We start from the raw sequence: 72,089 nt of genomic DNA, 5'->3' as shown, positions 1-72,089 counted from the left end.
TATAGACCACCTGGCCAAGTCAAAGAATTAGATGATCTACTAGTTGAGGAAATAGCTAAAATGACATTGAAAGGGAGAAGGTATCATTATGGGAGACTTTAATCCTCCTGATGTAAACTGGAAAACCAAAATAGATAGATTCTGCCAGGAGTACAGATATTCTAAATTCCCTACTGGGATAACTCTAGAGCAAGTAGTTGAGGAGCCAACCCGGAAGGAGGCCATTTTAGATTTAGTATTCACAAATGGGAACTTGGTATCTGATATCACTGTAGGGAGAAGCTTGGGATTTAGTGATCACCAGTCAGTGTGGTTTACTATAAGTACAGTGACTGAGTCACACCACACAAAAACAAGTTTTAGTTTTAGATTTTAGAAAAACATGACTTTTATAAAAATTAGATTAGAGGTATACGAGTCCCTATCAGATTGGAACAGTTTCAATGGAGTCCAGGAGAAATAGGGACTACTTAAAAGTGACACTATTGAAGGCAACAGATAATTGCATTAGGCTTGTCAGTAAAAGCAAAAAAAGGAAGAGACCACTGTGGTACTCAGCAAAAGTGGCCAAAATCATTTAAAAACAAAAAGATAGCATTTAGTAATTATAAAAATAAATAAAAAATGAGGATGACAGGGAAATTTATAAGATAAGGCAGAGAGAGGCAAAGCAAGTTATAAGAGCTTATAAAGCACAGGCAGAAGAGAAATTAGCTCAGTCAGTGAAAAAGGTGATAAGACATTCTTCAGATACATAAATGAAAAAAGGAAACTAAAACAAGAAATTACCAAACTAAAGGAAGGTATATGGAAGAAGAAAAAGACTGGACTGCCTCAATGAATACTTCTGTTCAGTTTTTACAAAGGAAAATGAAGGAAAAGGACCTCAGTTAGGGAGGAAGACTAATGAATCTTTTGATGCATGTGTCTTTACAGAGTAAGAGGCTGTAAGTCAGCTGTCTAAAATTAATACAAATAAGTCACAGGAGCCTGATGGGATACACCCAAAGCTATTAAAAGAGCTTAGTGGTGAACTAGCAAAACCATTAACAGATTTATTTAACCAATCACTGTTAAAAGGAGTCATCCCAAAAGATTGGAAATTAGAAAATGTTGTGCCCATTCACAAGAAAGGTAGTAGGGAGAAATCAGGCAACTATAGGCCAGTAAGCCTGACATCAATAGTAGGGAAATGAATGGAAACCATACTTAAGGAGAGGATTGTGGAACATCTAAAATCCCATGGATTGAAAGATGAAAAAAGCATGGGTTTACTTCAGGGAGATCATGTCAAACTAATCTTATTGATTTTTTTTTGATTGGGTGAATAAAATAATAGATGGCGGGGGTGCAGTAGACATCGCTTATCTAGACTTTAGTAAGGCTTTTGATACTGTCCCACATAGAAGGCTTATCAATAAATTGAAGTCTTTGAGCTTGGACACCCATATTGCTGAATGGATTAGGCAGTGGCTGAGGGACAGACAACAGAGGGTTGTAGTCAATGGAGTATATGCAGACCATGGTCTTGTTACCAGTGGGGTACCTCAGGGATCTGTTCTGGGACCCATATTGTTTAATATCTTTATAAGCAAAATTGCAGAAGGCCTCGATGGTAAGGTGCGTCTTTTTGCTGATGACCCAAAGATTTGTAACAGGGTTTTTTTTTTTTTAGTTTGATATTTCTTTATTAATTTTCTCAAAATCAAGACAGTATACAAGTATATATGCAAAGGGGGAGCATAAAGGCATATACATATTACATCTTCCAGTATGCAATCTTAGTAATAAACATACAAATAAATTCCAACATGTCACATTGGCCTGTCGGTCAAACCAACATAAAAAAAAAACAAGACACCCAAAGGATAATATATCCGAGATGGGTACTCATCTCCCTCCTTCCATAACAGAAAGTTCCTGCCTTACCTCCCCCCACCCCCCCCCCCCACCCCTTCCCTACCTCCCAGGCCAGGCCACGGCTGTCGCGGGTGCAGTGGGCGACTCCCACCACCATTCCGAGTTATTCCCTACTATCACGTGGCACGCTGTAAGGCGTACCATTCTCACAGTATGTACGAGGGTGCTTCCACCTGGGGTTACCCTGTATTGATAATTCTCAGTTCCACTCCAGTAGCCCTTCACTCATGCCCGCTCTTTCTCCCCCTTGCGTTTAATGTGCTCAAATTCCTTTACTCTGTGCATTAGTCTTTCCCATTCGGGTAATGTGGGGGCCCTATCCATCATCCAATTCCTCAAAATTAATACCTTGGTCACCAGGAGTCCTCTCACCCAATCTCTCTGAGCATTTTTGGCTACTTTAGATTTAAACTCCAGGGGGGATTAGTAACAGGGTTGATGTTCCTGGAGGGATACACCAAATGGAAAAGGATTTAGGAAAACTAGAGGAATGGTCAAAAATCTGGCAACTAAAATGTAATGTTGATAAATGCAAGATAATGCACCTGGAGCGTAAAAACCCAAGAGCAAAATATAAAATCAATTATACAGTCCTATGCTCAGTATCTGAGGAAAGGGATTTAGGGGTCATTATTTCAGAAGACTTAAAGGTAGGCAGACAATGTCATAGAACAGCAGGAAATGCTAGCAGAATGCTTGGGTGTATAGGGAGAGGCATTACCAGTAGAAAGAGGGAGGTGCTCATGCCACTCTACAGAGCACTAGTGAGACCTCATTTGGAGTATTGTGCGCAGTACTGGAGACCATATCTCCAGAAGGATATCGATACTTTGGAGAGAGTTCAGAGAAGAGCTACTAAACTAGTACATGGATTGCAGGATAAAACTTACCAGGAAAGATTAAAGGACCTTAACGTGTATAGCTTGGAAGAAAGACGAGACAGAGGGGATATGATAGAAACTTTTAAATACATAAAGGGAATCAACAAGGTAAAAGAGGAGAAAATATTTAAAAGAAGAAAAACTGCTACAAGAGGACATAGTTTTAAATTAGAGGGACAAAGTTTAAAAGTAATATCAGGAAGTATTACTTTACTGAGAGAGTAGTGGATGCATGGAATAGCCTTCCTACAGAAGTGGTAGCTGCAAATACAGTGAAGGAGTTTAAGCATGCATGGGATAGGCATGAGGCTATCCTTCATAAAGATAGAGCCAGGGGCTATTCATAGTATTCACTATATTTGGCAGACTAGATGGGCCAAATGGTTCTTATCTGCCGACACATTCTATGTTTCTATGTTTCTAGGTCTCTAATGCAGGCCTCAATCAATATTTGGTGGAAGCCGGTATATCAATCCCCTTAATCAGTATTTTATAGAAGCAGGTATATCGCACCCCTCAAACAGTATTTTGTGGAAACAGGTATATAGAGCCCCTTAATCAATATTTGGTGGAAGCAGGTATATCGAAGCCCTTCAATCAGTATTTTGTGGAAGCAGGTGTATTGCAGGCCTCAATCTGTATTTTGTGGAAGCAGGTATATCAAACCCCTTAATCAGTATTTTGCAGGATAAGGTATATCGCAGGCCTTAATCAATATTTGGTGGAAGCAAGTATATCAATCCCGTTAATCAGTATTTTGTGGAAGCAGGTGTATCGCAGGCCTCAATCAATATTTGGTGAGAGCAGGTATATAAATCCCCTTAAACAGTGTTTTGTGGAAGCAGGTATATAGAACCCTTTAATCAATATTTTGTGGAAGCAGGTATATCGCACCCCAAAATCAGTATTTTGTGAAAGTAGGTATATCAATCCCCTTAATCAGTATTTGTGGAAGCAGGTTTATAGAACCCCTTAATCAATATTTGGTGGAAGCAGGTATATCGCACCCCTCAATCTGTATTTTGTGGAAGCAGGTATATCAAACCCCTTAATCAATATTTGGTGGAAGCAGGTATATCTCAACCCTCAATCAGTATTTTGTGGAAGCAGGTATATCAAATCCCTTAATCAGTATTTTGTGGAAGCAGGTATATTGCACCCCTTAATCAGTATTTTGTGGAAGCATGCATATCGCACCCCTTAATCAGTACTTTGTGGAAGCAGGTATATAAAACCCCTTAATCATTATTTTGTGGAAGCAGGTATATTGCACCCCTCAATCATTTTTTTGGGGGGGAAACTGGTATATCACACCCGTTCCAATAGCGCTTGTCCCTCTATATGCCTGCGGTATCGCAGCAGAACCGCACACAACTGCTTCACAATACAAATGCACTATATACAAACCGGATTCCAAAAAAGTTGGGACACTATACAAATCGTGAATAAAAACTGAATGCAATGATGTGGAGGTGCCAACTTCTAATATTTTATTCAGAATAGAACATGAATCACGGAACAAAAGTTTAAACTGAGAAAATGTACAATTTTAAGGGAAAAATATGTTGAATCAGAATTTCATGGTGTCAACAAATCCCCAAAAAGTTGGGACAAGGCCATTTTCACCACTGTGTGGCATCTCCCCTTCTTCTTACAACACTCAACAGACGTCTGGGGATCGAGGAGACCAGTTTCTCAAGTTTAAAAATAGGAATGCTCTCCCATTCTTGTCTAATACAGGCCTCTAACTGTTCAATCGTCTTGGGCCTTCTTTGTTGCACCTTCCTCTTTATGATGCGCCAAATGTTCTCTATAGGTGAAAGATCTGGACTGCAGACTGGCCATTTCAGTACCCGGATCCTTCTCCTACGCAGCCATGATGTTGTGATTGATGCAGAATGTGGTCTGGCATTATCTTGTTGAAAAATGCAGGGTCTTCCCTGAAAGAGATGACGTCTGGATGGGAGCATATGTTGTTCTAGAACCTGAATATATTTTTCTGCATTGATGGTGCCTTTCCAGACATGCAAGCTGCCCATGCCACACGCACTCATGCAACCCCATACCATCAGAGATGCAGGCTTCTGAACTGAGCGTTGATAACAACTTGGGTTGTCCTTGTCCTCTTTGGTCCGGATGACATGGCGTCCCAGATTTCCAAAAAGAACTTCGAATCGTGACTCGTCTGACCACAGAACAGTCTTCTATTTTGCCACGCTCCATTTTAAATGATCCCTGGCCCAGTAAACACGCCTGAGCTTGTGGATCTTGCTTAGAAATGGCTTCTTCTTTGCACTGTAGAGTTTCAGCTGGCAACGGCGGATGGCACGGTGGATTGTGTTCACTGACAATGGTTTCTGGAAGTATTCCTGAGCCCATTCTGTGATTTCCTTTACAGTAGCATTCCTGTTTGTGGTGCAGTGTCATACGGCCTTGACCCTTATGCACAGAGATTGTTCCAGATTCTCTGAATCTTCGGATGATGTTATGCACAGTTGATGATGATAGATGCAAAGTCTTTGCAATTTTTCGCTGGGTAACACCTTTCTGATATTGCTCCACTATCTTTCTGCGCAACATTGTGGGAATTGGTGATCCTCTACCCATCTTGGCTTCTGAGAGACACTGCCACTCTGAGAAGCTCTTTTTATACCCAATCATGTTGCCATTTGACCTAATTAGTGTTAATTGGTCTTCCAGCTCTTCGTTATGCCCAAATTTACTTTTTCCAGCCTCTTATTGCTACTTGTCCCAACTTTTTGGGGATTTGTTGACACCGTGAAAATTTGAATCAACTTATTTTTTCTTTAAAATGATACATTTACTCGGATTAAACGTTTGATCTGTCATCTACGTTCTATTACAAATAAAATATTGACATTTGCCATCTCCACATCATTGCATTCAGTTTTTATTCACAATTTGTTTAATGTCCCAACTTTTTTGGAATCCGGTTTGTACTTTCTATGTTAGAAAGTATATTATAGGTATATGACACCCCTCAATCAGGTTTTATGGGGGCAACAGGTATATCACACCATTTGCAATTAGTTATTCCAATAGCGTTTGTCCCTCTATATAGCTGCGGTATCGCAGCAGAACCATACACAACTGCTGCACAATACAAATGCACTATAATAAACTTTGTATGTTAGAAAGTATATTATAAGTATATCACACCCCTCAGTATAGCACACCTATCGATAGCACACCTACAGTATACCAGTCCTTAAAAGGACTTTTGTGGCCCTATTAGCTAGCGTTTGGTGTCCCTAACAGTCTGTCCCTGCTCCACACAGCAACCTCTCCCTACACAAAACACAGAATGTAAAATGGCTGCCAGATCGGGTTCTGTTATAGGGTGGGGTGTGTCCATGTGCTGAAACGTCTCAATTGGCTGTCCTGTCCCATCTGATGGATGTGTCATGGGTCAAAGTTCGGCACAATGCAAAATAATATGGCGCATGCGAACATCGCCATATGTTCGCATGTTCAGCGAATTGCGAACGAGCAAAGTTCGCTGCGAGACGACCGTCGGGCGAACCGCAAGGCCATCTCTACTTGCAATCTGATGGGCTTCTTCCACAGGATGTGCAGGATAATTTTTATCCTCAAAACAGACTTTCAATATTTCACGCTGCTCCAAAAAATCTTTTTCTAGTGCAATTTCTCCTCAATCCCAGCATCTGGTTTTTAAGAATATTTTTAATCCAAGGCATAAAATGACAACTAAAAAAAAAAACAATATAGCTAGTTGTTTATTCCTTTTAAAAAAAATTACAATTCCTTGTAAGAGCATATCGTAAATATTGTAAAAAAATTCTGTCTGTTTAAAACCCATCCAAGGGTCCTTTTCCATAACATCCCTTACCGCTATAATGTCTTTATCATAGGGAATAATAGTGTACTGTGATGATACATCTGCTGTAACTATCCATATATCCTGAGTTGTCTCCATACTCTCCAAAATCCAAATCACTTCTGGTGACTAACATATTTTTGTAGGAAACCATCAGGCTCCGACATTCGCCACTAATGGTGCTGTCCCCAACACTATCGGCCTGGAGGCCGCTCTTCATGAATCTTCTGTAGGAGATATATAATGGGGATCTTGCGATATTTATTATCCAAAAACTTGTATTCTTTTCTATTAAGAATCACCACTTCCTTACCATCATCCAATAGTTTCTTCAGTTCAATATAATATTTTTCTGTGGGATTGGTTTTTAATTTCTGATAGGTGTTCACTTACATAAACATTTTATTCATTCTAGTGATATAATACTCCTCCTTCTTAGTAATTAAGCCTGCTGATAAGGGGGGGGGGGGGGCCCCCCCCCCCCCCCCCCCCCCCTTATCAGCAGGCTTAATTACTAAATTTTTATCTTCCATTAATTCCCTCCTAACTTTCCTTTCTCTATGAACTGGATTAGGTTTTAAAACTGAGGGATTTCCCAGATTTGAATGTGTATATGGACTAACTACACTCATATTCTAATCCTTTTTTCCACTTTCAGCTTTTTCAGCAAAAAATCTCCTAATGTTCAATTTCCTAGTAAACTTATTTACATCTATAAATGTCCCAACATCCAAAATCAGCATTTTTTGGAAGGACTGTGTTTAATCATAATATCAGCTTGGAGAGGAGGTGGAGAGAGATTGAGCATTGAACACGACACCGAAGTGGAATGAGGAAAGAAGCGGATTTGTGTTATAAATATCCAAGTTGAAGAGCCTGGGAATAGCGAGTAGTATCTGAAAGATATCCTGGGCCTTGCTCTATCACTAATATGCCTGCAGTATTTGCCTTGGTGCATGAACTCTTTATTCATACTTCTTCCTTCTGGCAATCACTATGCCTTTATGATCATGCTTGTCGATATTTTTATGAGCAGTAAATGTATTTTTAACATTTTGCTTATAGCCCTTGGTGGTTTCATGATTTATCATTTATATTTGATATTGGTATTTACTAACTATTTTCATACTTATTATTCTCTCATTATTACTGTGCATGCACTGTAGATTTGTAAGTTACATTTTCCACTATTTGGCCTTTTGGTACCAGGTACATATCATTATGATAACTCACGTTATATGTGAATCGGAATCCAGACTTTGCGTACTTAAACTTTGTAGGTACATTTTTTATATACAAAGTGGGACTGAGGGCATCACCATTGGACGTATGAAAGCTTACTCATCTACATCCAGTGCTATCCAATTACTGTATGTTACAAATATCCTACCTTGTGCAGTCATGAGAAAAACCAAGTACCTTCCCTTTGAATTCTATGGTGTTAGGTATCAGGCCATAAACAAAACGTCTCCTCTTTATAAGGTCTGAATTTCTTAAAATTAGTTTAATGCAATCCCAGATGTACAGTAACACATGACATATTACACAATGCCATTAATATTGCACAATTATGTTTATTTAACAAAAATCTATCCAAAATAAAGAAGTTGTGTCTGAAAAATTAAGTAAACCCTTACTGCTTAGGCTACTTTCACACTTGCGGCAAGACAGATCCGACAGACTGTTCACCCTGTCGGATCCATCCTTCCGCTATTTCGCCATGCCGCCGGACCGCCGCTCCGTCCCCATTGGCTATAATGGGTACGGGGCGGAGCTCCGGCACAGTACGGCAGTGCACGGCGAAAGGCCGCCGGACTAAAAGTCCTGCATGTCCAACTTTTTAGTCCGGCTGCCTCTCACTGCGAACTGCCGTACTGCGCCGGAGCTCCGCCCCATCCCCATTATAGTCAATGGGGACGGAGCAGCGGTCCGGCGAAATAGGGTGAACAGCCTGTCGGATCCGTCCTGCCTCAAGTGTGAAAGTAGCTTAACATAGGAATTAAGAGGATAAGAGCAGCCAGGTTATGCTAATCAAATACCGTTAATTAATTGATCATCAGCAAATGTGACCACCTCTATAAAGCAGAAGTTTGGGCAGTTTGCTGGTCTGAAGTGACCAGGGTGGGGGTCATTTTTTCAAACTGTTGTAAAGTAGAACTGGCTTACTTGCCCATAGCAACCAATCAGATTCCACTTTCCATTTTTGACAGCTCCTTTGGAAAATGAAAAGGTGGAATCTGATTGGTTGCTATGAGCACCTAAGCCAGTTCTACTTTTCACCAGTTTGATAAATCTCCCCCACTGTCACAAACTTTTCAATAAAAAAAAAAACTGCCAGCCATGGCCATCAATGCGTGGTGAAAGCATTCTAAACATATCTGTATGTCATTTGGGTGTTCATTAATTGTCCAGGAAAATTACTTTTATCCATGTGCAAAACAGCTCCTAAGTGTCCAGTTGGGCTTGGCTTTTCAGTGCCCAAGACCACCACTTTTCCCCAATGTTTGCGTATACCCTAACCTCCCATGGCTTTCTCCCTTGACATAACAGCGATGCATCTCAAATATCATGCAGATACCCTCTGCTGGGCTTCCGGAGCCTGTGCACTACATTTCCTTTTGTGGAGCACGTTTGTATACACGCATAAGCACTATCTATTACAAAGAAAGAGCACTAAAAACCAAAAGCACAACCCAGAACCCTAAGGATTATTTACAATTTGGAAAATGTCAAAGGCATTGGCGAACAATAAGGATCTAGCTGATACGTTGCTGTAGTTGGCATGTGCTGATGTTGCACCTAATGAATGTGGTTGTTCTGTTTTTCTGTAAAGTTTATCAAGTTGGTGCCTGCCTGTGTCAGAACAGGTGGGTGTAGAGCATGAATATGTCACTGCATGGCCTCAAGTCTGAAATGAAAATGATCAGTTTACATAAAAGCTAGTCCTTGAAGAATGTTTATATTACACTGGGAGGATTCAGCTACAATGTAACTGTCATCATTGACTGAATATTTTACTTCAATTATAATAACAAGGCCTATTCATAAAGAATGACAAGAAGAAAAGAGATATTGTTATCAAATTTCCATGTATTCAGTAGACACATTCCTCTTCTCTATTCATCTTCAGTTCCTCATCTTTGTGTTTTCTGGGTTAACCAACCTCTTATAAAATGGCCTACTGTTTCATACAGAAGGCACCCATAGCTAATGTCTGCAATTAGTGTTGAGTGAACTTGTGGTTTCAAGTTCGGTGTAAAAGGTTCGGGTTATCAAAGAATTCCGTTATGGATTCTGCTACCACGGACCAAAGGTTGTGGTCCGTAGTAGCGAAATCCATAACAAAATTCTTAGATAACCCGAACCCAAACCTTGTACGCCGATCTTGAGACGACAAGTTCACTCAACACTATCTACGATCAGTGGTAATTCCGACCGCGGACATTTAACTCCTCAGATCTATGGTCAAATGTGACCAGGGTGTCTGAGGAAGCTAAAAACCAGAAGCGCACGCTTACAGGTCAGACGTGCTTTCCTCCCACGGATATGGGGGGGGGGGGGGGGAAAGCTCCCTGTTCTAAATAATGAGCCAGAGCATGTGCTGCCAGCAGGTGGCAGCACTTAACTGGGATATAGTCATTTCTGTACAGAATAATGGACTATTTTCCATTGTTCTGTACAAGATGCTGTATAGAGAATGACTGGAGACTGCTCTGTACATGGAGCTATAAAGAGTGACTGGAGACTCCTCTGTACATGGAGCTATAGAGAGTGACTGTGACGGAATTGTGTATACATAGATAGCTGTCAGTCTCTCGTTGCTGTACATGGGGAGGTGGTATCAGTGATTGATAGCATTCTCTGTATAAGTGTGTATACATAGATAGCTGTCAGTCACTGATAGTTGTACACAGTGGGAGAAGTTATCAGTGATTGATAGCATTCTCTGTGTAAGTGTGTGTGTGTGTGTGTATATATATATATATATATATATATATATAGATAGCTGTCAGCGACTGATAGTTGTACACGGGGAGATGTTATCAGTGATTGATAGCATTCTCTATGTAAGTGTGTTTACATAGATAGCTGTCAGTCACTGATAGTTGTACACAGTGAGAGGAGTTATCAGTGATTGATAGCATCCTCTGCGTAAGTGTGTATACAGAGATAGCTGTCAGTCACTGGTAGCTATACACAGTGGGAGGTGTTATCAGTGATTAATAGCATTCTCTTTGTAAGTGGGTATACATAGTTGTCAGTCACTGATAGTTGTACACAAGGGAGGTGTTATCAGTGATTGATAGCATTCTCTGTATAAGTGTGTATACAGAAAGCTATCAGTCACTCATAGCTGTACACAGTGGAGTTGTTATCAGTGATTGATAGCATTCTCTGTGTAAGTGTGTATACATAGACAGCTGTCAGTCACTGATAGTTGTACACAAGGGAGGTGTTATCAGTGATTGATAGCATTCTCTGTATAAGTGTGTATACAGAAAGCTATCAGTCACTCATAGCTGTACACAGTGGAGGTGTTATCAGTGATTGATAGCATTCTCTGTATAAGTGTGTATACACAGATAGTTGTCAGTCACTGATAGCTGTACACAGGGGAGGTGTTATCAGTGAGTGATAGGATTCTCTGTGCAAAGTGTGTTTACATAGATAGCTGTCAGTCAATGATAGCTGTACACGGGGGAGGTGTTATCAGCGATTGATAACATTCTCTGTATAAGTGTGTATACACAGATAGTTGTCAGTCACTGATAGCTGTACACAGGGGAGGTGTTATCAGTGAGTGATAGGATTCTCTGTGCAAAGTGTGTATACATAGATAGCTGTCAGTCAATGATAGCTGTACACGGGGGAGGTGTTATCAGCGATTGATAACATTCTCTGTATAAGTGTGTATACACAGATAGTTGTCAGTCACTGATAGCTGTACACAGGGGAGGTGTTATCATTGAGTGATAGGATTCTCTGTGCAAAGTGTGTTTACATAGATAGCTGTCAGTCAATGATAGCTGTACACGGGGGAGGTGTTATCAGCGATTGACAGCATTCTCTGTGTAAGGGCTCATGCATACGACCGTTGTAGTTTTGCAGTCCGTTTTTAACGGATCTGTTGTTCCGTATCTGAGTTTGTTTTTTTCCTGTTTTGTGGCCGCATCCGTTTTTTTATGCCAGAAAACATATCCATATGGTTTCCGTATTCGATCTGTTTTTTGCAGATCGCAAATGGAAACAAGAAGTTTGTTATCATTACTGTAATGTACTGTAATGTTTGCAAACTGTAAACACATAAGCAAAGTGGGCATGTATCTGGATGTATTCTGTAATGCATTTCGTATTTTTTGCGGACCCTTTTGCGGACCCATTGACTTGAATGGAGCCACGGACCATGATTTGCGGACAATAATATGACATGCACTATTTTTTTGCGGAATAGCCAAGAACCGGACATACGGAAATGGAATTCAAACGGAGTTATTTCCATTGTATTTGCGGACCTATTGAAATGAATGGTTCCACATACGGTCCACAAAAAAAATGGAATGGACACAAAAAGAAAATACGTTTGTGTGCATGAGCCCTAAGAGTGTATACAGAGATAGTTGTCAGTCACTGATAGTTGTATACAGGAGAGGTTTTATCATTGATTGATAGTACTTTCTGTGTAAGTGTGTATACATAGATAGCTGTCAGTCACTGATAGTTGTACACAGGGCGGGAGGGTGTGATCAGTGATTGGCAGCATTCGCTGTACGTGTATACAGAGATAGCTGTCAGTAACTTGATAACCCTTCATCATAAACAGTAAAATCCGAATATCAGATGCATAATTACACATGGTACAGAATCTTTTCCCACAAAACGACATATCAATCTGCTCAGCTCCTTCATGCTGCTTGTAGATTGCATTGCAGTTTGTGGTGACAGGTCCTTTTAACCCATTAAGATCCGGGGCCAATTATTATTTTTTTGCTTTTTTTGTTTCCTTCTACCTTCCAAAAGCCACAACTTTTTAAACTTTTAATTTACAGTCACATAAGGGCTTTTTTTTTTTTTGTGGGACAAGTTGCATTTTTAATGGCATCATTTAATCTTGTATTGGAAAACAATAAAAAAAATATTTTGGGTATAGTAACATAGTATATAAAGCTGAAAAAAGACCTCTGTGCATCTAGTTCGGCCTGTTATCCTGCAAGTTGATCCAGAGGAAGGCAAAAAAAAACTGTGAGGTAGAAGACAATTTTCCCCACTTTAGGGGAAAAAAATTCCTTCTCGACTCCAATCAGGCAATCAGAATAACTCCCTGGAGCAACAACCCCCCTCTAGTAGCTATAGCCTGTAATATTATTACACTCCAGAAATACATCCAGACCCCTCTTGAATTCCTTTATTGTACTCACCATCACCACCTCCTCAGGCAGAGAGTTCCATAGTCTCACCGCTCTTACCGTAAAGAATCCTCTTCTATGTTTGTGTACAAACCTTCTTTCCTCCAGACGCAGAGGATGTCCCCTCGTCACAGTCCTGGGGATAAATAGCTGATGGGAGAGATCTCTGTAATGACCCCTGTTATATATATACATATTAATGAAATCTCCCTTCAGTCGTCTTTTTTTCAGTGAATAACCCTAATTTTGATAATATTTCAGGGTACTGTAATTCCCTCATTCCAGTTACTACTTTAGTTGCCCTCCTCTGAACCCTCTCCAGCTCTGCTATGTCTGCCTTGTTCACAGGAGACCAGAACTGTACACAGTACTCCATGTGTGGTCTGACTAGTGATTTGTAAAGTGGTAGGACTATGTTCTCATCACGGGCATCTATGCCCCTTTTGATGCAACCCGTTATCTTTTTGGCCTTGGCAGCAGCTGCCTGACACTGGTTTTAACAGCTTAGTTTGCTGTTCACTAAAATTCCTAGGTCCTTTTCCATGTCAGTGTTACCGAGTGTTTTACCATTTAGTATGTACGGGTGACTTGCATTATTCCTACCCATGTGCATAACCTTACATTTGTCAGTGTTAAACCTGTCTCTCACTTCTCTGCCCAAGCCTCCAATCTATCCAGATCCCTCTGTAGCAGTATACGGTCTTCTTTCGTGTCAATTACTTTACACAGTTTAGTGTCACAAAAATTGATATTTTACTGTGCAAGCTTTCTACAAGATAGGCATATACCGAACAGAAAAGCATATTTTGATATTTTAATTTGGTAATGCCTTTTATATTTATTTGTTTATAGTTTATTTTTACATATAAAATTAGAAAAGGCAGTGATTAAATTTTTTGTGTAAATTGTAAATAAAATTGTAAGTAAATACATTTTTTTTTTTTTTCTTTTTACACCCCTCAATGGACTTGAACATGTGATCTTCTGTTCACTTGTCCCATAGACTGCAATAGAATATTATTGCAATCTATGGGATTCTGACATGCTGCCTGAGAAGCTGCACCTCACGCACAGCTTTTCAGGTAGTTAGTTGTGACAGGCCTGGGAACCTTCTCAGGGCCTCAGGCAGTCATGACAGCTGATCAGACACCTGTGATTTCACCACGGGGTTCCGATTAGACGACAGAGGGAGCACCCTCCCTTTGTCTAACCCACAGATGCCACAGTCACTGCAAATAAGAGCTTGCTGTATTATACAGCCAGCACCCGCCATGTATGGAGTGAGCTCACTCATGTACATGTATGTAAGTGGCATTAAGGGGTTGTATGGAACAATCTCAGCATGTGAGCTCGCTCCATACAACCCCTTAACGCCACTCACATACATGTACATGACCAAGAATTAAGGGGTTAAGACAGCAATTGGCCCATAAATGCCTAAGAAACTATTGTGCCTAAAGGTAAGGCTACACATTCAGGTTTATTGATGCAGTTTTAAAAGCTAAAACCAGGAGTAAATTTAAATGAGAGAAGTTGTATCTGTCCTTTATATTGTCTCTCCTTTTATGATTCACTTTTGATTTTGGCTTCCAAACCTGCATCAGGAAATATGACCATGTGGCCATATCCGAAGCATCTGTTTTGTACATAACTCTTTATCTACTGAAGAGACAATGTGCACTATTCTGTTATCTAAGAGATCAATGGTCCTCATGTCTGGAATACAATAACCTCATCGTCTACCAGAGAAGACAGGTGACTGGCTTTGTACCCTGAGGAGCACACATGTTGATTTGTGGTTAATGGTTTTCCCAGATCGAGTGAAAGCCAATTTAAGAATTCAAGAGGGGCCTGGATGTATTTCTGGAGCGTAATAATATTACAGGCTATAGCTACTAGAGAGGGGTCGTTGATCCAGGGAGTTATTCTGATTGCCTGATTGGAGTCCGGATGGAATTTTTATTCCCCTAAAGTGAGGAAAATTGGCTTCTACCTCACAGTTTTTTTTTGCCTTCCTCTGGATCAACTTGCAGGATGACAGGCCGAACTGGATGGACAAATGTCTTTTTTCGGCCTTATATACTATGTTACTAGCTGTAACCTGTTGTTAGGCTGGTGGCTCATGTCTACCGCTGTCCTGCTGACCTGGGCAAGCACAGGCATTACTTTATTCTCCCTGTGTGTATTGGGACTAGTGCTCACTGAAATTCCCTCCAGCACTATGAGAGTTAATTCTTTCCTCCTGCCCCTATCCAGGTGCTGTTTAAGTTGATGATCAGCCTATCTATTTAAGCTGGGCTGTGGATTTACCTCCTCATCTGAGCTTTGAGGTTTTCTACATGGTAGTAACCAGTAAAGGTGATTTCCTGTCTGACTGTCCATATACCAAACCTTGTCTGTCTACCGATTCTGCTCATTGCCACCTGCCCCGACCTTGGAATTGTGACCTGGAATATGCAAGTACTCAGCCTACCCTGACTATTGGACTGTGTTCAGACTACACATTTTGCCTGAATCCTTGGTGCAGGTCCGCAGCCAACTACACCAGGGCTACTCCAGGAGGTAACTGCCTAGTCAGTTCCTTGCGGCGAAGTCCAGATCCCTGTATAGGGGTTAAAGGGTGAACACCAGGGAACTGCCAGGAAAATGCCCTTAGGTTTAGTCCAAAGTCAAACTGGTTAGTTGGCACACTGTAACAGCTGCCTTTTAACCCCTTAAGGATGTGGCTGACTGTAGTGTAGTTTGGGCCTTAAAGATGCCATTTTTGCATTTTAAAAAGCCATAACTTTTAATTTTAATTTTTCCATTGCCATGGCATTTTTTTTTTTTTGTGGGATGAGTTGTTGTTCTAATAACACAGTTCCTGCACCCACCCGATCAGCGCGCCGTACCTGTACAGCACTGGGGCTTAAGTCACGTCCCGCAGCGCCGTACATGAATGCAGCCAGTCGGGAAGGGGCTAAAATAAAAAAACATGAACAATTTAAAAAATAAACATCGTGGGCATTGGAGAGTGCAAAAAAACACCTGTACTATTAAAATATAAAAATGTCTCCCATACGGCAAACGATGAAGCTGAAAGAAAAAGTCAAAATGGCCAATTCTCATTTTTTGGTCCTATCACCTGCCACAAAAAAAGGGGAAAAAAGTGATCAATTCAAGATTTAATATATAAAAAGATACAGTGCTATAAGGTTACAAAAAGATGAAAAATAAAATAAAATGGAGATAAAATGATGAATCACATAAATTGGTGAGTAATTCACACTGGGAGAACTGCTTAAAATGACTAGACCTATACAAGGTTTACCGTATGACATTTTTAAAGGGTCTCAGCCGGTCCCTCTTCCCCATCCTCTTAGTCATGTGACAGGAGACTAGCTAATTACATGCAACAAGAGGAAAGCTGTTTGGCATAATTCATTTGAACCAAAACTTCTTCTTTGTATCTCTGAGAAGAAGAATATGGCCGGTAATTTTTTACAGGGTATATTTACCAACCTAAGCATACTAAACATGAATATGAAATATTAAGCCTTTCAACAAATATGTAATTCAGTAGGTTTCCTGAGGCCAAAACTCCTGCTGCTTAAGACCAAATAAGTGTCCAAGTTCCCTGATGATAAGAACATAAGTTATCTATTACAAAACATGAATTATGACAATGCTGCTTTAGAAATGTATCTTCTGGTCTATGCATGTATACAGCACTGGGCAGGCTGGAGACGATCTGTGGCATGCATTGATTCACTAGCATCTCTACGTTACCAGGGAAGCAGTACAATTTTTGTCTGCAAACAACTTTAACTGCCCACCCCCAATCTACGACATTCTGTGCCTAATAACATCCAGGGCCGGCCTTTGGGGTGTGTGAGCTCATGGCAATAGGGGCGCCTGGCGGCAGGCACAGCTCGCAGGCCGGCCCGAGATTGTGTGAGGCGAGCCTGGCGAGCAGCTGCCAGGTCAGGTTCCGGAACGTGGAGGAGGAGCTTAGGGGCGCAGGCGCATTAAGGGGGCAGGGGACTGTCTTTGGTTGACACTGGGTATGATTACGGGGGGCAGGGGACTGGGTAAAGGTGACAGGGTATGATTAAGGGGGCAGGAGACTGGCTAAGGGTGACACTGGGTATGATTGTAATTCTTTTGCACTCGCACTTAAATTATCTGTAATAAAAAAAAACTGTTTGTTACAAAGATTGTTTTCCTCTTCGTGTATGTTTAGGTGAACGGGGGGGGGGGGGGGGATTAGCTTGCACAGGGCGCCTGAACACCTAAGGCCAGCCCTGATAACATCTCATCTGTCCCAGGATGATAGCATCAGAACTCATAGCATTTAGGGCTTTTTCATATGAGTGGATGCCGTGTGTGGAATCCGCTGCGTGAAAGAATGCCAAACCCCACTCCGGACAGCAGAGACACGGAACATGATTGATAATACAAAGTTATGTATCACTCTTAGGGCTCTTTCACATAAGCGGATGCCGTGCAGGTAATCCGCTGCGTGAAAGAATGCCAAGCCCCGCTCCGGACAGCAGACTCACGGAGCAGTAACATGATTGATAATGCTCCGTGCCTCTCTGTGACATTTTTACTACAAAATCACAATGAGATAAAGTTGTCACCATGATTTTGTAGTAAAGTGGTCACAGAGAGGCATGGAGCATTATCAGTCATGTTACTGCTCCGTGTCTGCTGTCCGGGACGGAGCTTGGCTCTCATTCACGCTGCAGATGACACGCACGGCATCCGCTCAAGTGTGAACCCAGCCTTAGGGTGTGTCCACACAGGGCATATACACTGCTGGTTTTATGTTGCAAAACTGCGGGCGGAAAATCTGTACCAGCAAAGAAATTCCATCTAGACAGCCCCAAAAAATGTTAATTTTATCTTTAAAAGACTGAGATACTGTAACAGAAAAGTATACAAACGCCTCCTACAGCTAGCTGTAACAGCTGAAGGACATCTCCTGACTAAATACTAAAAATGTAATCATCCCCCAATGCCCTCTACTAAGACATAAGGCTTAGAACAAATAGGTTATCAGCTAACAGAAAAATTACTACTACGATCCAATCTGAATGCAGGATATAGAAAAATATATAACCCCTCAAAAGGCCAAAATCACATATAGAGACTGTGGGGTGTGCGGTCCTTCTGAGGTTGACATTAACAGTATGGCTAAGCTTTGTATGATATGACTTTGCTTTCCTTTCTGTGTGAGGGCTTTTTTCTGACTTATGTGGTACTTTGGTGAACTACTTTTTGCACTAGGCACTTTACACTCACGCTGTAACAGTATAGGTCTGAGATTTCCATGTATTATGGTAGTCAGTACTATCCCCACACAGTCTCTATCTGTGATTGTAATATTGACTCTGTGTCCCTCAGCGGTACTGGACTTTTGTGGTTGTGTTTTTTATCTTTTTATTGTATTATTATGGATTTAATAAAGATTATTGTTATTTTTATACCTATGGCTAAGGTTTAAGGCCCCATGCACAAGGCCGTGTTTCACAGCCGTGTGCGGGCCGTGGAACCGCGGCCTGGATCCCTCCTGAGAGCAGGAGCGCACGGCGTCACTGGTTGCTATGACGCCGTGCGCTCCCTGGTGCCGCCGCAATACAGTAATACACTGGTATGATCTATACCAGTGTATTACTGTACTGTGCCGGCAGCAGGGAGCGCACGGCGTCATAGCAACCAGTGACGCCGTGCGCTCCTGCTCTCAGGAGGGATCCAGGCCGCGGTTCCACGGCCCGCACATGGCTGTGAAACACGGCCGTGTGCATGGGGCCTAAGACATAAAGGCAGCTAAGTAACTTGTGCAGACTTCATTTCACCCTTATCAGGAAGGATAGCACATTCTCAACTTTTTCTTAAAGGGACACTGTCACCTGAATCTCACTTACTGAGCTATTAACATCACCACATCAGTCTCCACGATTCACATTAAAATACACAGGTATTACAGCCCTGTGTCTTTTCATTTGTCTAGAAAATAACTTTTAATCAAATCCGCATGTGGAAAATCTGCACCAAATCCGCACCAATTGATGCGGATTGTCCGCACGGATTTGTCTGCAAACACCTGCGGATTTCAGTGCATTCTCCGCACATGAATCCTGAACGTGTGCATGTACACTAAAAAGTATTTTTTTATACTTGGACCCTTTCATACTGGCAGAGGTCCTCGGAAATAAACATTTGCACGAATACTACTTTCCGATAATTGCATTGGTCAATTATCATTAGGCAAATTGCACTTTACATTGGGCCCGGTGAAAGGCACTTTAAATGAATGCTGATCGACTTGTGTTTCTAGAGCAATTTTATTTATTTTTTTGCACCTACGGCTTTTGGCAAAATTTTTCCAGTTAAAACATCAGCTTCAGATGTTAACTATGTGAAATATGAAACACAGGACACAGTTGTACTGAAATGGATGGACTAGAGTGCCCAGAAAGATTACCAAAATTATTCACTTTCGGCCTCATGCACATGGCCGTGTCCCGACCATGGCCGTATTGCGGTCCGCAAACAACGGGTCTGCAATATGCGGGCACAGGTCGTGTGCTCCCTGCATCACGGATGCGTGCCCATTTCCTTGTATGGGTCCGCAATCTGGAGCTGCGGTGCATGTTCTATTTTTTTGCGGTGCATTTTGCGGACCCATTCAAGTTGAATCGGTCTCGATCTGTCCCGGCCACCGCACGTGCATTGGGGACCGCAATGGAACGGCCTCACAATTGCCGTGTGCATGAAACCTTAGAAAAAAGATGACTGAGGGGAGATCTAATTACTATGTATAAATATATCAGGGGTCAGTACATAGATCTCTCCCATCATCTATTTATCCCCAGGACTGTGACTGTGATGAGGGGACATCCTCTGCGTCTGGAGGAAAGAAGGTTTGTACACAAACATAGAAGAGGATTCTTTACGGTAAGAGCAGTGAGACTATGGAACTATGCGATGCGTTTTTCACTGATGGTTGCTAAGAGATGTTGTTTGTAAACCTTCAGTTTTTTATCACGCGCGTAAAAAACACATCAAAACGCACCCGCGCGGAAAAAACTGAACAACTAAACGCAATCGCAGACAAAACTGACTGGACTTGCTTGCAAAATAGTGCAAGTTTCACTGAACGCATCCGGACGTAATATATCACGCTCATGTGAAAGAGGCCTAAAAGAATTCAAGAGGGGTCTGGATGTATTTCTGGAGCATAATAATATTACAGGCTATAGCTACTAGAGAGGGGTCGTTGATCCAGGGAGTTATTCTGATTGCCTGATTGGAGTCGGGAAGGAATTTTTTTCCCCTTAAGTGAGGAAAATTGGCTTCTACCTCACAGGTTTTTTTTTTCTTTTGCTTTTCTCTGGCTTAAATTGCAGGATAACAGGCCGAACTGGATGGACAAATGTCTTTTTTCAGCTGTATGAACTATCAGGGCCGGGACAAAGGGTGGGTGGGGATAGGCGACGGCCTAGGGCACCACATGGCAGCAAGTTGTTGGGGGCAGAAAATGGAAAACATGTCCCTCACAGTGCGCTGCTAAGTTTAAGTAATAAGGCTGCCTCCTCTGCGTGCAGCTGCGCTTCTGGCAGATATAGTTGCTATTGCTGAGAGGAACAAGGATGCTGCTTAATATCTAGCAGACCACAGCAGCACCCGTGTCCTAATCTCAGCACTGGCAATTACATCAGCCAGAAGCACTGCAGAGGCTGAGATCGCGGCACCGGGTCAGGGGACTGTTCAGCAGTGTGAGAGGCCCGCTAACCAATGAACTCTTCCCTCCTCAGACTGATAGAAGTGCTCACTGGTTGTTTCACTGACCAATGAGCAGGGCCGGCGTCATAACCCGGCATCCCCGGGCAAGTGCCGGGGCCCAATGCTCCTGGGGGGGCCCACTGAGCTGCTATGAGCACTTCCATCAATACAGATGGGAGCTCTCACTGCTGTCACTTCACTTACGCAGTACCCCTTTGGTGGGGCCCTCTGAGCTGCAGAGACTCAGAACACGCCCCTCTACACAGGACACACGCTGCCTGAGGAGAGAGACCGGAGGGCTGGAGCTGTGAGTGAGTCTGCACTGTGACTGTTTCTTGTCTGTGGGACAGAAGGGGGGACTCTCCGATCGGCTGCTGCTTCATTCTATTTAGTTGTATTACTGTTTCATTAAGCAGTTTGCCTCCATGATACCTGCCCCCCCCCACATCTGCCCCCCCCCCCCCCATATCCTGTCCTATCTCATCCTCATGGAGCCCCTGTGGTCTCCTTTCCTCCCTCATGTATCCAGAGCTCCTGTTTCACCCTCCTATCTCCTGTTGCTGCCCTGCACAGACCTCCTGCCCCTTCTTGTATGAATCCCCCTCAGAGCCCCTTCCACCTACTTGCTATGTCCACCCCTCCTGTCCATCCAGGGCCCCTGTCTCACTCCTCTGCCTCTCATTATGGTGGCATGTGAACAGCATTCACCATAAGGACCTTCTAACGTCACAGGGTCATGTGACTGTGCCCCCCACCCCGTACTGTGCCCACTTATACCCTGCATTCTGCCCTCTTACCACACCCTGTGCAGTGCCCGTAGTCATTCCCTGTACTGTGCCCTCTTATACCCTTTTATCCGGTCACTGTATGGTGGTTTTATCATTATATGGCGGTGTTATCACTATATGGCGGTGGTATCCAATAACTGCATGGCCATAACTGTATCCCCTTCCCTGCCCACGCCATCCTTTTTTAGACCTGGCATGAGCGGGAAAAGATACAGATTGCGGTGCTAAGGACCTTTGTGCCACAATCTGTGTCAGAAATACGCCTAAGGCTACTTTCACACCTGCGTTTAGGTGCGGATCCGTCTGGTATCTGCACAGACGGATCCGCACCTATAATGCAAACGCTTAGATCCGTTCAGAACGGATACGTTTGCATGATGATGCAAACGGATCCGTTAAGACTTTACATTGAAAGTCAATGGGGGACGGATCCATTTGAAAATTGAGCCATATTGTGTCAACTTCAAACGGATCCGTCCCCATTGACTTACATTGTAAGTCTGGACGGATCCGTTTGCCTCCGCACGGCCAGGCGGACACCCGAACGCTTCAAGCAGCCTGCTGAGAGGAGCTGAGGACAAACGCTGCCAGACTGATGCATTCTGAGCGGATCCGCGTCCACTCAGAATGCATTAGGGCTGTACGGATGCGTTCGGGGCCGCCTGTGAGAGCCTTCAAACGGAACTCACAAGCGGAGCCCCGAACGCTAGTGTGAAAGTAGCCTAACATAGACGTATTTCTATATAATAAATGACCCCCTAATTGTATTATTATTTGGGGGTAGGGCTAATATCTTTATAGTATATAGATTCTAGTGTATTATACTGGGCCCTGTATTTCCCAGTAGAAAATGATCCTTGGGAAACACAGTCCTCACCCCTGACCACCAGGACCAGGTAGCGCTCTGTCAGTACATGAGGCCTCCCCTCTCCGCCACGCTGCTCCGCTGTGTACTGGGGCTTATTCTGACACTGGGGCTGGGTTCACATCCCATTTGTGCCATCCATTTAATGTATACCAAAAATATATGCGTTAACAGATGCCTCAGACTGATGCCGTACAGTGGCGTCCGTTCACCATACAGTTCCATTGTAAAAAACATACGTTAACGTATGCATTTTTTACGTGACTCTGCAGGATACAAAAACGTGGAGTGCTGCACATTTGTATACATCAAACCGATAGGAAAAACGTGATGGGGAGAGGGGCGTACTAAAATTTGCTGTGGGGCCCTGTCAGTTCTAGCTACATCACTGCACATCTCCTTCTCTCCTCCAGGCCTGGCTCACTGCTGCAGTGGGCCGGAGGAGAGAAGGAGCGCAGGGAGATGCGGTTAGTGAATGACAGGACCACCAGCTCCCCTGCTCTCCAGCAATGATAGGTATGTGAGGGGGTCACTGGGGGGTCATTCACCACACTGTGAGGGCCCCTTACACAGTATAATGACTTCCAGTGCCCCCCATTTAGTATAATGATCCCCATTGACCCTCCATTTAGCATAATGACCACTAGAGCCCCCATTAAATATAATAACCCCTCATGCCCCCTCCATACAGTATAACCCCCAGTGTGGGGGCGATTGGGGGTCATTATTCTGAATGGAGGGTCACTGTGGGGTCATTATACTGTGAGGGCCCTTTACATAGTATAATGACCCCCAGTGTCCCCCATTTAGTATAATGACCCCCAGAGCCCCCTCCATACAGTATTCCCCCAGTGGGGGCTACTGGGGGTCATTATTCTGAATGGGTGCGACTGGGGGTTATTATTCTGAATGCAGGGCCACAGGTGGTCATAATACAGGGGGGGGGGATTGGGGGTTCATTATACTGTGTGAAGGGCCACTAGTAGTCATTATACTGTGTGAAGGGCCACTAGTAGTCATTATACTGTATAGGGGCCACTGGGGGTCATTATACCGTGTAGGAGCCACAGGGGGACATGTCAATGTAAAAAATGCCTCATGGGGGCCCACTGGGATTTATCGCCCAAGGGCCCACATGAACCTGGAGCCGGCCCTGCCAATGAGCATCAGGATAGTATAGTGGGCTGCTTTGGGAAAAGGTCCTTTACACTGCTGAATGACTGCTGTAGGATCCTCCCTCGTCTTCGTATGGTTAGTAGCTCTTCCCTCCTCCCCCTGCCCTAGCCGTCTCATTGCCCCTCCTGCTTCAAGTGCCTCACTGCCCCAAGTGTCTCGCCGCCCATCTGCTAGCCCCCTGCCCCAAGTGCCTCACTGCCCCATGTGTCTCCCTGCCCAAAGTGCTTCACTGCCCATCTGCTAGCCCCCTGCCCAAAGTGCTTCACTGCCCATCTGCTAGCCCCCTGCCCAAAGTGCTTCACTGCGCATCTGCTAGCCCCCTGCCCAAAGTGCTTCACTGCCCATCTGCTAGCCCCCTGCCCAAAGTGCTTCACTGCCCATCTGCTAGCCCCCTGCCCAAAGTGCCTCACTGCCCCTCACGCCTCACTACCCCTCCTGCCCCAAGTGCCTCACTGCCCCCCCTGCCCCAAGTGCCTCACTGCCCCTCCTGCCCCAAGTGCCTCACTCCCTCTCCTGCTCCCCCTGCCCCAAGTGCCTCACTTCCCCTCCTGCTTCAAGTGCCTTACTGCCCCAAGTGTCTCGCCGCTCATCTGCTAGCCCCCTGCCCCAAGTGCCTTACTGCCCCAAGTGTCTCACTGCCCATCTGCTAGCCCCCTGCCCAAAGTGCCTCACTGCCCCTCCTGTCCCAAGTGCCTCACTGCCCCTCACGCCTCACTACCCCTCCTGCTCCAAGTGCCTCTCCTGCCCCAAGTGCTTCACTGCCTCTCCTGCCCCAAGTGCCTCACTGCCCCTCCTGCCCCAAGTGCCTCACTGCCCCAAGTGCTTCACTGCCTCTCCTGCCCCAAGTGCCTCACTGCCCCTCCTGCCCCAAGTACTTCACTTTCCCAAGTGCCTCACAGCCCCTCCTGCCCCAAGTGCTTCACTGCGGCTCCTGCCCCAAGTGTTTCACTGCCCCTCCTGCCCCAAGTGCCTCACTGCCCCTCCTGCCCCAAGTGTTTCACTGCCCCTCCTGCCCCAAGTACCTCACTGCCCCTCCTGCCCCAAGTGCCTCACTGCCCCTCCTGCCCCAAGTGCCTTACTGCCCCTCCTGCCCCAAGTGCCTCACTGCCCCCCCTGCCCCAAGTGCCTCACTGTCCCAAGTACCTCACTGCCCCAAGTGCCTCACTGCCCCCCCCCTGCCCCAAGTGCCTCACTGCCCCTCCTGCTCCCCCTGCCCCAAGTGCCTCACTCCCTCTCCTGCTCCCTCTGCCCCAAGTGCCTCACTGCCCCTCCTGCTTGAATGGCACGCTCCCATTGAGGCCAATGATTGACTTAGTGGTCATGTGAACGATGGCTGTCACTTCATCACTTCTGGACTGATTGGGACTGGACGCCGTGGGGGCAGGACCCACGGCCTGGGCACAGAGGGACCTTTAACAGCTGAGTGAAGCTTTTTTCTTTGTTTTATAAGCTGTCTGCTGAAGATTTTTAAAACTCTCAGATAGCCGCTTTAGGGCTCATGCACACGAACGTGTGTGGCCTGTGCTGCGGAGCGGTCTGCAATGTACAGGCACCGGCCGTGTGCCTGCCGTTTGCGGATGTGGACCCATTCACTTGAATGGGTCCGCGATCAGAAAGATTCAGTCTGCAACGCAAAAAAAAAATAGAGCGTGTTTTATTTTTTTGCGATGTGAAAGCACGAACCAAAATCCCACAGAAGCGCTTGATAGTGCTTCCGCTCCGTATCTTGTGGACCCATTACAGACCCATTCAAGTGAATGTGTCCACATCTGTAATACAGAGCGCACACGGCCAGTGCCCATATATTGCGAACCTGCTGTTTGTGGGCCGCACACATTCGTGTACATGAGCCCTTAGGCTGGGTCCACATGTTATAAGCCTCACCACTAGTGTTTTCAAGTTTGGCGTCCAGGGTTCGGGTTAGGCTACTTTCACACCTGCGTTAGGTGCGGATCCGTCTGGTATCTGTACAGACAGATCCGCACCAATAATGCAAACGCTTGTATCTGTTCAGAACGGATCCGTTTGCATTATTCATTAAAAAAAGTAAGTCAAAACGCACCATATTGTGTCAGTGAAAATGTTTGGCTCCGCATCGTCAGACAGACACCAAAACGCTGCAGGCAGAGTTTTGGTGTCTGCCTCCAGAGCGGAATGGAGGCGCAACGGAGCCAAACTGATGCATTCTGAACGGATCCTTATCCATGCAGAATTCATTGGGACTGAACTGATCCGTTTTCGGCCGCTTGTGAGAGCCCTGAAACGGATCTCGCAAGCGGACCCAGAAATGCCAGTGTGAAAGTAGCCTTATCTAAGAATTCCGTTATGGATTCCGCTACCACTGACTATAAATTATGGTCCGTGGTAGCGGAATCCATAACGGAATTCTTAGATAACCCGAATCCGAACCTTGGACACGGAACTTGAAACCACAAGTTCGCTCATCCCTAGTTACCACACACCCTTTCTGTAGACTGGGCGAGGATGGCAAAAAATGCACATTGCCACTTAAAAACTCACACATTTAATAGAAAGTGACAAATCCAGTGGCTCTGTGACTTTTCTGCGCCTAAAAACAGTCGTCAGGGCAATAATAAATCAGGTCTTGTATGTCGATTGGGGGAGGGGGGGCGCAATTTGCCTAAAATGCCTAAGGCCCCAAAATACATTGTCCCGACCCTGCAAACTATGTTACTATAAAGATGCCCCACTGTGAATGCAGGCTGGGTGGTTGTTTTGCTTTTGGGATTTTTTTTTTTAGTTTTTTGTAAATTGCAGCACGCTGTGGGTGTGATTTTTTTTTTTTACACATTTTCCCTTAGGCTTCTTTCACACAAACGATACGGATTGTGTCAGGATGCGTTTAGTGAAACACACACCATTTCCCAAACAAGTTCAGTCAGTTTTGTCTGCGATTGCGTTCAGTGTTTCAGTTTTTACACGCGTGGGGGTGCAATCCGTTTTGATGCGCTGACCCTGAAGGTTGACAAAGCAACATCTCCTAGTGAAAAACGCATTACACCCGGATGCAATGCGTTTTTCACTCGCTTCTACGGGGCGAGGGCTGCGTGAAAAACAAAGACTATAGAACGTGCTGCGTTTTTCACGCAACGCAGAACTGATGCGTGAATAAAACACTCATGTACACAGACTTATTGAAGTGAATGGGTCAGGGTTCAGTGCAGGTGCTATGCGTTCACGTCACTCATCGCACCCGCGTGAAAAACTCGCTCGTGTAAAAGGGGCCTTAGGCTTCTCTGTATAGGAAAAAAGTGAAAGAACTAGCACAAGCCTGCTTTTTGTGAAGAATGCAGCCTACAAGGCACACAGCACTCCCATGCTGAAGCTGAGGGAACCTATAAGGATTACCTCATAGACATATTTCACAGAGCAACACATGAGACGCCGTGCGGCATTGTCTGTGAGGGAGTGCTCGATGTATTCTAAACAACGCGCAGCAGGCAGCACGCCTCAAGCACGTGAGACGCCACAGGGCCCTTCTGTTAGGAGAAGTACGGTACAAGGGCTGCGTCAGATCAAATCCTTCTGCCACTGAGGTTTAAAGTTTCAGCAGACCTGGAAAGTGAATGGTAGAGGCTGCAGAGTGCCAGTGTGCCCGGGCACCGTCCACCTGACTGCTCCTAGGAGACCCGGCGCTGGAGGGCAGACATATGGGTGTATGAGGAATACTAACTAATGACAGTGCACACCCTAATGAAGCAGTTGTGACTTGTCACCCAGGAAGCCATGCCTCGCTTCTCTGCCCTGCTGTAGAACCGCCTGGCATCTGGCTGCCTCTGCCTTGTAGCGCTGCTTCCTCACACCCAGTCATGGCCGATTCCTCCACCCCGGACCTCAGAGATATAGAGATCAAGCTGGGGCGCAAGGTGCCGGAGAGCCTGGCCAGGTCCCTGCGAGAGGAGCACGGGGACTGGAAGAAGGATGCCACCCGCTCGGAGTGCCCGCTCAGCCCTGCCCAGTCCAGCACCCTGGAGAGGCTGGAGAGTAAGCTCCAGCTGCTCCGCCAAGACATGGTGAGTGTCAGCAGGGGAAGCCCTGGCACCTGCTGGGCACAGGGGGATGGCCTGGCACTGTGGACACTATGCCATGGGGTGTGGGCACAGTATGTCCTGCCAGTGTACCTTTTGGGTAATATCTGCACTGTATTTGAGTATGGGTTGTGGACGTATATATATATATATATATATATATATATATATATATATATATAAAATCTAGTATTATATTCCCTCATAATCCATTAGGTTATGCACTTTACTATTCTAAATTGTCACCATTTCCAATATCTCTGCTTGTTGACGGTGAATGAAAGCATTCTGCTTTACATCTGGAAACTGCAAACCTAGGAGTATCGGTCTAGTCTTCTATGAGCTCAATCTACCAGCACAATACGTTTTCCTGTTCTGGCAGTTCGTTACTATGTATCAGTGCAGGTAGGGCGCTGTTCACACCGAGCACGGGCGCTGTTCTCTGTGAGATACACCGATGTGCCATAGACTGTAATTGCCAAATGTTTGCTATGGGTTGCCTATACTGCACACATGCGTTTGGCAGCACAGTTCCAGCGTGTGAACAGAGGAGCCTAGCATGTGGTAAGCAGTCAGGCTTTTTGCTTCCTGTTCACACAAACGAGTGAAGCCCGTCCGTGGGGCAGGCGCATGGGGATCGCAGACCCATTCACTTGAATGGGTCCGCGATCCTTCCGTTCCGCAAAAAGATAGAGCAAGTTCTATCTCTTTGAGGTGCGGAGGCACGGAACGGAACCCCAGAAAGCACTCCGTAGTGTTCCATTCCGTTCTTCCGTTCCAAATCTCTGGATTTGCGTACCCATTGAAATGAACGAGTCCGCATCAGTGATGCGGAATGGCCACGGAACGGTGCCCGTGTATTGCGGGTCCGCAATACGGCAACGGGCATCACACGTTTGTGTGAACGAGCCCTTAGGGGTATTCACATGACCGTGCTTAGTGCGGGAAACATGGAACGCGTCGGCCACATCTCCTGGACTGACCAGTGATTGGTTGCTATCTGATTGTGGATCTATTGTACTGTACTCACATCATCCCTTCTGTGCGGTACACCAGACCTGTACCCAGGGTCCTGCCTCAGGATAGGTCATCAGTATTTAATCGGTGGGGGGACCAATACCCCGCACCCCCACGATCACTTTGACTGGAGCGGGAGCACAGCTCTGTTCATAGCCTAGTGGTGGAACTGCAGGAAACAGCTGATTGGTGGGAGTGCTGGGTGTCAGACCCAGTGTGCCCTCTGGAAAGGGGAGGGTTAAAACAGCCTACTAACCAGTATTACCAGACCAATAGAAGCTTTACCTGCTGCAGAGTTTGGCATTTTTAACTCTTAATTCTAGCGCTTACAGGGGCCAGGACCCTGCTGATTGGACATTGACCTATTCAGAAGCCTGAAAACCCCTTTAAAGGGATATTCCAGTTTCAGAGCTCCAGCTGTCAGCTGAAGGACTGTGGGAAATATGAAACACCGGACACCCCAGTGACATTTGTGTGAATTGTTTGCATCTCTTTCAAGTCAGTAAATCATGGATCCATTGATTTTAATGTGTTTATTCACACGTCCTTGTTTTCTCACAGACTGTGGGGATCATTGACTAAGCCCTCTCTTACACGGGTGTCGCGTGTGAGGGCTGGTTAGGATGCGAGTGCGTCGCGGGAAAATGCGCGGTTTTTCCACGCGAGTGCAAAGCTTTTTAATGCGTTTTGCACACGCGTGAAAAAAATCGGCATGTTTGGTACACAGACCTGAACCCGGACTTGAATGGGTCCACAAATCCGGAGATGCGGTGCAGATCGTAACAGAACCCTATGGAAGCACTACGGAGTGCTTCCGTGGGGTTCCGTGCTTCCGTTGCGCAAAAAAATAGAACTTGTTCTATTATTTTGCGGAACGGATGGCTCGCGGACCCCATGCAAGTGAATGGGTCCGCATGCGGCTGCCCCCACGGTCGGTGCCTGTGCATTATGGACCTCAATTTGCGGTCCGCAGCATGGGCACGGCCAGCACACGGTCGTGTGCAAGAGGCCTTATTGCGAGTCATAACCAGGTGCAGGTCAGTAACACAGAACAGGTGCAGATCTTTCCCTTATACCTTATCTCTGTGGAGACTCCACTCCTGGTTTTGGCTCACAGTCACTGATGGAAATCACTGACATGTGTACTAGGCCAAAGTCTACGAGGGGAATTTATCACGAGGGGAGTATTTGAAGTCTGTGTTGGAGTACTTCATACCACATTTATCAAATGTCTCATGTTTCTTGATACTTGGTTCTGTACTTTTATCTAGAAAAGCTGCTCCAGTTTTCCTACTCCACCATCCTACTGGAGTAAAATTGTCACTTCTCTTGCGATAAATCTGGAGTGAAACTCATTAACATAGCTAACCACGCCTGCTTTCCCACCCATATTGGAGGGACCGGTGTGAAAAAGATTTTGCACAAGTGAGCAGTGATGGCCAGTTCGCCCGCGAACACATGCGGGCTGCCATCTTAACTCACAAGTCCGGCGATGCACAGGTAAGTCCTTACCTGTGTCGGGAGCCGGTCTGAAACAAATGCGGTCACCGGGAGCAGGCAGTTCCGATGAAGGGCCCCCGGCGGCTGTTCTCGGAACTGCCTGCTCCCTGGGACCGCATTTGTTTCAGACCGACTCGCGCACAGGTAAGGACTTACCTGTGCCTCGCCCGACTTGTGAGTTAAGATGGCAGCCCGCATGTGTTCGCGGGCGAACACAGTGAACTGGCCATCACTGCAAGTGAGCCCAAAAAGTCAGAGGGTAAAGCACAAACACACTGGTGCAAAGGAAGACTGGCTAAGGGCTCCTTCACACTTGCGGCAGGACGGATTCGGCAGGCTGGTCTCCCTGTCGGATCCGTCCTTTCGCCGAGCCGCCGGACCGCCGCTCCGTCCCCATTGACTATATGGGGACGGGGGATGAGCTCCGGCGCAGCACGGCGAAAGCCGCCGGACTAAAAAGTCCTGCATGTCCGACTTTTTAGTCCGGCGGCTTTCGCCGTGCTGCGCCGGAGCTCAGCCCCCGTCCCCATTATACTTAATGGGGACGGTGCGGCGATACTGCGAAACAGCGGAAGGACGGATCCGACAGGGAGACCAGCCTGCCGGATCCGTCCTGCCGCAAGTGTGAAGGAGCCCTTAGTTGCCCAAAGCAACCAATTGGATTCCTCCATAAATTTGGAAAATGAAAGGCTGCCTCTGATTGGTTGCTGTGGCCAACTAGGCCAGTTTAGCTTTGTACCACTTTTGATAAATCGCCCCCCCCCCCTCCCTTCACAAACATCTTCATGGATAAATCACTGACCATCTTGACATGGACATGTGAAAAAAGCCCTTTACATGGAGCCCCTGCAGCTCCTTAGTAGAAGGCCATAAAGCCTCCCTGCAGACCTTCTCATTAGTGCAATGTTCCCCGAACTGTGGCTCCTCAGCTGCTGCAAAACGGCAACTCTCATCAGGCGCTTATAGGGGGGCATTTATCAAAACTGCGGTAAAGGAAAACTGGCTTAGTTGCCAATACTAACCAAGCAGGTTCCACCTTTCATTTTTCAGAGGAGCTCTGAAAAATGAAAAGGTGCAATCTGATTGGTTGCAATGGTCAACTAAGCCAGGTCTACTTTACACCAGTTTAATAAATCTCGCCCTATTAGAACATGGTGGGACTTGTAGTTTTGCAACAACTGAAGAACCACAGGTTGGAGGTCACTTCTTTAGGCTCCGCACACACATAATTTGTTTTTGTTTTTTTACCAATTAAAACCCCAGAATAATTGCAAGTAGGTTTTTTGTCACCCGCAGTTTTTTGTGGCATTTTCTTGCACAGAGTGACCCAGATTTCCTAATCCTATAAATGGTGTACACGGGCTGTCTAGACAAGCAGCAGATATATCATAGTGCCCCAAGCACTTTTCTCTGACTATACCAATTATTGGTTGGCTTATGTCTCATTCACACATCAGTGGTTCACGGACGCTTGCTGTACATGTTCTCCCTGGACAGCACACCTACCTATTCATTTTAATGTGTGTATTCACACATCCGTGGTTTTAGCTCGGTCCATGGGTCTGTGGTTTTAGCACAGAAGAGTGCTCTATTTTTCCCATCTTCACAGATCCATCATCTTCATTTTAGTCTATGGGTCCATGAAAAACACAGATGCAACATGAATGCTATCTGTGTTTCATCCGTGTTTCACAGACCATTAGAAGAAGATGCTAAAAAATGAAACCTTCTGCAGTGCAGTGTCCGTGAAACACAGATAACACATGGAGACCATAAAACGGACACCCAGACCAAACACTGATCCTTCACGGAGATCTTCACTCAAGAATCACTGACCATCTTATCACGGTTTTCATCACGGACGTTTGAATGAGGCATTACTTTGAGACAGATTTTCACACCAGAATTGTGGTGCAATTTTGGCTTAAAATGGCGTATCTTAGGCCCTACCCATTCACATGAAGCCCTGCCCCCTTTCTGTTAAAAAAGTGTAGAAACTCTAGATGTGCCAATTTGTGCCACTTTTTTGACAGATTTTTGGTGCAGACATATTAGTAAATCTGGGCCAGTGTGTCTTGGGGGGTCATTTATTAAGGGACATGCGACTATTTTAGTTGTAAAATTAGTCGCAAGTCCCTTTTTTACCAGCCGTGCAACAATACTTAGTGTTTGGCAGTTGGACAGGGGTGTCAGTCCTGGCCCCGGCAAATTGACTAACATTGACACCTGGAAACAGGCGTATATGTTGGCGAAAAACTACACCAACCAGGGGCTGGAGATGTTTTCTTGCCAGGGGCAAGGACTGCCATAGATGCGCCTAATTTATGACATAAAATCAGATGACATAAAATCAGATGAATCTTATGCGGCACACACACGCTGTGAACAGGTTTCGGATGGCTCAGACAGACCACCAGTAAACAGGCTTGTTTGATCCGCCAACAAGCCGGAGCTGCTCCCACATTTTTATTGGCCACCATCCAGACACAGTTGGCACCTTCATTACACACCCCTGTCTCTGCCTGGACCTTTTCCAGTTGCTTAGCAGAAGGAAATTTGGTGTCACAGTGCCCATTACATGTCCTCCCATTTGATGGCCAGCTACCATAGCCTTCATTTTTTTGCGATTTTGTGAACGAAAAATCTGGACTGCTACAGACTAGAACTGTATCATCTTCAGCAACCAATCCAGGTTCTGCTTGGGATCTGACAAAGGTTGCCTTTGAGTATGGAGGCCTCATGGTGAGTGATTCAGTCTTGCCTTTGCTGTAGAATGACACATTGGCCCAACTGCTGGTGTGATAATCACATAGGACATTTGGTCCCCCATAGTAGTGATACGAGGAACACTTACCCTGGGTTCACACCTGAGCGTTCTGAAAGGATCGCTCTGTATGCGCGATTGTACCGGTGTTTACAATCGTGCATACAGAGACAAGCGAACGCCCATTGTAGCGCGTTCCCGAAAGTCTATGTACGGGAACGCCCGACAAAACGCCCCAAAGAAGCTCTAGAACTTTTTTGAGCGTAGGGCGTTTTTCAGCGCGTTTAAACGCGTTGTAAAACGCTCAAGTGTGAACCAGGGCCATATGGAAGCATTGGTTTTCATGTGTTGAGCGTTTTACAGCGCGTTTGAACGCGCTGTAAAACGCTCAGGTGTGAACCCAGCGTAACAGCAATATGTGCAGGACATCCTGCGGCCACGTGTGTTGCCTCTCATGGCAGGGCCTCTAACTGGCATTTTTTTTAGCACGATAATGCTCGCCCACCCACACAGCAAGGGTTTACCAGGAATGTCTCCACCAGATTACAGCACATAATTGGCCTGTCAGGTCACCAGATTTATTACCAATTGAGCATTCATGGAACCAGCTGGGACGCCATCTTCACAACCTACGAGTGTGCAGGATCTACAGGGTTTGCGATCCTCAGCAAGATCCACTGCAGACTTTTCTGTTGTATTTTACTTCCCATGTGGATATACCCTAAGGATTTGAGTGACTTTGACGAGGGTTAAGTTTGGAGGGTTAAAGAACTTGGTCAGAGTATCTCTAAAATGGTAGTCTTGTGGAGTGTTCCCAGTAAGCAGTGGTTAGTAGCTACCAAAAGTGGTCCAAGAAAGGACAGTTGGCGAACGGGCAATAGGGTCACAGGCGCCCAAGGCTTATTTAAGTACATGGAGCAAAAGTCAGCCCTTTCTGGTCCAATGCCACAGAAGAGCTACTATAGCACAAATTGTTGAAAATGTTAAAGAGAACCTGTCACATTGAACATGGTGTCTGGGCTGAAGGCAGCATGTTATAGAGCAGGATGAGCTGAGCACATCAATGTATAGTTTTATGGGAAAAGATTCAGTATAACTTGTAATTTACTTATTTATATATGTGCTCATTCTGGGCTTTGAAGTCAAGGAGGGGGTCCTATCAGTGATTGACAGCCTTCCCTCTATGACTGTGTATGCAGAGATAGCTGTCAATCACTGATAGGACTGCCAACTGGACTTCAAAGTCCGTAATGAGCACAGATATGAATAAGTACAGAATCTTTTCCCATAAATCTATATATCAGTCTGCTCAGCTCCTCCTGCTCCATATCATGCTGCCTGCAGATTATTACACATTTTCATGGGAACAAGTTTAAGGCTACTTTCACACTATAGGGACCCAGCAGTGGATCTCAATACCGGAATTAAATGGATCCGTTTTGATTGTGCCCATCAGGATGCATCCGTTCCGTTAGCATGCGGTTGTGTGAAATCAAAACGGGGGAAAAAAGGAATCCGTCACTAGGTACATTGAAAGTGAATGGGTGATGGATCTGGATTTTTAGACTTATAAAAAAACGGATCCATCATCATTGACTTACATTGTTTTCCGTACCGGATCCGTTTTTATGACTGGACACAAAACCGCAGCTCTTTCCATTCAGAATGCATAAGGACTAAACAGAAACGTGTTTGTCCGGTATTGGGATCCTTTATTGGATCCCAATAGCGGTAAACAACAACGCAAGTGTGATAGTAGCCTAATGCTCTCTACACCGTGCATTACAGCTTGCTGTGTACCAGGCTGCGTAGCCACATTGCTGTCCACCCATCACCACCACCTAAAGCAGGGATGTCAAACTCGTGGCCCTCCAGCTGTTGCAAAACTACAACTCCCATCATGCCTGGGCATACTACAGCTATCAGGAAATGATGGGAGTTGTAGTTTTGCAACATCTGGAGGGCCATGAGTTTGACATCCATGACCTAAAGCATCTACAATGGGTATTTAAAAGGGTTATGCAGTACAAAGATATTGATGACAGCATCAAAAAGATGATGAAAACTGCACATAAATCTGCTTCATTTATCGCGGTTTTTGTTGTCTTTTTTTTGGTGCGGATTTTCTTTTGCTTTTCACAACCCCATTGAAGTCTATGGGGAAAACCACTTTACTTAAAGTGCGGAATCACACAAACCATTGACATGCTGCAGATTTTGAAATTCACATGGAAGTTCAGTTTCCGCACATACCAAATACTCAATGGAGGTCATTTCTGAACAGTTTTACACCTATTTTTGGCATAAAAATGTCACAACACCCCATTATTCTAACTTTTTAAATGACCGCACACAACAATGTGTTTTTACTCCATGTTCGACACATAGGTGTATCGAGGGAGTATTTGGGACCACGGCCAGCAAATTCACTAATTTTACGAAAGAAAACTTAGTGCAAGCACTACCAAGGATGCACCTAATTTATGATGAGGAGCACCCCCCGTCTAAAATTAGGCGCATCTTCCAGCAGCAACGCTGGTGTAAAAGGAACAAAAAGAAAAGCCAAAAAATGACGGTCTTAATAAATGACCCCCCATGCATACATGACATTTGGCAAATCTCATTTACTTTGGTGGTGCAGTTTTACACTGCAATGAAAAGTAACAAAAAAAAGCCACCAATGGTGTAAAAATAAACACTGAAAAATGTGTAAACCTGCCTAAGGCTACTTTCATACTAGCGTTTTTACTGGATCCGGCAGGGTTCAGCAAAAACACTTCTGCTACTGATAATACAACCATCTGCATCCATTATGAACGGATCCTGTTGTATTATCTGTAACATTGCCAAGACGGATCCGTCCTTAAAGGGTTTCTACCACTTCAGTATGACCAAATTAGCTTTCAGACAGTAGCGATCTGCTACATAACCATGCAATTCTCAGACCTTTGTGTGGAGCCGTTTCATTAAAAAACTAACTTTTATTCCTATCCAAATGAGCCTCTAGGTGCTATGGGGGCGTCTTTTCAGCACCTAGAGGCTCGGTCTACTCACACTGTATGCCCGCCCATCTCGTCTTGAATGCCTGCCTCCATCACAGCTATCGGACTAATTCTCGCGCCTGCGCCGTTCACTTCTGTCTTCGGCACAGGTGCAGTGAGTGAAGGCCGCTCTCCTGATGCCGGCTTCCTCACTGTGACGTAGTCGGCGCAGGCTCAGTGAGGAATCCGGCACCAGAAGCGTATCATTTACTCACTGCGCCTGCGCCGATGACAGAAGTGAACGGCGCAGGCGCGAGAATTAGTCCGATAGCTGTGATGGAGGCAGGCATTCAAGACGAGATGGGCGGGCATACAGTGTGAGTAGACCGAGCCTCTAGGTGCTGAAAAGACGCCCCCATAGCACCTAGAGGCTCATTTGGATAGGAATAAAAGTTAGTTTTTTAATGAAACGGCTCCACACAAAGGTCTAAGAATTGCATGGTTATGGAGATCAGACACTAGCAGATCGCTACTGTCTGAAAGCTAATTTGGTCATACTGAAGTGGTAGAAACCCTTTAACTCCACTGAAAGTCAATAGGGGACGGATCAGTTTTCTATTGTGGCAGAGAAAACGGATCCGTCCCCTTTGACTTGCATTGGGGGTCATGCCATCCCAGGACGGAAAGCAAACTACAATATGTTGCGGTTTTCTCTCCGGTATGGGAACGCAACTAAACGGAACGGAATACATTTTGGAGCATTCTGTTCAGTTTTGTCCCCATTGACAATGAATGGGGACAAAACTGAAGCGTTTAAAACTCTAGTGTGAAAGTAGCCTAGCCATATCACCCTGCATACAAGAGAATGATTGGTCATATGTAGTACCCCAAATTCTCTTGGGTGACCTGAAGGCAGTTTACTATATTCTCTCTTCCCTGATTGGCTGAGAGGGATCATGTGGTCTACCGACGAAGATCCTGGTCTCTAATGCTGCTATTGGGTGTGTAGCAGTAGAAGGGTCTCTTTATCTACTTTGCTTAGTTTTATGTGACTGGCAGACTATTTGCTTTTCTTTCTGTTCATCATGCCTGTTTATATGACCTCACACATGACCAAGAACACAAGTGAGCAGGCACCACTACAAAACTTACTATGGCATGCCCGCGCTACCACACCCAAAAACGGCAAGTACAACAAGTGAAGGGAGTGGAATAAAGCGAGCAAAATCTTATTGAAGAAAGAGACAAAAGGGGTAAACGCACTTAAAGGGGTTTTCTGTAATTTTATAACTGATGACCTATCCTCAGTATGTGATCAGTGGTGGTCCACCTACTAATGGTAGACCCCTACTAATCAGCTGAGAAAGCACCGGCACTTCCATCTCGCAGCTTTGGCTTGCACCATTGAAGTGAATGTGGCTGAGCTGCGATACAATGTACGATGCTGTGCTTGGAGAGCAGAGAGACGGCTGCAGCGCTGCTGCGTGCACTGGTGCTTTCTGAAACAGCTGATCGGCTGAAACTCTTGGAAAACCCCTTTAAAGTTGTTCAGTTTCAGGAGGAAACCAGACAACCTTCCCCCCAGGATCTGGCATGAAATAATTAACAAGTAAGTACTTGCCTGCCAGATCCCACACCTCCACTCCGTTTGTCCCCGCTGGGCTCTATTTACCCAACTGCAGCAGTGATGTCATGTCTACATGTGACTGCTGCAGCTAATCATTAGCCTTGTCGGGTGCACTGCTGAGGCCAGTGATTGGCTGCAGCGGTCACGTGTTGTCATCGAGACATCAGGGCTTCTGCAGGGTAAGTAGAGCCCAGCAGGGAGAACCGGAGCGGCGGTGTGCGATCTGGCAGGCAGTAATGGCCAGTTCGCCGTGTTCGCCCGCGAACACATGCGGGCTGCCATCTTTATTCACAAGTCCGGCGATGCTGCACATGTAAGCCCTTACTTGTGCCGCAAGCCGGTCTGAAACAAATGCGGTCACCGGGAGCAGGCAGTTCCGAGAACAGCCCGATGAAGGCCCCCGGTGGCTGTTCTCAGTGACCTCATTTGTTTCAGACGGGCTCACAGCACAGGCACATGTAAGGGCTTACCTGTGCATCGCCGGACTTGGGAGTTAAGATGGCAGCCCGCATGTGGTGAAACGCCATCACTGCTGGCAGGTAAGTACTTACATGTTCCTCATCTCAAGAGAGACAGTGATGACAGATGGGTTTGTTTGTAGCTGATAGCATATACAGAATATAATAACTTCATCCTGCTATGACTGTGATTTACAACCCAAACATGCCAGTCAGGCCGGACGAGGAGCGCAGCGGTGGGGGAGGCCGTTCATGAAGAGGTGATGGCAGCGAAAGGACAGGTGAGGTAAGGGTTAAGTGGGAGACTGGGTCAGTTAGGCGCGAGTTGTCAGGGGAGCGGGAGGGGGTGGGGGCGTGGCTAGCGCTTGCGAGGGGAAGAGGCGGGAGAGAGAGGACAGTGCGGCCAGGGCAAGCGAACGGAGCGGACCTGCGTTAAGATGTCGGCTCAGGGGATGTCGGTGGAGCAGCTGCTGGAGTGGCTGAGGAGAGAGGCGGAGGTGCGGGGGCCTGGCTGGCTGCAGGAGCAGGTGGGTGCGTGCGGAGTTTTGCCTGCTCCTGTGGCTACCCCTCTTGAACGGGCGGCACGGCCGCGGCGGGGTCACCCACCGGCGCGCCTCAGCCCTGAAAGCACCCCCCGGGCCCGGCGCCGAGTCGGGAGCCCCTCTGCGGACCCTCCGCGGCGGAGGGCGGCCGCTCGGCCTGCAGTGAGTCGCCCTCGCCGCGGGAGGAATCCCACTACACGGCGGGGCCCTGAGAGGAGCGGGACGCCCCCTCCCCCGCTCCCGGCGGCGGTCTTCATGGATGCGGGACCAGGAACGGTGGTCCGGCCTGGGCCTTCTTACAGCGGGCGGTCCACTCGGCGGCAGGATGAGTTCCAGGTGCTTCGGGCTGCATGGGATGGAGGGGATTCCCCGTGCAGGCCCAGAGAAGATCGAGGCGGTGAGGTAGAGGGTCCCCTCGTCGACACGGACGCCGCGGTTCCGGCCCGGGGGCCTTCCAGTGTGGTCCAGAGGGTCGTCCAGGTGGTCCAGGAGGAGCAGCCGTCGACGTCTGGGAGCTACGCCAGTGAAGTGTCGGTGCGGCGGGAGTCTGGATCAGCGGCAGCGGGAGTCACAGCGCCCGTGGTGCCTGGTGAGATTGCATGGGGACCCATTTTAGCGCAGGGCTTCCCGGTGGGGGGGGCTGGGGGTGGGGCGGCCATGGGTGAGTTAGGTAAGGGGTTGGGGCAGTTGTTGGGGGGGCTGGCAGGATGGTTGTCTGGGTTGGGGTCCGGAGGGGGGTCGCCATTGCAGGGTTGGGGAGTGTTGCCGGGGTTGGGGGCTGGGGCGTCAGGGGGGGCGGCTGGGTCAGTGTCGGTGGAGACGCAGGTTGGGGGGGATGCGGAGGGGCAGAGGTTGGATGACAGGGCGCGTGGCGAGGTGTATGTGTGCTTTGAGGGCCCTTTGGGGGCTCATTTGAAGCAGGAGGTGCGGGAAAAGATATGGAAGGGGGAGTATGTGGAGATTTTTTCGCTGCTCCCGTTGGAACGGTTTAACTTGGACAGGGGGAAGAAGGATGAGGGTAAGAAGGTGGAGGAGGAGGAGAAGCGGCGGCATCGGCTGATTCCGCGGACATTTGCTAATTGGCTTCAGGCGTTTGCCATTTTAGCTAGTGTCATTGGGGAACGGTCCCCGGAGTGCTGTTCGGCGCTGTTTTGCTATCAGGACGCCATAGGGGAAGCGTATCGGGTTTACGGTGGGGTGGGCTGGCTCCGGTATGATGAGCAGTTCCGGCAGCGTAAGGCGGTTAGGCCTGATATCCGGTGGGATCACAAGGACATCGGGCTGTGGCTGAGGGTGACGGCGGTGCCTAGGGCTGGGCAGTCCTTTCGGGGGGAGCCGGGCGGGTCTTCTCCAGGAGCGTTGGCGGCTGCGTCGGCAAAGGGGCTGTGTTTCCTCTTTAATGAGGGAAACTGCAGGTTTGGGGCAAAATGCAAATTCAAGCATGAATGCACTGGGTGCGGTGGGCCCCATGGAGCGAGCCGTTGCTTTAAGGGGGGACGGCAGCGGGGGGGTGAGGGGGCTGGAAAAGGGACTGACTCCGGTGCGGGTGGACGTGATGCAGGAGTTTCTAGATAGATATCCGGATCGGGAAGCGGCTAGGTTGTTGGGGGACGGTTTTCGTTTTGGTTTTCGCATTCCCTCTGTGGTGGCGGCGGGGCCTGTGGTTCACAAGAACCTTAGGTCTGCGCTTGAGCATGGGGGAGTGGTTGGGGACAAGTTGCGGAGAGAGGTTGAGCTGGGGCGGATGGCGGGTCCGTTTAGGGAGCCACCGCTCCCGAATCTGAAGGTGTCTCCTTTGGGGGTGGTGCCGAAGAAGGAGCCGAATAAGTTTCGGCTCATTCATCATTTGTCTTACCCCAAGGGTGCGTCGGTCAATGACGGTATTGATCCTGAGATTTGCTCGGTGGTTTATACTTCCTTTGACGCGGCTGTGAGGTGGGTGAGGAGGTGGGGGCGGGGGGCGCTGTTGGCAAAGGTTGACGTTGAGGCGGCTTTTCGTCTGCTTCCGGTTCACGTGGAGAGCATGGGGTTGTTGGGCTGTTTTTGGGAGGGGGCGTATTTTGTTGATCGGTGTTTGCCTATGGGGTGCTCTCTCTCGTGCGCGTACTTTGAGACTTTTAGCTCGTTTTTGGAGTGGGTGGTGATCGAAGTGTCGGGTTGTAAGTCTGTGATACATTACCTGGACGACTTCTTGTGTTTGGGGCCGGCGGATTCGCGGGTGTGTTCCTTGTTGTTGCACACGTTGCAATCGGTTTTTGAGCGTTTTGGGGTGCCGTTAGCGCGGGAGAAGACGGTGGGTCCGGTGACGGAGTTATGTTTTTTGGGGATTGTCATAGATACGGAGCGGATGGAGTGTAGGCTGCCTGAGGATAAGTTACTGGATTTGCGCTGCGGTATTGAGCGGGCCATAGGGAAAGAGAAGATCAGGTTGCGGGATTTGCAGTCGTTGTTAGGGAAGCTCAACTTTGCTTGTCAGATTATGCCGATGGGGAGGATTTTTTGCAGGCGGTTGTCGGCGGCTACGGGGGGGGTGTCGGCGCCTCATCACTTCATACGGTTGGGCAAGGAGTTAAAGGGGGATTTGAGGGTGTGGGCGGAATTTTTGGGGCAGTATAATGGGCGGACGCTGGTTATGGGGGGGTTGTGTGATTCCGTGGATTTCGAATTGTATACGGATGCGTCGGGGGGGGTGGGGTTTGGGGCTTATTGCCAGGGACAATGGTGTGCGGGCAGGTGGCCGGAGGCATGGGTGACCCGAGGATGGGTGAGGAATCTGGCGTTGTTGGAGCTGTTTCCGATTGTTATGGCGGTAGTGTTGTGGGGTGAGAGATTTGGGAATCGGAAGGTCCGGTTTCATTGTGACAACCTTGGGGTGGTACAGGCTATTAACAGTTTGTCAGCGTCTTCCCCGCCAGTGGTTCGGCTGTTGCAGTTTTTGGTGTTGCGTTGTTTGTCGATTAATGTTTGGGTGGTGGCGGAGCATGTTGCTGGTGTGTCTAATTCAGTGGCGGATTCTCTTTCTCGTTCGCAGTGGGAGCGGTTCCGGCTTCTAGCGCCAGAAGCGGAGGAGGAGGGTCTGGAGTGTCCGCCGTGGCTCTGGGGGATCCTGGAGGAGAAGTGATGGGGTTGTTGAGGGATTCGCTGAGTCCGGGTACTTGGAAGGAGTATGGTAAGGCGTGGACGACCTGGGAGTGTTGGAATGATGCCAGGGGGACGGGTGTTGGGGGCGGGGAGGTTAGGCTGTTGGAGTTGCTGGGTTGTTTGAAGAGGGAGGGGTGGACAGTGTCCAAAGTGAGTCGTTTTATGGCAGGGGTAGCTTTTGGGTTTAGGTTGAGGCGGCTGCCTGATTTGACGAAGGGTTTCCTGGTGCGGCAGGTGTTGAAGGGTTGGCGCAGGGGGGAGCCCAAGGTGCCGGATCAGAGGAAGCCGGTGTCTTTTGAGTTGCTGTTGCGGGTGGGCGTGCAGTTAAGTATCATTTGTAAGTCTGGTTGGGAGCTGGGGTTGTTCAGGGCGGCTTTTGCATTAGCGTTCTTTGGAGCGTTTAGATTAGGGGAGTTGGTGAGTGGCAGTGTTCGGAGAGCGGGGGGTTTGCGGTGTGATGATGTTGAGTTAGCGGTGGACAGGGTTGTGGTTCGGATTCGACGGTCCAAAACGGATCAGGAGGGCAGGGGGCGGCAGTTTGTGTTGTTTGCGGTCCCGGGTTGTGGTATGTGCCCGGTGCGGTGTGCGGGCGCTTACGGCGCGGGGATTACCAAGGATGCGCTGCCATTTCTTCGGCATGAGGATGGTTCCTTTTTGTCCAGATTTCAGTTTCTGGCAGTGTTTAAGAAATGTTTGAGAGGATTGGGCGTGCCGGCGGAAGGATATGCTGGGCATTCGTTTCGGATTGGGGCCGCGACGGAGGCGGCTAGGTTGGGGGTCAGTGCGGAGGGGATTAGGAGAATTGGGCGTTGGGAGTCGGCGCGGTTTAAATCGTATGTTCGGTTGGGGTTTTTGTAAGGGGGAGTGGGTTGGTGTGAATTAATTTTTTCTTTTGTTGTTCGCAGGTGTTGCGGCGGCCTTGGTGTGGATCTTGGGTCACTCCTATGTTTTTTGGGGGGCGGTTAGAGCGGATGTGCGGCCGTGCGGGCGCCAGTTGGGTTTTAGTCCGGAGGTAGCCACGGTCCGGTGGTTGGGGGTTCGGGGGATGTTGTGGGGGGGAGTGTTGCGGGAGGTTCATCGCTTTGCGCGGTTGGATCGCCCTCCGGATGTGTTGGTGCTTCATGTAGGTGGCAACGATCTGGGTAGGAGGCCGTTTAGGGAATTGATTAGGGACGTCAAGTTCGATTTGTTGAGGATTTGGGCGCTGTTTCCAGGTATAGTGACGGTTTGGTCGGACATTGTTCCGCGGTCGGTTTGGAGGGGGGCACGGTCGGTGGACAGCATTAACAAGGCCCGGATAAAGGTGAACAGGGCGGTGGGTCGTTTTATGGCAAAGAATGGGGCGGTGGTGGTGCGACATGTGGAGCTGGAGAAGGGTGAAGGGGCTTTTTGGAGAGCGGATGGGGTCCATTTGAATGCGGTGGGAACAGATTTGTGGTCTCTGGGGCTCCAGAGTGGTGTGGAAACGGCGTTGGGGATGTGGAGGGACGCGCAGGCTTGAGGAGGTCAAGCTGCGCGTTCGTGGAGGCGGGGGAGGTCCTTGAAGTGGAAGAAGATGGTGGTATCTGAGGATGGGAGGGCCCCGCGGGAGGGGCTGGACTCTCATTGAGGAGCTGGTAGTAAATAACTACGCGTCCATCAGTTGCTGCCTCCGAGCTGGGTTCAACGGCTGGGGGCAAGATGGAGACGCAGGTTTTAGTGGTGTTATGAGGTTATTGGGGCTTCTAGGACCTCCCCTCGTCCTGGGTTAATTTATATGTTAATGATGTTATGTATTTATTTAATAAACGGCTGCTGTGGCCGATTAAATCCAGGCAGTGGTGTTGCGTGTTTATTTCTATGGGATTAGGAGGGTAGTTCTGGTATGGTAGGTGGTGTGGTGGACCGAGCGTATTGCCATTGCCCTCTTCAAGTCAGGCCGGACGAGGAGCGCAGCGGTGGGGGAGGCCGTTCATGAAGAGGTGATGGCAGCGAAAGGACAGGTGAGGTAAGGGTTAAGTGGGAGACTGGGTCAGTTAGGCGCGAGTTGTCAGGGGAGCGGGAGGGGGTGGGGGCGTGGCTAGCGCTTGCGAGGGGAAGAGGCGGGAGAGAGAGGACAGTGCGGCCAGGGCAAGCGAACGCCCACCCTCCCGGCCCTTTGGTGATAGGGTATGGGGGGGGTCTGGGTTGGTTTCCTTTGTTATTTTGTCGCGGCAGTCGTGGAGGCGGGGGAGGTCCTTGAAGTGGAAGAAGATGGTGGTATCTGAGGATGGGAGGGCCCCGCGGGAGGGGCTGGACTCTCATTGAGGAGCTGGTAGTAAATAACTACGCGTCCATCAGTTGCTGCCTCCGAGCTGGGTTCAACGGCTGGGGGCAAGATGGAGACGCAGGTTTTAGTGGTGTTATGAGGTTATTGGGGCTTCTAGGACCTCCCCTCGTCCTGGGTTAATTTATATGTTAATGATGTTATGTATTTATTTAATAAACGGCTGCTGTGGCCGATTAAATCCAGGCAGTGGTGTTGCGTGTTTATTTCTATGGGATTAGGAGGGTAGTTCTGGTATGGTAGGTGGTGTGGTGGACCGAGCGTATTGCCATTGCCCTCTTCATGCATCTTGTAGGAATTCGAGGAAGAGCAGAACTGACCGCAGTTTCATATACAGGCCATGTGGACTGATTATTGCCCAAATCAAGTCAGTTATTTCAGATGCCCACACTGGGTCCTTGTAATCAGCAAAGTTACTGGCTCGGTCATTACGTTTAGTATTCTGGTTTACATTTCATTGAGTAGAGACTGTCCCACTGGAAATGATTACTTTAAAATAAACCTGTCATATCCGCACCAGTGCACACTGAGCAGATATTCTCACTGGCAACATATAAGTAAACAGGTTTCTTGGCAATAATCCCCCATAAAAAAGGAACAAGTAGTCTGACAATAATCAATGTGAAGGGAGCACGCATTTTCCGTATACACCTGACGGCAAGGCACACTGCTGTAATCCAGCTGTATCATATTCCCCCTGCAGTGGTATACTTATGTATCGCCAACATATTCCGGAGCACTTTACAATAGGGGAAGCAGAAAACAAGTAAAATGACAAATACACTGATGCAAAAGGAGAGCGGTCCCTGCCCGTAAGAGCTTACAATCTAAACAGAAATATTGTATAACGCACTGAGAAGGAGTTCTTGGAATCAAATTAAATTGTGTGTGAATGTAATGATGATATTTGTAAGTGATTACATACATACATTGGGGAAAACTGTACAACTGAAAGGAGGCTCTAGTACCCTGGTGGGCCACCTCTAGCCTTGGTAAAAGATGAGATACGGTTGGGCATGGAGGGAGGTTCTGTGTGGTATCCTGAGGCACATTTGCCCACAGCTGGACCTATACAGTACAGACTAAAAGTTTGGACACACCTTCTCATTCAAAGAGTTTTCTTTATTTTCATGACTATGAAAATTGTAGATTCACACTGAAGGCATCAAAACTATGAATTAACACATGTGGAATTATATACATAACAAACAAGTGTGAAACAACTGAGAATATGTCATATTCTAGGTTCTTCAAAGTAGCCACCTTTTGCTTTGATTACTGCTTTCCACACTCTTGGCATTCTCTTGATGAGCTTCAAGAGGTAGTCCCCTGAAATAGTCTTCCAACAGTCTTAAAGGAGTTTCCAGAGATGCTTAGCACTTGTCGGCCCTTTTGCCTTCACTCTGCGGTCCAGCTCACCCCAAACCATCTCGATTGGGCTCGGGTCCGGTGACTGTGGAGGCCAGGTCATCTGGCGCAGCACCCCATCACTCTCCTTCATGGTCAAATAGCCCTTACTTTCAAAGTTTTCCCAATTTTTCAGCTGACTGACTGACCTTCATTTTTTAAAGTAATGATGGCCACTCGTTTTTCTTTACTTGGCTGCTTTTTTCTTGCCATAATACAAATTCTAACAGTCTATTCAGTAGGACTATCAGCTGTGTATCCACCTGACTTCTCCTCAACGCCACTGATGGTCCCAACCCCATCTATAAAGCAAGAAATCCCACTTATTAAACCTGACAGGGCACACCTGTGAAGTGAAAACCATTTCAGGTGATACCTCTTGAAGCTCATCAAGAGAATGCCAAGAGTGTGGAAAGCAGTAATCAAAGCAAAAGGTGGCTACTTTGAAGAACCTAGAATATGACATATTTTCAGTTGTTTCACACTTCTTTGTTATGTATATAATTCCACATGTGTTAATTCATAGTTTTGATGCCTTCAGTGTGAATCTACAATTTTCATAGTCATGAAAATAAAGAAAACTCTTTGAATGAGAAGGTGTGTCCAAACTTTTGGTCTGTACTGTAGATCCTGCACACTCATAGGTTGCCGAAGCTGGCATCCCAGCTTGTCTCAAAAATGATGGGTGATAAATCTGGAAACCAGGCAAGACAAGGAAGTCTTGCAATCTGGTAGAGACATTCCTGGGAAACCCTGCTGTGTGTGAGCATTATTCGGGTAAAAAATGCCAGGTGGAAGCCCTGCCATGAGAGTCAACACACACTCGAACACAACCATTGTAGGAGGCCAAACAGAACCTGGATTTGTTGCTAAAGGCGATATGGTTCCTTACGAGAGCAGTCCAAGTTTCCCGTCCACTACACCACTGCAAAATAATGTGATGGGGGCTAGCTGTCAATGGCAGTGTGACCCCAAATGTCCTTCTGCTAAGCACCTGGAAATGGTCCAAGCAGAGACGTGTGTAATGAAGGTGCCACCTGTGTCTGGATGGTAGACAACAAAACTGTGGGAGCTGCTCCTGCTTGTTAGCTGATCAAGCGATCCTCTTTACTGGGGGTCTGTCTGTGTCATCCAGAGCCTCATGTAACCACTGCTCTTAACACCTCATAACGGCTAGGTTAGAATGGCCTAGATGGCGGACAATTTGCCAAAAGGACCATCCTGCTTCTCTGAGTCCAGTGATGTGCTCTCTCTCAAAGTCTGTCAAGTAGAGGCATGTCTAGCAGAGGTACTCTACCCAAAAGTAGCCTCTGAGAGACTTTTTATAGGGCAATGGGGAGGTACTTTTTTACGCCCTCTTGTGGCAAGACCCAGTGTTTAGTCAGACCACATCTGTAATCATTTATATATTTGCCTGAGACATAACTGCATGCCGAGTTTTGCTGCAATCCGACATTTCTATTTGGGTGTGTTATTTTTTATTTTTGTCAGTGTGTGTATAAGGCTACTTTCACACTTGCGGCAGTGTGATCCGGCGGGCAGTTCCGTCGTCGGAACTGGCCGCCGGATCCGCCGATCTGCCGCTGACTGAAAGCATTTGTGATCCGGATCCGTCTCACAAATGCATTGCAAGGACGGATCCGTCTCTCCGCTTGTCATGCAGACCGACGGATCCGTCTTGTACATTTTTTCTCATTTTTACCGATCTGCGCATGCCGGAACGACGGATCCGGCATTCCGGTATTCTGAATGCCGACCCCGGCGCTAATACATTCCTATGGCAAAAAATGCCGGATCCGGCGTTCACGCAAGTCTTCATTTTTTTTCGCCGGAGAGAAAACCGTAGCATGCTGCGGTTTTCTCTTTTGCCTGATCAGTCAAAATGACTGAACTGAAGACATCCTGATGCAAACTGAACGGATTACTCTCCATTCAGAATGCATGGGGATATACCTGATCAGTTCTTTTCCGGTATTGAGCCCCTGTGACGGAACTCTATGCCGGAAAAGAAAAACGCAAGTGTGAAATTACCCTTAAAGTAGCACTCTCACAGAAAGAAATTTAGAAAGGTACATGATGTAAACTGCAGTGGAGGCAATCTTCTTGCCAGAGACTGTATTTGTGAGTTATCCCCTCCCTTCTGATCCTCAGCAGTGTCATTTGACCAGCAGACTTTCCAAAATCTGCTGTGGGGCCAGTCAGTTCTAGTTACGCCACTTGTGTGGATACTTGTCTGACGTAGGGTAAAAAGACATCACTGTGGTACACTGCAGAATTTGGATTGGGTGCTCTCCCAGAAGGCAGTTAGTTACTGCGTCAGACATGGCGTAAGGGCAGGTTATCAGATGGCACAGCCCAGGTTACAGCTCTGCAGCACTCAACAGTTAAATGCTGATCCTGGAACGGGTTCTGTTTAAGCAAACATGGAACAGTTTGATTAACTTCACATCAGGGTTACTGCAGCGAATGTCACATTCCAGGCACTGGTGAAGACTTTTCTTTAACCCTTATTATTCAGGTGAGAGTTCAGTCCTTTGGCTAAATGAGAAGTTTCTACTGCACAATCTGAACCATGCAGCAATAGGGCTAACACACAATACCCAAAATCCTAAGTGTGTCAGAGTTCTCCTAACTGTGCTAATACTACATTGTAGTACATCATATAGCCAATCAACCATCACATGTCAGTAGTATTAACTTGTAATATAAACATGAGTGGCAGATATTACATTAATAGGGCATTAGATAGGTAAATAGTATATACATCTTGGTTTAACTGACCTTGTTGCTTAATTCATTTAGGATCTAACTTCTGAAAACCATTCATGAGGTAACTGCCACTTGTCCAACTAACAGCTGTCACTTCCAGACCCCCACCCTTCACCCCCATGCTCGTTTACTGTATTTCAATGGGGAAAGAGGAATAAGCAGCTGTCAGACACCTCTGTCAGTGCCTGTCTCCTGAGGCAATAAAGGATTGGGCATGTGGGATACTTCCTGACATATGCTAGGGGCATACACAGATATCTCCATAGCATAGGGCTCCATAGCAAAATAACCCACCCTCCCCTCAAGTGAGCGTTCTGATGAATGTACCGTTTTGTTTATTAAGTGGAGGAATTTTTTAGTCTGATCCCAATATTTACACCAGACTCCTCCATACATGATTAAGCAGGCTGTCTATAGCAACCACAAGGGTAAGCTCTGTGCATAGGAATTCTTAAAGCTACCATTAAACTCAGTACCAGCTGTAAAAAGTTATTTTTGCTGAGCTCCCTCTAGTGGTAGCCGTACAACTATATCTTAAATTTATACTAGAAGGCAGGAGAAGTGACGGTCTCCCTTTCACACGAGTCTCATAGCAGTTGCAGTGTTTGCTTCTATGGTGAGTACACAATTAGAATCTGCATCTAGATCAGTGCTTGTGAACCTGTGAGGCGCCCCCTAGTTGTCTGCAGTGAGAACTGCATGTATGCTCACTAAAGGACCAGATTACATAGAAGTCAATGGAGAAGGGAGGGTGGAGTAGGAGAAGGGAGGCGGCTGTTGGAGACAGTCAAAGAGACTTAGGAACTTAATTACTGTCCTAATTTACTGCTGGATTTATATCTAAACTTCTTAGTTCTGTTGTATGATGTCCTCCTTGCTGCTGCCGCGTCTGAGGGCGTGCTGTGAGAGCTAGGGAGTAGGTTCTCCTGTTTCACCATGCCCTGTGAATGGGCAGACAGCTCATCTCTACGTCCCAGCTCAAAGACCATTCAGAAGTTGCAGAGGAGAAAACTGCTTAAAATGCCACATTGTGTTATTCCTCATGTACTCACATGACAGCCTATTCTGAAAAATTGCCTGAAGCGATAGTTACACTTTAAAGGGGTTGTTCACTATGGGGGCCTTTCGCTCAAACCACCTCCCCGCGGCACCGGACCTGCGGAGGGAGCATACACACCCCCGGTCGCTGGGTCCGGCTCGTTTACTTCCCTGCTGCCACTTCCTTTCTGCAGTCTCTCCGGGTCAACGTATAGCTTGACACGGGTCACGTGAGGCTGCAGACAATGACTGGGCACAGTGGTCACATGTCCTCAATACATCATGTCACTGGGCAAACAGGAATTATTTTAAAGAATGCATAAAAACAATATAAAAATAATATATTGATGTTTCCAAAGTTCACATATACCACAATGCGTACATCGACAGGAAACAGGGGTATTGCAATATTTGGAAGTCATCTACTCGACAAACTGCTACCATATTAACAAAATATATACTTTGTGAGAAAATTATAACCTAATAATTAATACACACAGCCACCTTCATGCAACTTTGCTGCAAACAGTGGGTATATAAAATATTGGATGAAAACTCAAATTTGCAACTAAAATGTGTACTCTAGCAGAGTTCTTCTGATAAAATATAGTCTGCAAAAAGCTGTAAGATGTGAGGAGTTCATGGATACCACACATACCTGGGCAGCAGCTACAGACTGTCTTGTTTTAAAGCTGACAGTGTACGCTTGCTGCTGTACTGTGGGAACTATCGCTGCATGTATGTGCAGTTCTCACTGGGACCCATTTCTATGAGGTGTAAGTGGATAGCTTCAAAGTAAGCCCTGGCTGGTAGCTCTAGCCTCTACACAGCCTGAGATACAGCCGTCAGTAGCAAGGTTCGCATGAGACATGTTTTTGGCTACTGAAGTGCCACCCTGCAAGGGCATATGAGATACTTTCTTGGCAGGGAAAGGGTTAAGGAGCACCTATAGCTATGATCAGCCCTATTAAACTTGGCATATTGCCTGGTAGGGTTGATCATGGTGAATAAAATGCAGCACAATTAGTACTTCTATTTGTATGCAAATTAGGTGATCAGAGCCATAATAGTAAAGTCGTCAGCGCATACGCTGTTGATCTCAGAAGTTTCTCCCTGCTGAGGTCTGCGCTGCACAACCACAAATGCCGTTATCCCTACCAGTAGGGCTGCAACGATTAATCGATAATAATCGATAACTGGATTCGTTGCCGACGAATCCAGTTATCGAATAATCGTCCGATTCGTTGCTATGCGGCAGGCGGTTTACTTTAAATCACTGCATCTTTATATTACCTTACATTGACGCTCCAGTAACAGGCAGAGCGGACAGCGGCGTAACGTCACTCATTCATGTGACGCGCCTGCTCCGCCTCCTTCATTCATAAAGTGGGCGGAGCAGGTGTGCACTGTTATGGGGAAGGGGATATGTGCACTGTAATGGGGAAGGGGATCTGTGCACTGTTATGGAGAGGGAGATATGTGCACTGTTATGGGGAAAGGGATCTGTGCACTGTTATGGGGAAAGGGATTTGTGCACTGTTATGGAGAGGGGGATCTGTGCACTGTTATGGGGAAAGGGATTTGTGCACTGTTATGGGGAAAGGGATCTGTGCACTGTTATGGGGAAAGGGATCTGTGCACTGTTATGGGGAAAGGGATCTGTGCACTGTTATGGGGAAAGGGATCTGTGCACTGTTATGGGGAAAGGGATCTGTGCACTGTTATGGGGAAAGGGATCTGTGCACTGTTATGGGGAAAGGGATTTGTGCACTGTTATGGGGAAAGGGATTTGTGCACTGTTATGGGGAAAGGGATCTGTGCACTGTTATGGGGAAAGGGATTTGTGCACTGTTATGGGGAAAGGGATTTGTGCACTGTTATGGGGAAAGGGATCTGTGCACTGTTATGGGGAAAGGGATTTGTGCACTGTTATGGGGAAAGGGATTTGTGCACTGTTATGGGGAAAGGGATCTGTGCACTGTTATGCCCATAACAGTGCACATATCCCCTTCCCCATAACAGTGCACATATCCCCTAGCCTTACACTGGGGGCATCCTGCTATAGTAACATCATGGAATTCAGTGTGTTCTTTAGAATAAGCTATTCTTTCACAGATGCATAGCTAGGTGCTGGACTTTATGCACCTATACACAATACTTTTGTCCATATAATGTAGCTTCCCATACACACTACAATTTATGACCTCACCATCATCCCAGGTTAAACTATTGCACCATGTATGGCCAACTTTGCAATGATGAGAAGAGTTGTTTTGTCTACATAGGTTACATATGTACACAGTTTGTTTCCAAGTAAACTAGTTTCCAAAGTTGCCCAGAAATTAGAAGCATGTACAGGACATATAAAAGGACAGACGCTGAGGAATCAAGTCATAGCTTTCATGTTCTGACATATGTGCTTCATTGTTCATTTGAAATAATGGCTCGTTTACACCTTGTTAGAGCTTGACATCAAAAAGCATAGTAAGCTTGGATTTATTTTTATGTGTCTTTTACTTGGCCTAAGAAAACTGTATGCCCCATTCTATAATATCCCCCTTCCATCACATTCTTCATGGGTTATACTTTGATTACTTGTTTGTCTTGTTTTATTGTATGACTCACTGTCCTAGAGGTATGTTTGTCTTTTTAATATATCCCTTTGTGGAAAATGGCAGCTTTATTGTGGTTCTGCAGTGAAACTAGATCACTTCTATCCACAATGTTAAGACCAGCTCTTGTTTTGATAGCACCGATATTTTCATGCCTCAGTTTGCAATGATATTCAGTGTTATGCTTTCAGGTTACATTCTTCCCAGGCTATGGTAACATGCTCTTGGACTAACGTAATATCTGGATAATTACAGACATGCCGTTACGAAGAGAAATCCTTTCAACAGCTGAACAATAACCTCTTGGTGTTAGCTCTAGTTCGTCCCATTATCTTGTTCATTGGCTTGCATATCACTGGTCAGGCTTCAGGAGGCCCTTCAGCAACTTTCCAAACTTATCAGAGCATTCCCAGTCAAAAAGGCTTCGACTTTGTACATGTATATGATCAAGGACAGAACATACACGAAATCTAAAACCATTACAAGTTCGTATTGTAATACGGTAAATAAGATAGTAAAGGGTTATTTAGCAGGGAGCATGTTAAACGTTATGACACCTATAGTACTGGCCTTTTTCTTTATCGGGCCAATCATCGGGAACAATTTTAAAGGCTATGTACACCTTTGGCATTTTTTAAAATTATTGCATTGTACTAATTTTGAGCTAAAAAAATGTTTTCAATTGGTCTTTATTAAAAATGATGAGCCATTTTCCCTGCACAAATTTGATTTTACTAGCAGGATCTGTATTTTTCTCTCTACTCCATCAGGCAGGGAGCTGACGGGCTCCTTACCTCTGATCTCTGACCTTATAAACACGCATTAAAGCTCAATTCTTATATTACTAATAAGAATGTGGCTTATGACCTTTTAGTTATTTAAAGATAAGGGTCATTAGATGAAAGGCACAAAGTGAAAGTACCATTCACACAGTTAGAAAAACAGTTAACCCTTTGTGACAGAACGGCTCAATATTTAATAAAGACCAATTGAAGAAATAGGTTTCAGCCCAAAGTGAGTAAAATGCAATCATCAAAAAATTGGCCCTGAAGTTGTACATAGCCTTTAAGCCTGCTGCTGTGATTCTATCCTGGCTCCTTTAGTTCTTTGTGCTCGGAATAGGGCAGCATTTTTGTTGAACCTTCCTAAATATGGACCTCAGCTAGATTCTGGATAAACCACTTGACTACAGATTGTAATTGCAAAGGAAAATTGGGGGTCAGTCAGCACATCCAGTGCGCAGGGGCGCGTTGCCATGGCTGAAAGCACAAAGGCAAAAAAATATAAAATGCAACAGTACTCTGCAAACCAAATACAGTACAATAATGCCAAAAATATTCTGGTGCAAATGCTACACTAATAAATTTGAGATGCTTGGCAAATCATTTTGTACAAAATTATTTGGGCCGTCTGCCAAACTTCAGGGCGATCTCAGTAAGATGGGAACCTAACAATAAATAGCACATTAATTGGTGCCATACTGGCCTCCATTACATTCAGGGAATGCAGGCTCCACAAGCATGCTGAGCCCACATTATATTATGCCTCTTATGGTGCCAAAATGGCCCTTCATTATATTCAGGGGATGCAGGCTCCTCATGCATGCTGAGCCCACATTATATTATGCCTCTTATGGTGCCAAAATGGCCCTTCATTATATTCAGGGGATGCAGGCTCCTCATGCATGCTGAACCCACACTATATAATACTTCTTTGGTGCTGGCCTCCATTTTGTTCAAGGAATGCAGGTTTCACTAGCATGCTGAGCCCACTCTGTATTCCACCTTACCTGGTGCCAAATGGCCTCCAATATATACAGGGAGAGTAGGCTACAGCTTTATAGCTATACTAATTAAAATCAGCCTATAGGGCAGACAGGTTAATCAGGAGTGCACGACCAACAGAGTCAGCTACACCTCCAATACAAACTGCAAAGAAGAATTGGGGGTCAGTCAGCACATCCAGTGCGCAGGTGCGTGTTGCTATGGCTGAAAGCACAAAGGCAAAAAAATGTGCAATGCAACAGCAAACCAAATAAAGTACAATAATGCTCAAATAATTTTGTACAAACTGATTGTAATTGTTTGCCCTGGCTTTAACTCCTCAACTTGTTTTCTGGCTTAACCCCTTATCCAGGGACCCTTGAAAAAAGCCTAAAAGAGGTGCCATGTTGTAGGCGGGTCCAAATTGACAAAAGGTGGGTCAGAACAAAAAGATAGGGCCAGCATACGTAGGCAGGGCCATTCAGCTGTGATGAGATGCTCCGATGCTAGGCTCAGGGGGGCTGCCGGGGTGAAAATAAGGGTATGTCCGGGTTCAGCTCTGAACCTGGACAACCCCTTTAATAATTTGTAAGAAATGTATGAATTTGTCCTCAGAAAAAGTTAGAAAAGCTATACAGTATAATCAAGTTTAAATGGGAATAAAACTTTTAAAAAGTGTAACTGCTATATATAGTGCTTGCCATACATGGGTCACCTGTTACAATGGCGATTCATGGCCACTGATGGTCCATGCGTACAGTTGCTGGCTTCCTGTGTGTGAATTAGGGCCATTGTGCTTTGTATCTCACCTCCTTCTGCAGCACTGCAAGAGTTAATCCTCCATGGTTTCTACATACCAATCAGCCCTTCTATATTTTCTGTATTGTGTGTCAGATTCCTGGCCTGAGCAACAGGTTCTTTCTGGTCTTTCTAGTCTGCTAGATCCTGTGAAGAAGCTATAATCTATTTGTCTGTCTGCCATCTGACCTGACCTGTGCCTCTTACACGACCACCACTGATGGATTGCAGGGTGGTCTTAATCATGGAAATGAGCAGTGTATAATGTAATGGAAAAATGAATCCTGCCAGCAAAGGAAGCAATATGGATAGTCACAATACATTAGTAAGTGTCAGGGACGTAGCTATAGGGGGTGCAGAGGTAGCAGTCACTACTGGGCCCAGGAGCCTGAGGGGGCACAAAGACCCTTGTGCCACATAAGAAAACACCAGTATTATAGAAAGTGCATGCTGGTCAAGATACACCCCTGGCTGGAGAGAAGGGGTTAGGTCAAGAATTTGGCATGGGCGGGGGGTGCTGTTTCAATTTTGCCTCAGGCAGCACAAAGTCTATGTGTTTCCTGGCCACAAAGCACTGAGGGAAGGGGGGCCCAAGCTAAACTCTTGCACCAGGGCCCATGAGCCTTTAGCTACGTCCCTAATAAGTGCCTTGTATTAACTTTCTCTACATGATAAATGCTATTTGCTGAAGTGACACAACGCCTTTAATGAATAAATCACACAATATTAGTAACAGATAATATTCTTTGTAAGCTGGAGTTATATTTCTTCTGACAGCCACTGTGACCCAGCACAGCCATGATTAAACGGCTTGATATTCACTGACAAGGCTCTTCTTATGAAGAGCTGCCGCGGTGGTGGTAACTCCCCGTGGATAAGCTGCAGTCTTATAACATCACTGTAGTTTTAATCATTATAATTAAAAAACTGGGATCATCCTTGAGTCTGTACCATATTGCAATTACTTAATATACTTTAATTACAGAAGATGCTCCCTTTTTGAAGTGAAGGCAGCCAAGGTGTTGGGAAATCAGATCCCCTATGTTCTTCAAGGAGCCTATCAGCAGACAAGGCAGACTCTAACCCTAAGTTCACACCTGAGCGTTTTACAGCACGTTCAAACGCGCTGTAAAACGCTCAACACGTGAAAACCAATGCTTCCCTATGGCCCTGGTTCACACTTGAGCGTTTTACAGCGCGTTTGAACGCGCTGTAAAATGCCCGACGCATAAACAAGTTCAAGAGCTTTTTTGGGGGCGTTTGTCGCGCGTTTGGGCCATAGACTCATTGGACAACACTGCAGTCAACCACACAAATGCGCGTTTACTATTGCAAAAAACGTGCATAAAACGCGCGACAAATACGCGCGTTTTACGCGCGTCTCAGAAACGCTCAGGTGTGAACCCAGGGTTAAGGTCGATCCCAGAAAGGATCCTATTTCCACTACTGCTCTGTATTGTTAGGCTCTTTTCACACTGGTATTGCAGACTGTCAGAGGTAACATATGGTACATCAGTAGGACCATACACTCCTTTGATAAAGAAAAAAACTATATTTTTTCTGGGTGCCTCTGTTTGGAATCATCAACTCTTTTGGCCTCTGTCGGTGAATGGAGACACATCTAACATATGTGCTGTGAGCTTTCCCACTGCGTGCGGCAAGCAAACGCGGTAAAGCGGTGTGCGAAAATAGTATGAACCTATACATGCATAGGAAGACAGGCACTCTATATGAGGTCACCAGCAGATATCAACAAAGGACAAGGGATAGTGTGTATATGATAAAAACTATATTTATTTGGGTAGTAATAAAAACATTATCAATATAGGTCACTCCCAATGTACAGGGAGAGGAGTGGGTGGTGTAAAATAGATGAATGAAAAAAAAAAATGCAGTAGCGTCCTGGCTGCCATGGTAACCGATCGGAGTCTCATCGATTAAACTGGGACTCCGATCGGAAATGCCACTCCGCTGCCACCAATGATAGGGGGAGGGGGGTTGTTAGCCTGTGGCCACTGCCATCAATGCTTTTAATACTGGGGAGGGGGGGCCGCACTGGCCACCAATGCTTTTAATACTGGGGAGGGAGGGGGGGGGGGCCGCACTGGCCACCAATGCTTTTAATACTGGGGAGGGAGGGGGGGTCTGGCCTCTGCTGCCTGGCAGCACCCGATCAGGGGGCTGAGATCCGCACAATTAACCTCTCAGGTGCGGCACCTGAGGGGTTAATTGTGCGGATCACAGCCCCCTGTAAGAGATCAGGTGGTGCCAGGCTGCAGGGGGCAGTTATGTACACAGTTCTTAGTATATTCTAACTTAAAAAGCGTCCCCATCACTATGGGAACGCCTCTGTGTTAGAATATACTGTCGGATCTGAGTTTTCATGATCTAACTCAAATCCAATGGTATATTCTAACATAGAGGCGTTCCCATGGTGATGGGGACGCTTCAAGTTAAAATATACCATCGGATTGGAGAAAACTCCGATCCGATGGTATATTAATAAGGACTCCTGACTTTACATTGAAAGTCAATGGGGGACGGATCCGTTTACAATTGCACCAATATTGTGTCAATGTAAACGGATCCGTCCCCATTGACTTACATTGACTGATGCATTCTGAACGGATCCTTATCCATTCAGAATGCATTGGGGCTAAACTGATCCGTTTTAGGCCGCTTGTGAGAGCCTTGAAACTGATCTCACAGGCGGACCCTGAAACGCCAGTGTGAAAGTAGCCATATTCCACTGTTTTTAATATTCTCTTCTACTGTTTTTAGTGGTCTCTTCTCCTGTTTTTAATGGTTTTTAGTAGATCTTGTTGGCTATATATCTAAATTGTTGTTGTTTCTTAAAGGGAACCTGTCACCCAAAAATCGCCTATTAAGCTGTTTACAGTACCTTATAGTGCTGTATAGTCGTTTCCTGATGCACTTTTTGTTAGTTTTGCAGCATGTATGCTCAGTCAGAAATCGATGTTATATTCAGCTGCTGCCCCGTGCTTCAAGTCAGGCTTGAAGTCACGGGGGCAGCGGCCTCGGCGTCTTACATGGCCCTCTCCCCGCCCCCTGCCTCTGTGACTGACATCCGAAATCCGATTCCGGGACCGCGCTCAACGGCTGCATGCGCAGTAAAGGGCGGCAGGAGCGCGGCCCCGGCTGCCGCGCGTACTACGCGCCGTCTTACTTTCGCCGCACTGCGCATGCGCCCGACATCCTGTATCAAACGCGCCCGCGCCCAGATGACCTCCTGGTGCAAGTGTGTTGAATTCAAAGATGTATTTGGATTCTACTTGGGACATTTGTTTTATATAGTGTTATATAGTGTTTGATATCTGCTGGTGAGTGCCTGTCTTCCTATTATTATTATTATTATTATTTAAGTGCCATTCATTCCATAGCGCTGTACATATGATAAGCGGTGCACATACATAACACAGACAATTTCACTAATCATAAACAAGACAAGTTACAAACTGGTACAGAAGGAGAGAGGGCCCTGCCCGTGAGGGCTTACAATCTACATGGTATGGGAGAAGGACACAGTAGGTGCGGGTTAAGTTGGTCATGGCAGTATAGAGGCAGCAGGGTCATTGGTTGTAGGCTTGTATGAAGAGGTGGGTTTTCAGGTTTCTTTTAAAGTATTCTACTGGTAAATTAGTCGGGCAGCAGAGTTGAGGATAGATTGGAGGGGTGCGAGGGTGCTAGATGGAAGGCCACAGAGGAAAATGTTGCAGTAGTCTAGGCGAGATAATGAGGGCATGTACGAGCATTTTCGCAGATTCGAAGTTAAGGAAAGCACGGATGCGGGAGATGTTTTTGAGTTGGAGGCGGCAGGTGGTGGAAAGGGCTTGGATGTGCGGTCGGAAGGAAAGGGCCAATGTTCCTATACGCCTGCCTTTTCTGACTGGGTGAGTCAGCTTAGACACGTGCACCTTGCATATCGCCCACACAGGAGAGCCACCGTATTCCCTCCAAACATGAACCTATACATCATTGCCATCAGTAATGAAGTGCTTGGACATGACAAACACTATCTAGGAAAAGACCTGACGCACACAGCTCTGTAGGCCACAATTACTAACATGGCCTACCAATAGTATACAAAGATGATGCAGCTGACAGGAGAGGGGAATATATGGGTTTTTTGAGTGCTGGCTAATTGAGACTTTCCCCTTTTTATTCCTAGTTTGTGCCTTTAATACGATTCTGATTGCAAGCTGATATGTGGCTCAAGCAGTTGCTGGATCTTCAAATATGAAGCGGTTTCCAAAATCACAAATAATGTACTCAAGCGATTAAATGCAGAGGATAAAGCTGCAAACCACTGTGCACTGCTACAACAAATTATATCAAATGGCACAGAGCATAACATAACCCTTTCTCTACTGCTTTAAAGGGGTTATCCCATGAGTAATATTAAACAATGAAAAAAATTGGACATTATATAGTACATGATGGTTTCTTTCTAACAATGCTAGAACCAGTCCTGTACATCACATGGATCCAGAGCTCCCGATTCATTGCTCCGCTGGATTTTCATCAAGCTGGCAGCTCATGGGGTGTGTCCTTTCTGCTGCAGCTAAGGGTGTGTGTCTTCTCTCAGTGGCATCTCCTTTCTTACCAATCTGTTCATTCTGTTTCTAATTTGCTTGTGAGGTTAAAAGGCACTGTGTCAGTTCATCCATTGTGAATTTAAAGATATATGTGGTCCAGATTATTTTTTTTTTTTTAAAGAGTCATCACTGTTTCTGGGAAGGTAGGTATGGAATCATCTGTAGGTATGGAATCATCTGAGTTTCCATGATTTTGAGCAGCACAGATGGCTGTTATGCTGCATGAATGATGGGCTTTTGTTGGCAGTCGCTCCTTGTAATGCAGTTGCATATCCTATCAAAACTGCAGGCTGCCCATCAGAAGAGGCCAGCAACGTGCCATAAAGTGTGATCTTTTTATTTCCAAAGATGAAAGTCCAAAACATAGCTATGTGATCAGGATAAATCCTTTCCTCTGAGATTTTATATGTTGGTCTACTCTACCAAATAGTGTTTCCGCTCAGAAGATAAGTAGATGCGGGGTTACGGCAGACGACTTGTTGGTTAGAAGAAAATGCCAGAAACTGAGAATCTCACGTCTGTTGGCTAAAACAAACTACGGTCTAGTGTTAGAAATGAAGTATTCAGTATACACAGGAATGTGAGTGACTATCCTTATGAATGTGCAGCCATGTATTAAGTCCGCAGACCAGAGACGTGACATGAAAAATGAAAACAAAGATAAAGGCTCGATTCTTCATTGTCCATGTCCGATTACTCGAAGAACTGAGTCCAATAACAAGCTTACAGCCAATACTCTTTATAAGCAATGTCTTCAGATACGCCCAAAATAACCTCAAATCACTCCGAAAAACACCAGCAACACGTGTCAGTCAGAGGTCTGGGATTTCTTGTGCTGGAGCACGCTTCCTGGTACAGGACAATACTGTCTGATGCTGGGATTTGATTGTTTGTACTGAAAATACCAGTGCTTTGCTCCACAGGCAGCTTTTAATATCATGTGTGCTCCTTTCATGTAACTGTAAAACTGTTTTCTGTAGATAATGAGAATCAATCTGTCTGACAAGCAACTAGTAGAGATTTTTTTTCTCACCATCTTGCAGTACATTAATGATTAAAGTTCTGCAAAACCAACAGTTAGGCTACATTCACACGTCAGTATTTTTCTATAATCCGAATTTCGGTCCGTTTTTTGCGGATCCGTTGTTCCTGAAAATGTTTCCGTATGTCATCCGTTTTTTGCGGATCCGCAAAAAAACGGAAACATGTATACATTCAATAATCAAATAAAGTTGTTTGGATTTCTTTGAAAAAAAATAGAAAAAAAAATAAATATTTGCTATGTGTTTCCAGGAACGGATTCTGCAAAAAACGGAAGACATACGGAATGACATCCGAATGTCTTCCGTTTTTTGCGGATCCATTGACTTTGTATTGTACCAGGATCCGAATTTTGCGGAAAAGAATAGGACATGTTTTATATTTAAACGGACATGCGGAACGGAACAACGGAAACGGACAGCACACATTGTGCTGTCCAATTTTTTACAGGACCCATTGAAAATGAATGGGTCCAGATCTGGTCCTAATCTGTTCCGCAAAAAACGGAACAGATCAGGAAAGAAAAAACGGACGTGTGAATGGACCCTTATTCTGTATATGTCAGTGTGCCCTGTCCAGTATCTTTGGAAGCTCATGTCGCTCTCAGGCCCCTTGTGAACCAGTGATTTAAAGTGTATTCTTAGTGATCCATTTGGCATCAGGGATGGAACAGTATTTTGTTTGTAATCCTTGGATACTAACTGCCAGTCTAAGTTTAGTTCCTAGTGCGCAGGAGAAGCAAAATGTTTGGCAGTGTTTCCCTTCTGTTCATATTTTTTATGAAAATGACGTATGGCTAAGCAGATATCTTATAATAGTGAGCATAGTACGATAGCACTTCCATCCAAGAGTGCTTAGAGAGCTAAGTTCAGCTATTTCTGTGCCCCCTATTTATATTATTTATAGGCTCCCTAATGACGGGCATAAGTGGACTGAAAAAAAGACAATTATGGTCTCGGAGAGTCATCTAGCTTTTTGTGGGAAAGATAGAAAATTCATTAGAGGGACTGCATACAGAAACAGGTCATGGAAAATACTACAATGATAACCAGATAAGATAGAGGTTGTCAAACATATTTTGTATTCTGGGGCCTCTGGGCAGTAGAAACTTGGACAAAATAGAAACCGTGGACATGGGGTGGCATGTATCAGGATGAGACTTTTTGAGTTGGGGAAAAGTGCAGCAAATTTGTCAAAAGTGTAAAAATGCTACTCCTCTTTTCTTACACTATCCTCCCTACAGGAGTGATTTTGCATTTTTATGTCCCTTTTTTACATTTTATTTAGCCTTATGCACACGACCGTTGTTCTGGTCCGCATACGAGCCGCAGTTTTTGCTGCTCGGGTGCGGACTCATTCACTTCAATGGGGTCGCAAAAGATGCGAACAGCACTCCGTGTGCTGTCCACATCCGTTGCTCCGTTCAATAGCCCTGCAAAAGAATTATAACATGTCCTATTGCAGAAGGCACACAGTGGGCTTCCGTGTTTTGCGGACCGCAAAAACGGAACGGTCGTGTGCATGAGGCCTTACAATGATAAATCTGACATGAAGATATTTACCATACATAACTGTGCCCACTTTTAAACCCCTTTTCAAAAGTGGCGAGGGTGTGGTATAAAATGGCAAAAAGTTTCAAATGTTGACATGAATTACCCAGTAAACTTAATACATTCCCACTCCCCCCAAAGTATTTTGCTAAATCTTTAATGGGGCTTTCCTATTAGCAACATTTTTCATGTATCCACTGAATGGTGATAAGTGTATGATCACTGGAGGTCTGACCCGTGGGAACCCCACCAATCACAAGTCCCTCGTGTGAATAGATGTGCATGTGCTTTACTTCTCCGTTCACACAAAGGACTTCGGGGGTCATTCATACAAAAAACTTCTTTACCTCTATCCTTCATAGATGGCTCTATGTAAATTAAAAGGTTAAATTAAAGGTTGTCCAGACTACAGATAATGCTGACCTATCTTCAGGATAGGCAGGTGGTACCTCTCCCATTTCTTTGAATGGGACGGACAACTGTAATGACACTGCACCTACAATGAGAACGGAGCTGGGAAATGAACGGAGGGCGCACTCCGCATGCACAGTCACCCTCCTTTTATTTCTATGGGGCCGCCGAAAATAGCCGAGCGCTGGCTCAGCTTTTTGTTTGCCCCATAGAAATGAATGGGTGCATGCGGGGTGCGCTCCTATTCTCTTCTATGGGAGCAGCGTTTGGTGGTGAACGGACTCTGGGAAATCCGGGGTCCTCCAGCCACAGCTCTCCCCGCTCTGTTCTCGTTGTATCAGAAAATGCCCCCATTGTCTGTGATGGGAATACCCCCTTAATATCAGTTTAGAAAGTTTAGTTTGAAATTATTATACTGAAATAGCTTGAAGACTTTATAGTTGTGGCCAATAGTTTATATGATGAACCGCTGTTAGAAGTGTTACCCTAAAGTTCAGTTGTCACGGACGTTTCTGCGACAGGTGGCAGGAGATCGGTGAGACTGGCAACACGTGGTTTGATCTGAGAGGTTTTCCTTGTGGATCAGTAGGCGTCTGTGTTGTTTCTGGTAATGGCCATACCCCTTGCCTCAGGTGGTGCTATGTGGTCATTTAACCTTCCTTATTTATTGTTGCTTCTCCCACAATGCTGTGCGGTTTATAGCTTCAGTTTGAGTTGTGGATTACTGGTGTGTGGATTTTGGCTGAGTTCCTGGTGCTGCCATAGCCACTTGAAGTTAAGTGTTTTCTTTCCCTTTTGTATTTTGTTTGGGTTATTTTGTTTGTTGCATTTCCCTGTCATTTGTATTAAGGCCTGAGGGAGACTCCTGTTCGTCCTTCCTTTTGGAGGAACAGGTTGTCTCAGTCCTGACATTAGTACCAGGGTCCTATAGGGTGAGTTAGGACCCCAGAGGTGTATGAACTAAGCTACCTCTGGGGTCTGTTCATACTGGTAGTTAGTCGGGACTTTAATTAGGGTGTTACTAGTTTCCAGGCCTTATTCCCTCATCCCTTTCCCTCCTATGTTCGGTGTGGTGTTTCCCTCCCTCACCCGAACATGACATGAGTTTTGGGATTTTTATTGTTTAATTTACTTATAGGACATATTGTGAATGGACTTAAAGGGGTTAACCAACCTTGTTAATGGCCCCAATGCCCGTATAAATTTTGCTTACCCGCTCCCCAACACCCGCTTCACTCTGGATCCTTGCACGGCCGACGCTGCATCTCCCTGTCACTTGGATTAAAACATCCCGCAACGGGGACGAGCCTCCCTAGCATTGTGGGTGACGCTATGGAGCTTCGTCCCCGTCATGGCCTGCCATTGGCTGCTCCCCCCCCCCCCCCCCCCCCCCCCGACACCGGATTTTTTTGATCAATGTGACGGGGAGATGCAGCGGCCACGCAAGGATCCGGGGTGACGCTCAGTTACAGCTTTTCTAAGAAGACTCTTTATACCCTGAATTCTAGTACAAAGAGACACCACTTTCCCCTAATAAAGTGTATTATAAAAGTATTTAACAACCCTGTCCCTACTATTACAAATAATCCGACAGTTACACTTTAAGAAATTGGAAATATATACATATAGTGCCACAGGGTGGGGAAAGAACTGTATAACATAGCTAAAACTAACCTCTTTTGTCACAAGTGGGCTCAAGGTATCAGATCATGCAATCAATGTCAGCCAGTCTACTAGCCCCAAGTCTACCATAGATATGATATTCCAGTAGGGAGGGCATCAGACACCACTGCCATTACTTACAGTGGGTGAAACCATTGTTTATACGTACCTTTTACTGCATAAAAATTATAGTTTAAATTCAACTGAGGTAAATTATAGGTCAAACCTATGCAAGCTCATAATTGTTGCAGAGACAGCCAGAGATGTGACTATTCTTTCTCCAGCACAGGGGGGTCAAGACTGGCACATGGGAACACCATTCTTGATAAACCTCCCCATTGTATCTTAATAAATTTGGTGTATCATCGAGCAATATCCTTTTTTATTTCTACAGCTTTTCTTGTCCATGTTAGATCATTTTTCTGATGATCATATAAAGTCTGCCCCTTGAAATGGGCTGTAGGAGAAGAATTTTAGTTTCCAATTTTGCAAAGCATCATAGTACATATCTAGTGTATATAGGTCACCTTGTCAGATAAGATATGAATATGCATCGGGTTGATTTTAATAAGTGTTACAAAGAGCATAAAAATAGTCATCTGGGTGCATTGAGAAGCACTTTGGGAAATAAATAGTTTCTATTTCCTGCACATTTTAAAATGAGTCGAATTATGATATTCTTAATGGCTCCTCTCAAAGTGGTGGGAGACCTGTAGGGTATTTGGAAATGAAGAGACGGATGCTGTAATTCCCAGTGCCTGCTGCTTTAATAATGTCTGCCTGTATTTCATATGCAGCCTTAATGATAAAAGCATTAAAAAGTAGTTTTTTTTTCTTAATATAGCTCTCTAATTAATGATTGGCTGGTTTACCAAATTATAGTAACTCCAAAAGGAAGTCATATCACATATATACAGTGCCTTGAAAAAGTATTCATACCCCTTGAACTCTTCCATATTTTTTCACGTTACACCCACAAACTTAAAGGGAACCTGTCACCAGGATTTTGTGTATAGAGCAACATGGGTTGCTACATGGCCGCTAGCACATCCGCAATACCCAGTCCCCATAGCTCTCTGTGCTTTTATTGTGTAAAAAAAGATTAACCTGAGATGAGTCCTGTACGTGAGATGAGTCAGGGACAGGACTCATCTCAGGTTAATTTGCATATGTATCAAATCTTTTTTTTTACACAGTGAAAGCACACAGAGCTATGGGGACTGGGTATTGCGGATGTGCTAGCGACCATCTAGCAGCCCATGTCCTCAGCTCTATACACAAAATCCCGGTGACAGGTTCCCTTTAAATGTATTTTAATGGGATTTTATGTGATAGGCCAACACAAAGTAGCAAGTAAGTGTGAAGTGAAAAGAAAAGGATATCAACATTTTTAATAAATAAAAATCTGGAAAGCGTGGCGTGCACTTGTATTCAGCCCACCAAGTCAATACTTTATAGCCACCTTTTGCTGCAATTACAGCTACAAGTCTTTTGGGGTATGTCTCTACCCATTCTTCTTTGTAAAATAGGTGAAGCTCATTCAGATTGGATGGAGAGCGTATGTGAGCAGCAATTTTCAAGTCTTGCCACAGATTCTCAATGGGATTAAAGGCTATGTACACCTTTGGGGGCATTTTTTTATTTATTATTATTGCATTATACCTATTTTGAGCTAAAAATCATTTTTTCAATTGGTCATTATTAACAATATGGAATCCTTTTTTGTGTACATCGCTGAGATGCTCTACTAGCCTGTGGATTTTTTGTCCTTTCTGTCATCTGAGGAGCAGACAGACTTCTTATCTTATGCAAGTCTTTTGCAGCCTCTACCAGATTTTCCTCCAGGATTGCCCTGTATTTAGCTCCATCCATCTTTGCATCAACTCTGGCCAGCTTCCCTGTCCCTGCTGAAAAAAAGCATCCCTATAGGATGATGCTGCCACCACCATGTTTAACGGTGGGATGGTGTGTTCAGGGTGATGTGCATTTAGTTCTTCCACATGTTTGCTGTGTCTTCTACATGGCTTGTGGCAAACTGCAAATGAGACTTCTTATGGCTTGCTTTCAAAAATGCCTTTCTTCTTGCCACTATTCCATAAAAGCCAGATTTGTGGCGTACACGACTAATAACTTGGGATATTTTTTTAGAACCTAACCCGCTTTACATTTGTTCACAACTTTATCCCTGACCTGTCTGTTGTGTTTCTTGGTTTTCATGATGCTGTTTAATCACTAATGTTCTCTAACAAACCTTTCAGGCCTTCACAAAACAGCTGTAGTTATATTGAGAAATGAGAATAAATTACACACAAGGCCATCTTTGCCGCAGGGCAAAAGGGGCAGCTGCCCCGGGCCCAGTTGCTCCTGGGGGCCCAAGGGAGCTCCGTTTCCCGAGTCCCGACTCGCGACTCCCATCCATTCACTAATTTTATGTAGCAGGCAGCAGCGCAGCAGTCTTCAGAACAACTTACAACTGCGCTGCTTAGTTGGCAAGCACGTCGGCGCCCCGCCGTCACACACCCCCTTTTACCACGTGACAGCGCCGACTTGCTTGCCAACTAAGCAGCGCAGTTGTAAGTTGTTCTGAAGACTGCTGCGCTGCTGCCTGATACATAAAATTAGTGAATGGATGGGAGTCGAGACTCGGGAAACGGAGCTCCCTTGGGCCCCCAGGAGCAGCCAGCAGCAGGGACTAAGTCTCCTCCTCTGGTCCGGAGCTAAAGGGATTGGGTGGTGAGTCATGGCCTCATGTGACCAGACCACCAGTGACTCACTCACCTTACCTTACACAACCAGACCAGACCTGCCACTGCCGCGCCAGGAGGGGAGGACTCGGTAGGTAAAGCAAAAAGCTTTATTTTATATTAGAAATTTAAACCGGTCAGGTCACCGAATTAATAAATAACCGCAGATCCATTCATAAATTAGTGGGGGAGTATTATAGAGACATAAGGGATTGGGTTGGGTTCTCTCTGTCTGCTGCTGAACTGTGGCCTGGGGGGCTGGGGCCACATTTACTAATCTTTGCTCAGGGGGGCCCTCATGGTGTGGACTGGACTGGTCATTTTCACTAAGGAATATAGTTTAACCATTTATGTGCAAAAGAGAAAATAAGAAGTCAGCTCCAATCAGATATCTGCACATAGACCAAGACTCTTGGTCTATGTGCAGATATCTGATTGGAGCTGACTTAGTGACCTCTTTTTTTCTCTTTTGCACATAAACAGTTAAACTATATTCCTTAGTAAAAATGACCAGACCACACCATGTGACACTCCACGAGGGCCCCCTGAGAAAAGGGTGACACCAGCCATAGCAACGCCACTGCCTCTATCTGTAAGTCGCTGGAGTTCACGGCAGGCTCGCTTTTCTGAAGGAAGTGGAACTGTGAACTGTCTGAACTCTGAATGGCTGTACAGTCAGTAGTGGCATGTGACACATGTGGCAATAATAATGTGTCTGCTGGCCTGCAGCCTGGTAAAGACCTGTGTCACGTCATGTGTGATGTGCATCCCAATTATGCCATACATACGTGTGCAGATACTGGTCCTGTACTCCTGTGAGGCTGCAAGGCAGGGGTGTGGTGGGGACCACTCCTGAGACTGCATGTGCTTAGGCCTCATGCACACGGCCGTTGTTTCGGTCCGCATCCGAGACGCCGTTTTGGCGGCTCGGATGCGGACCCATTCACTGTGTGTTGTGGTGGAGGGCGTGGTTGCATGCTAGGGTGTGTGAAGGCGGGATCCAGGGGGCCCAAGTAAATTCTTGCCCAGGGTCCAATCAATATTAAAGATGGCCCTGCACACAAGTGGACTCTTTGTACTATTTAGGTTACTTCTGAAGGCAATTGGTCACATTGGATTTTATTTAGGAGTACCACAGTACAGGGGGGCTGAATACAAAGACACACCACACTTTTTTCAGATTTTTATTTATTAAAATGTTTTAAAACATGTATCATTTTCTTTTCCCTTTCCCTAATAAAATACTGTACATTTGAGTTTGTGGGTGTAACGTGAAAAAATATGGACGTTCAATGGGTATGAATACTGTATAATATCTATGTATAAATATCAAGCATTCAACAGAAATAAGTATATGACATAGTAAAACGTACTAACGTGCTTATGTATAAGAAACCTTTCAAAGGAGAAGTGGATATACTGTATCTACATCAATCAGGGAACTGCTATCCATTGTCCTAAATAAAAAAAAAACAGCTGGGAGTCTTCTGGATATAGCAAATGCTGCTGTGTAATATAAGTTGTGTAGTATATCACTCTGGATGACCGTGACCGGGGCTTTTTAAATAATTGTGGAGGAAAAGCTAATATATCTATCATTTTAGTTTACCTCTCAACTTCCTTTGCAATAAATAGATGTTCAACCCTGATGCTAGTCTTACACATGACCTACAAGGTTTCTGCCTTTACCCTCTCCCCCTATAAACATGCACTTTTGAATCAGCCCATCATGCATGTTCATCTCAGTAGGAAGGTGATAACCTTGATCCACACAACTCTGGGAGGGACCAGGCATGTTCAAACATTGCTAATTCTTGTTTCCCCCAAAAGCAGATTTGAAGTGACTGTCGGGTTATCCTCATACATACAGCTTTAGGTTGTTGGCAGGATCAGTCATCCTTTATGTAACATGTTTGGCCAGCTATAGATTAAAAAACACTGAGGCTGGGTTTTATTGCCAACAGTGGCCTTCCACATTAGACGTGTCTGGTTGAGGAGAGAAACGTAGTCTCACATCCTCTTTTACTGGTTTCATCTTTTTTGTAATATGTTATAGGCAAATGGCTATTTGCCGCATTTGTGTGAGGGGAGGCGGGGCTATACTGCTTATAAACCGCAGCCTCCTCCTCACCTTACTGGCGGCTCGTTTCTGCCCCACCCTCCCAAGTCCCCTTTTATTCTAACTACTCAATGGTGTGGTCCCCTTTAGCCTACCCTCTGTACAGCAGTCTCGGCATACCCCTACTTCTTAGCATAGTAGGTAGGTAGGCGTACTCATCCTGAGCCGACCCAACAATTGACTGGGAGTCCTAGTGTTGGGACCTCTGGATATCAGGACCACATTTGTGGAATAAGCAGATGCTCCAGTTACTATTTGAGCAGTCTTTCCAATCTAGAGGCCTTGGCCCCTTTATATGGTTTATATGTTATTGATCCAAGTGTGTTCACAATTTACTGTAAATTGCTAGACACTGTATTTGAATGTATTACAGTAACTGCATAGTCTTTGTGCATTTGTGTTGTAGTGTGTCTTTGTACATGGAAATACAATATTTTAGTCATCCTTTCTTTTATTACTTGTGTTAACAGATCTACCTACGTGCTACTGATGTGAAGTTGATGAGACAGTTGCTCATTATCAATGAAAGCATTGAGTCTATCAAGTATATGATGGAAGAGAAGGACATCGTCGCCAGCCAAGGAAGCAGCCTGAGCGGGAGCCTTTGCAGTTTACTCGAGAGTCGTGAGAGTTCATTACAAGGAAGCTACACCAGTTTACATGGCTATAGTGATGGGATGGATGAAATATCAGTGGGTAGTTACTTGGATACACTGGCAGACATTGTCCCTGGACACTGTACCCCAGATTTTGAACAGTACAATGATGAACAACGGAACGGTGATGACTATCAACCACTAAGCAGTGATTCCAACCATCAGTACGATGAGTACTATTGCTTTAGATAGGGCTAGCATATCACATTTGTCCATATTGGACGATCCACTGATTTAGTTAATTATTCTAATAGGTCAAAAACAAAACAAATAGGATGTACACGAGTTTTACAAGAACTTTATATGCTGTTCTGCTGCTCGTTTTTTCATTATATGTTCAGTTGCTATTTATTAAATTACTTGCAATTTTACACAGTTTATAATGTTATTGATTGAAGACTGCAATATTAATAATCTGTTTTATAATAAATCAGGGAATGGGTTACCATGAAACTGCCACGCTTTTTTACGCTATTTTTAATTGCTTTGTGTTTTCTATCTTTACTCAACAAAATAAAGCACAATGTCACTCAGCAATCTATTCTTTATATGTTTTTTTGTTTCATTTGCTCAGTCACCCTTAAACCTGCAGTGTTCATCCAAAGGAAGGCAAAATAACCCTTATGAGCAGGTAGCTAATTGTCCTCATCCTAACTCCAAATATACCGTAACAATAAGAATAAATGGCTTGATCAATTACCCTCTCTCTGCAATGAAATAAGGTAACTATGTAATAATATTTTGTCCAGACTCCCTTGGGGTTTTCTAGTATCCTTGCCCAATTTTTGGAAATCCGCAAACATACCTAAAATCCCATGATAATGTGCGCCAAATAATCATTTCATTAATTTTAGCCATCCTCTCATCATTCATCATTGTCACCAGCACGGGCCTGACTGAACTTCCAGGTTTGTTTCCGCCACTTGTTTCCAACCAAGACCATCAAGCCTAGTTCTGGCGGCTCATCCAGTGCTGCCTCTGTGTGGAGACTTCCAGCCAGCAATGTGTGTGACGTCAGTGATGATGTTCATATATTGCCCAGGCCATAGACAGAGTGAGGACTTCAACGGAAGTCAAGAAGACACCAATAGGTGTGTTAAGTGTCTGTTATACATGGAGAACTCGGACAACCTCTCTAAATGAATTAGAATATTGTTACTCTGTCTTGGTACTGTAATCCAGCCATTACTTTGGTTTCTTACTCTTGAACCTAAAACCCAGGTCTGCTGTTATTCTTTTAGTTTTAAAAAGGTTTTATTAGCAGAAGCTGGTTTCCTAGTTACATTAGTATACACTTAGAAAATAACATAATGACCCCACACATGGGACCATAGCGCAAACAGTAAAATATTCATGAAACAAAAAGACTTTGGAAAGGAAATAAATATAGGGAGAGATTTATCAACCAATTTACCAACCAATCAGATTCTACCTTTCATTTTCAGATCCCCTTTGTAAAAAGGAAAGGATCAATCCGATTGGTTGCTAGAGGCAACTAAACCTGTTTTCCTTTACATCAGTTTTGATAAATCTCCCCTATAGAGAATACAGTCATATCTCCCCCAAGGTTAAACACATCTTAAAACTGCACTTTTGTCAAGAAAAGGGTATTTTTTTTAAAACTCAGTGGCCCACATATACTAATGTCAGAGTGTCTTGAAATTTGGTGTAAATTGCACCAATAAGTGCTGCAGTTTGGCGCATCTAGGTTTAAAGAAATTTTCTGCGCCTAGTCGGAAAAGGAGGCGTGGCTTAACAGAAAAGCACATTTCTTCATTAGAAAGTGGCATGGCCTAACAAGCAATGTGTAGTACCAATATTTAGCCACAATTTTTGTGTAAAATTCTGTCTCAGTTCTGTTCATAGCAAAATCGGCAACAGAAAAATCTGTATCAGATTAGTAGCAGGTCATTTTGGTGGCAGATTTCTAATTTGGTGGAGGTTTTAGAGGAGTTTTTACATAAGTGTTAGGCCTCTTTCACACTTGCGTTGTCCGGATCCGGCGTGTACTCCACTTGCCAGAATTACACGCCGGATCCGGAAAAACGCAAGTGTACTGAAAGCATTTGAAGACGGATCCGTCTTCAAAATGCGTTCAGTGTTACTATGGCAGCCAGGATGCTATTAAAGTCCTGGTTGCCATAGTAGTAGTGGGGAGCGGTATACTTACAGTCCGTGCGGCTCCCGGGGCGCTCCAGAATGACGTCAGAGCGCCCCATGCGCATGGATGACGTGCCATACGATCACGTGATCCATACGCTTGGGGCGCCCTGACGTCACTCTGGAGCGCCCCGGGAGCCGCGCGGACGGTAAGTATGCTGCTCCCCCGCTCCCCACTACACTTTACCATGGCTGCCAGGACTTTAGCATCCTGGCAGCCATGGTAACCATTGAGAAAAAGCTAAACGTCGGATCTGGCAATGCGCCGAAACGACGTTTAGCTTAAGGCCGGATCCGGATCAATGCCTTTCAATGGGCATTAATTCCGGATCCGGCCTTGCGGCAAGTGTTCAGGATTTTTGGCCGGAGCAAAAAGCGCAGCATGCTGCAGTATTTTCTCCGGCCAAAAAACGTTCCGGTCCGGAACTGAAGACATCCTGATGCATCCTGAACGGATTTCTCTCCATTCAGAATGCATTAGGATAAAACTGATCAGGATTCTTCCGGCATAGAGCCCCGGCGACGGAACTCTATGCCGGAAGAAAAGAACGCAGGTGTGAAAGAGCCCTTAGAAGAGTATTTGGTTGAGGATTCTCTGTTTCCCCATTGTCTTCTATGAAATCCTCAATCAAATCTGCCACTTCTCACACGTTTTTTAAATCAACTACTGACCCATTCAAGAAGAAAATAATACAC

The 72,089-nt window shown here is 45.6% G+C and overlaps 1 protein-coding gene across 1 annotated transcript; it reads left to right on the top strand.

The window, feature by feature from the left end:
- Nucleotides 1–27,200: 27,200 nt before the first annotated feature.
- LURAP1L (leucine rich adaptor protein 1 like) lies at nucleotides 27,201–69,770 on the top strand. The gene is made up of 2 exons (XM_044287036.1): nucleotides 27,201–27,697; nucleotides 69,048–69,770. The coding sequence occupies exons 1-2, from the start codon at nucleotides 27,494–27,496 to the stop codon at nucleotides 69,423–69,425; spliced, it is 582 nt and encodes a 193-aa protein (XP_044142971.1). The 5' UTR covers nucleotides 27,201–27,493; the 3' UTR covers nucleotides 69,426–69,770.
- The last annotated feature ends 2,319 nt before the right edge of the window (nucleotides 69,771–72,089 follow it).

This window comes from Bufo gargarizans, chromosome 1 (genome assembly GCF_014858855.1).
Source record: "Bufo gargarizans isolate SCDJY-AF-19 chromosome 1, ASM1485885v1, whole genome shotgun sequence".
NCBI classification, from domain to species: Eukaryota; Metazoa; Chordata; class Amphibia; order Anura; family Bufonidae; genus Bufo; species Bufo gargarizans.
This window is presented reverse-complemented; position numbering and strand designations above follow the sequence as displayed.

Coding starts and splice junctions, on each gene's coding strand:
- LURAP1L (XM_044287036.1), top strand. CDS start 27,494: ATGGCCGATTCCTCCACCCCGGACCTCAGAGATATAGAGATCAAGCTG. Junction 27,698..69,047: donor AGCTGCTCCGCCAAGACATG/GTGAGTGTCAGC, acceptor TTGTGTTAACAG/ATCTACCTACGTGCTACTGA.